Raw genomic sequence first — 72,089 nt, 5'->3', positions numbered from 1 at the left:
AAGAGTTTATCTCCAAATCTGATTAGGAGTTTCCTAATCCAAATCTTTATTTGGATTTGGACTCTTTAAGTGGATATTGATCTTCACAAAAGCCATATGGGTTCAGCCTAACCTCTGTTACAAGGCCTAGTCAAATTCACTATTGAACATAGTAAACCTTTGAGCCCATTAGTATGAGCTCTTAACATGCCCAACATTTACACTAAATGGTCATTGAGTCCAGTCACCTTATGAAGGCCCAAGGACTATGGTCTTAAGTGAGAGTAGTCCATCAGGTATAAAAGCCTTAAATGGTCTTACACTTAACCTCTCACCCCATAATGATCAAACACTGCTCGATAAGAGAGGACCTCTCAATCGGTTGCAAGGTACAGTGTTGCACTCTCTACTCGGATGGATCCCAGGAATTAAAACATTTACAAACCTTTTTCAAAAAACATAATATATGTATGTATAAATATATTTTGCAAAACAAATCTCAAACAAGTTTGAAATCAACTACCGGTGTTTCCATCAAAGAGAGTGCTATCCCCCAATCATTCACTTTGTTCGATAAATGGGCTAATTCCATCACTATGATCACCCACTCAGGTGAATTCTCAGACTACCCCAACATACCCAGGTTTTGACCCCACTAGGGATCTCACTTTTTAGCATATCAAATACAACCCAATCCAACACCTAGTGTAGTACTATAACTGAGTCTATGGGTTAGGTGTAACTTTTCAATTTTGTCCATTAGTCTTCAAGGTTCAAAGCACAATTAGAAATTGGTTTGATTCATTGTATCTAGTTTAAGGGTAATTACACAGAAACATACCAGATATAATATGAATCAATTAAGTACTTTTATTCATTTACAATAAATGTCAAATATACATCAATATGATTGGAGATAAGGGAATACACTATCTAACAATTGCTACATAATAACAAAAAACTTCCAACAATGGCTTATTTATTTCTATGGGCTACATATCTTGAACCTTGGGAGTGTCAAAATGTCTAGGAGCAAAGGAAATTATTTAAAGGGTTTCAGTTGTTAGGTTGCATGAGTTTCAACGAGAGCTAGTTAAAATTTCAAAAGCAGTATAGTATATCATGTAAGTCACCTTTGCTTATTTATGCTACTTAGGAGGTATGGTATCTTTTTAAGTTTTTCCTTTTTTTTTTTATGTTTCTAATTTATTTCACTTTATTTTAGTTTAAGCAATTTCGCTTTCTGTTTTAGAAGTAGTCTAGTAGGATGGGATCATTAGCCATCCGGTGATGAACATATCTCCATTAGACTAATGTTGCAAATGCTTATCTTGCATTCAACTTTACATGCCTGATAAGTGGGTCGACTGGTTTCTTTTTTTTTTTATGTATTTGTTTTGTTTTTATCTCCATGTTTTAGTTTCATTCATCATCACGTATTTAGCTTCTTATCTCATGCATGGTCAAATTGGATAAATGTGTGGCATTTTTTTAGTGCTATTAAGTGGTTGAATAGGTTCTCTCGGTGCTCTTTAAATGGTGGTCAGTTCACAACATTTTGGCTTATTTGTTAGCTTGAATCATCCTTATTATTATTGTTGTTGTTTGTTCTTGTTTAAGCTATGCTATAGTATTTGTCTTTTAGTTCACCTATCTTATCATAATGTGCTTTCTCTTTTCATTGGACACCATCTCTTACTTTAATTTTTTTTTTTTAACTTCCCAATTCAATTAAGTTCTTGGCTTTACTAAAATCAGCATCCATTAGGTTAGGAAATTGTCATGTTTTTTAGCACTTATTTATTTATTTTTTTTTTCTTTTCTTAGTAGACTTCAAACTCCACTATTTTCTATTTTTAGCAAATGACCTATTTCATTTTTGTATACCTCAATTCCCTTTTCAAATTAAAAGAAAATGTATTTCTTCTTCCTCTTCTCAAGTAGGCCTTTTCTTAGGTCCTTGGATGCACTAATCATATCAGTAGTTAAAAGTCTTCCTCATTTTGTACATTAACACCGGGTTAAGTTTGGATTTTGGGTGCATTCGTAGTCAGAATATTCAGCCTACCTCTTCACATATTATTCATATTTTTTAGTATTAATATCTCTAGGTTTCTACTTGTAGCTTTACATCATAGAATTAGTATCATTAGAGTCCCATTCACTTTTTCCTTTGTCTTCCTACCTCTTTCTCATCTATTGTGATAGTTGTAGTTTGTTTTTTTCTTTCTAGTTTAAATCGTTAATTCAATCTTTTTCTCATTGTTTAGCATTCCATTAGCACTTATTCTAATTTTAATTGTTAGATTGTTGTATTTTTGTTTATCTTGTCAATTTGGTTTGGTGCTTACTACTCTCTTGAACCCAAAAATTATAAAAATTTTCCTTAGAACTTTGGTAAAGTAATGGCCGGTTTAACTAGGCGACTGTGGGGTGCCTAACACCTACCAACATCGTACCTCGGTCCCCAGAAATCACTTATCAACCTTGGGTTAATGAGTCACCAAGAAAGCCATAATTTTTCTTGTAAAAATCCTGGGTTTTCCTGAATTCACATTTCTAAAAATTCAGGTGGCGACTCCTACTCCATCCATTCCATCCATATTCCGTCCTCCCTCCGGGTTAGGGTATATTTTAAGCTCAATTAGAATAAATACCATCCAATTAGGGCTAGGTGGATAAATACCACCCTTGCCCCATCCCCAGTTGAACCTAGTCAATAGACAAAAAGCTGGCCTTGGCTAGGGCAGGGCCCTAACTGGGGTGGGTCAGGTTGCCATCCCTAATATTTATAGGGGCTTGGCCAACCCCAACCCATGTCCTCTCTCTAAGCACATTACTTGAAAATTTTCACTAAATCATTTATATTTCTCATGTGCCAACAAAACCTTTACAACTAGTTGGACTTCTTAGGTGTCAAAAAGACCTTTACAATAGTAGGGATGCAAATGGATCGAATCATGATTCATTGTCAGATTTGGATATCCCTATTTTGGATTTTTAGATTTTTAGATGGACTTGGATCACACCCTATCTGATCCGATATATATATTCTATATATGTGTGTGTTATTTATTTATTTATAAATATGTTATTTATATTGCACTTTTGTAAATTTTTTATAGGGAAAATTTCTTAAACTAACCCTACTATTTAGTTAATTAAAAAATTGTGCCCTTATTGTTTAATTATTATTTTGCACCACTCCTACTGTTTCTAACAATTGACTAACTCTACCCCTGTCGTTAGCGTCCTTTAATATTTTGTCAAAATCCATACACATGTGACACCATGTGACGTTTAATTTTTTAAAACACAATATTACCCTCGTCCCCTTCCTCTTGATGCAACAACAGAACATTAGCACCCCCTTCCTCCTCCAACCTCTCTCTCTCTTCCCTCTATCTTTCTTTTTCTTCCTTTTCTCTTTCTTCTCTTTCTAAAACAAGACACTAATATGAAATGTTATTAATCTAGACATAGTTTGAATGTGGAAAGTTGAGATTTGTTGATCAATGTTGAGGGAATAAATACCTAGACTGTCATTCGTCACCACTATGGACTTTGTAGGATTAGATTTGAGGATTGATTGAAGGAAAGGGAGAAGGCAATACAGGTTTGCCACTACAACTTGCGGTGACAAAGCAATGGTAGAGAAAGAGAAAATGAGAGAGAGAGAGAGAGAGAAGGAGAGAGTGAAGAAGGGGATGAAAAGAACGACAGAGGGAATGCGGGAGACAGAAAGAGCCATTTCAAGAGAGAGGAAGACAAAATGTGGGAGCTGCTAAAACTCCTTTGTCATCACCTTCTTTTGAGTTTCAAATTTCAAGGTTCAAATCGCTATTGTCCCATCTGATTCTCTGTTGTGACCTTCTTTAGGGTTTTAAATTGAGATTCATCATTCATGGTGCAGTGATGTTTAGACGTCATAGCTTCTAAAACATGCAATTGATTATGAGAAAAAGGTCTTCCTCAAATCCAATCACAATGAGTCAATCACCTATTCAATAAAACTATTCTATCGATTCTTCTTTATCTCTGCTTTTCCTATATAGAGAAGTCTATTCTTATAGAGAGTTCACGGATGATGAGATTAGAGTGGCAACTGATGGGATCAGTGGTAATAACTGAAAGGATGAGAGATCCATCCCATGGATGCCCAAAGATTGCGGAATAAGGGGTGAATTTCAAAAAACAATTTCTCTCCCTTCAACTGGGAATCACATTCCCTATTTAGAAAATCATATTTTCAATGATAAATCTTGAACCTTAAACTGAACCAGATCTGAACCAAAAGGAATGGGAGAGAATAATACCTGATACGGAGAAGTAATATCTCCCAACGAAGGTGTTCACGCCCAAGGAAGGATCCAAAGATTGCTCCCACTGAAGATGGCGCAGTGCAGGATGGAGCAGAATCAGCAGTGTTCTTCCCCAAGAACTCTGTCCTTCGCAAGAAACAGTAGGATAGAACATGAGCACAGCTTCCTTTTCAATCCTTTCTCAAAGAACTGATGTCAAGATCCAATCTTGACTTCTCCCACAGCTGGAGATCGAACTGGCAAACAGGGCGGCAAGAACAGGGAGGCGACAAGAGAGTATTCGCAGGGTGCAGAATTCTCTCTTCTTGATTTCAGCACTAAAGAGGATATGATGTGTTTATTGGTCTCTCTCAAGGCTACCGCCCCCTCATTCCTTTTGTTAACTTGAAAAAATCAGCTCCTAATCCCATTAGGAGGTGCTTATCCAAATCATATTTGGATCAGCCTTCTCTTCTAGTGATAAGGTTAAACCCTTATCTTATCTACAGATTAGATTAGCTTTATCCTAATCCCATTAGGAGGTTTCTAGATCTGAATCACATTCAGATCTGGACTCTCTGAGTGGATAGGATTAAGACCCTATTCTATCTGCTAATCCATCTCAGAATTCGCCCATTTAATTAACTAAATAAATAGCCCAGTTCGAAATGGGCTTCAGGCCCATCAAGCTTATGTGCTCACTTAACCTTCCTAACTGCTGCCCAGTTGGGCTTCCTTGTATGGCGTGGGACCCAAACATTGATTTACACATCAGCCACATCGGTTCGGCCTAGCCTTTGTTACAAGGCCTGGTCGAATACACTGTTAAAGACAGTGCACCCCCTGAAACCCATCGAATGGGCTCTATGGGCCCAACACTTACCCTAAGTGGTCCCTGGGCCAAGCCACCTTGTAACACCCAGGGACTGTGGGCAGATGCAAGATTAGCCCATCAGGTATTATCCTCAATGGTCTTACACTTAACCTCTCAGCCCTTAATGATTATACACTACCCGACAAGAGAGGACCTCTCCCTCGGCTGCAAGGAACAGTGTTGCACTCTCCACTTATATGGATCCCGGGAATTAAAACCTTTTTGCAAACATTTTAGAAACCATAATGTATATACTTTTATATCTCATATAAAATATACTTTGCAAAACAAATTTCAACGGTTGAAATCGGCTGCCGGCAGTCTTGGTTTCCAACAGTGAGAGTGCATCCCCGATCATTACCTTTGTCCAACAAAGGGGCTGATCCTATCACTATGATCACCCACTCAGATGAATTCTCGGATTGTCCCAACATACCCAGGTTTTGACTCCCGCTAAGGATCTCACTGATTGGTACATCAAAGACAGCCCGATCCGACACCTAGTGCAGTATCATAATTGAGTCTAGGGGTCGGGTGTAACTTTCCAGTTTTGCCCATCAATCTCTAAGGTCCAAGGCAATACTGGAAATCTGTTCCAGTTCAAAGATTCAATTAATCCCACACTGTATGTGCCTAGGGTCTCACCCCGGTAGCTGAGACAAGCCACCCCAACCGACTTGGTGGCACCACTGTGTCAGCCCTGTCAGGATAGGTCTCCCCAGACCGACCCACTTCTAAACTAACACGAGTCTCAATAAGTGTCTAGTTTAAGGGTATTACACAGAAACATACCAAGGGAACATGAATCAAATATGCACTTTTATTCATTTACAATAAACTCATAAAGTACATCAATTTTGATTGAAGCTAAGGGCATATAAAACTGTCTAACAATAACATCATCGAATAGCTTAAACTACACTTACCACCACTGAGATGGTAATCGCTTTTTTACTATAGGAGATTAATGTGATAGCAATGACAGAGTAAAAAAAATAAGAGGGTAAGAGAGAGAGAGAGAGAGGAGGGGTGGGCTGGATGGGTAGTTGGATTCCAAAATCCATCTTCATATCCAATTCTGACTCCATCTTCTACGACACCACATTCGCAGAAGTCTAGCGAGTTGTCCATTTGGTTGCTCCAATGGACAATGATCCTCTTACAATGATCACCCACTTAATTAGTATTCTAAATTGCTCCAGCATACCTAGGTATCTATCTAACCTTAAGGGGATCTCATTGGTTGGCATCCCAAAATCAACTTTGTCTTAAACATAATGCAATGTCATTATCAAGTCCAAGGTCAGTACAACATTCTAGTTTTGCCCGTATGTCTCCAAGGTTGAGGGAACAATTGGAAATTGGTCCATGTTCAATGTTTCTTACAAGCACCCACTAACTGTACTTAGGGTTTAACTCAATCCAATTGAGATAAGTCGCTCCACCATTTCAGTAGTACATCAAGGTTGTTAGCCTTGTCAACATAAACTCCCCAAGTTTATCCAATGGTTATGAAATTTCTAAACTAATATAAGTTTCATACATGTCCAGTTTAAGAGGTAATTCACATAAGCATACCAATGACAAACATAAAACAATAATTAACTAATTTTAGACATCAGTTTGATGTAGTTAAGGGCATATACTATCTAGCAACTCCCACTTGTACTTATGTCCAATCAAATACAAGTCATAGTGCTATACTATTCCCATCCCATCAAATATCTTTTATTTAAGTGGCTTAGTCAATGGGTTTACCGCATTATTTGTTGATGCCACTTTCTAAATATGGATATCTCCTCTCTCAACTATTTCCCACAGAATATGGTATTTTCTCTCTATGTGCTTAGACTTTGAGTGAGCTCCTGGGCCCTTGTCTTAAGCAATGGCTCCAATGTTAGCACACAACATTGGAATGGGTCACATGTTGTAAGATATAACTCCTAATTGTTGGATGAAGTTCTTCATGAAAACCGCTTCCTTAACAGCCTGACTTTAACACCAACTTGATCTAACTGGCGGAATGGATTGTCGATTACTAAATAGTATATTCATCCATTTTCATTCTACATTTTCAGACACTAAGGAGTAGCTTTTGTAGTTTGGTTGGATGTGGGAAGAGTAGTGAGCTTGTTCCACTAACGCATTGGTTTTGAAATTAGGATTAGTTCTCATTATTTATTTATATTATTTTTCTTTCTTTCATGTTTTAGAGGAACCATTCTTTAAAGTTAATTATTGGTTGAATAGGGATTTTGATCCCGCATATTAACGTGAAGTGTTTTGGGCATATTTGATGTAAGGACTATTCAATATATTTCAATAACTTTATTTTGAGATAATTAAAATTATTTTACAATTATCCAATTGTGACTTTAAGTAAGACAAACTTACATGTTCTTTGAACATGCGGTGTTGTCATATCTTGACTTAGGTTTAGGGCATGATAATTGCTGTGGCATTGATGTACTTCTCGATGTGAAGGAGGAGGTTGGCCATGTCCTATAATGGCTTGTCACTAAGGAGAAGCTGAACTCCTAGTTCCTTATGCCATTTGTGAGAGCAACCACTACAAGGGAGGGGGTGGAGGTCCCTTACTTTTAGGTCCTCAGTGTTAAACCTTTTGATGTACTCCCTTAGTGGTTCATACCTCTTCTACCAGAGCACAATTTGTGATGTCAAGGTCCTCTTGTACTTCCTATTGCTAATGAAGTGGTTCATGAACTTAGTGCATTGGCCATGATAGATTGGCTAGTCATTAACCTATAAAACCATTGTTTTGCTATGTTTGTAAATGTGGATTAGAAGGTCTTATAGGTGATTGGCTAATGGTATCCATTGAGGAGCATGAGGGCTCTAAATTTCTCTAGATGGTCTACAAGTCCTCATGTGTCGCCTATGGATAACATCTTGAGGTTGGCCAAGAGCAACTTGTCTTGAATGTACGTGGTGAGGGAAGGGTCATTTGATAATTATTGTTTGAGGTTAAGTAGCATCTCTCTTTCTTCCTTGATGGTTAAAATCTAAGCTTGCATGTCTTTGAGCTCCTCATTGACATTTGGTTTCCAAGTCAATTTTGGGGAGAGATTGTGCACATATGTAATCAAGTTGAACATGGTCCTAAAGACTACCAAAGGGAGATTGTTTTGAATGGTCCCCCTTTGGTGGGTCTAAGCATTATCCTATCTAAAGGAAGGGGTAATCCATCATCTGGATGGCCGAACTATGATAAATGGTTGGGCGAAATTTAAAAAAAAATTATTTTTACCCTTCTAGGAATCATATTCCAAGTTTTAAAAAAATTGCACTTTTCAAGGATTGTTCTTGCACCGAACCGGACCAGATGTAAAACAAAAAATAAGGAAGAAGTATACTTAATGCAGAATCCACAAGTGCAACTCCCAAAGTGGTAGTTCACGCCCAAAGAGTGTACCAAAACCAGCTTCCACTAAAAATGAAACAGTTTGAATTGAAGTCGGTTTAGCAATGTAGTTTTTAGCAAAAGTGTGATCCAACACCTTGGATCGAACAAGGGAGGTGAGCATGAATTTTCTCTGTATTTTTCTTACAAAAATCAGAGAGGGAACTGATCAATATCAATCCAAGAAGTGGAGGTCGAATTAGGGTTTTTGGGGCGGTAAGAACAGAGAGAAAGAGCTGATAGTAGAGTGATTTAGAGCAGATCAAATTTTCCATTCTTAAACCTTAAGGATCACTACTCCTAAAGAAATTAGGAGGTTCCTAATCCAAATTTTTATTTGGATTTGGACTCTTTAAGTGGATAAGACTTATCCTATTATCCGAATGGCTGATTTAGACCCAAATTCAAACCCATATTTGCCCAAGTCACATGACTGCTTAAGTTGTCATGTGACCATTTGATTAATCCAATTAATCCTAAGCTTTAGGCCCATTAAGCAAGTGGCTCACGTCCCTAGGTAGTTGCTGGCCCATTTAGTTCTCTTTGTATGGCGTGGGACCCCAACAATTACCTTACAGAAGCCCATATGGGTTCAACCTATCCTCTGTTAAAAGGCTTGTTCGAATTCACTATCAAGTATAGTGAACCCCTGAGTCCATCAGAATGGGCTCTTAATGGGCCCAACATTGAAATTAATTGATCATTGAGTCCAGCCATCCTATGAAAGCCCAAGGACAATGGACTTAAGTAGGATATAGCTCATCAGGTAATTAGCCCTAAATGGTCTTTTACACTTAGCATCTTAGTCCTTAATGATCAACCACTGCCCGACAAAGAAGGACCTCTCCCCTAGCTGCAAGGTGTAGTGTTGCACTCTCTGCTCGGATGGGTCCCGGGATTTAAAACCTTTTGCAAACCATTTTATTAAAATCATATAAATATATTTTGCAAAACAAATTTCAAACACGGTTGAAATCGACTGCCAGTAGTTTTGGTTTCCATAAGAGAAAGTGCAGTCCCGATCATTCACTTTGTCCGACAAAGGGGCTAATCCTGTCACTACGATCACCCACTCGAGTGAATTCTCAAACTGCCCCAACGTACCTATGTTTTGACCCCCCAAAGTATCTCACTGATTGGCATATCAAAGATATCCCAATCCGATACCCAGTGCAGTACCATATTCGATTATAGGTGTTATATATAACTTTATAGTTTTGCCTACTAGTCTCCAAGGTCTAGTCCATAACTGGAAATTGGTTTGGGTTTAGTGTTTCAAACAAACACACACGGTATATGCTTTGGGTCCAACCCTAGCAGCTAAGACAAGCCGCCCCAACCTTCTTGACAGGACATCAGTGTCAATATTGGCAGGAAAAACTTTTCTAAGTTTATCCAACGGCTGAGAACATTCTAAACTAACACGAGTCTCATAAATATCCAGTTTAAGGGTAATTACACAGAAACACACCAAAAATAGCATGAAACAATGATGTACTTTTGTTTATATACAATAAAAGGATATGCACATCAATCTGATTGGAGCTAATGGCATACACTGCCTAACACTACCGTTGTTGCAACCAGGGGATTGCTACTTGTTTTGACCACCTAGGCAATGGAGTTGGTTACCTTTGGACCAGGGGGAATCATTTTGGGGTTGCCATTGGGGTTGGCGATCAAAGTGATTAAGATGGTTGGTCCAGGGTTCTAGATCTCAACCTTGCTATCAGGATGCTCTATAGTCATGATCCAATAAGGCATGGAGATCTTTCACTCAATGCTAGAGGCTTTGGAACTACTCTTGCATGATAGGCTGATTCTCCTGCGTTGGTTATGCGGGTTTGGCTATGGTTAGATTTTTTGGTCATTTCTTTATGGCTGTGGAGACCTAGTGAGAGAGGGAGTGCTTGTGGATCACTGTTGGCATTGGCGTGAGTCTTTGGCAAATGCTCATCAAGCTTTTCTGATTGTTTCGTATAAATGACACTAACTTGTTGTAGTTCAAAACTAGGTAATAGATGGAGGAATGAGATCAAGAATCAAGCAAGCCAAGGAGAGAGTGAATCATCTAAGCTACTTCTAAAGGCACTTGCAAGAAAGATAGAGTCTTAAGCTGTGTTGTTATGGGAAAACTCTATGATACTTAAGTTAATAAATGGACAAAGAAACATCAGACTGAGCTAAGGAGGTTGAATGAATGAGGAAAGTAGAAAGATGAAGTGAGAGCTAAAAGAGTGTGATGGTGTGCTTCTCTTTTTATGGTGGTGCTTGCCTATTTATAGAGGAGTCGTGCTCACTAAGAAGTTCTAATCTTGTTAGGAGATGGCTACCGAGCCCGACCTAAGTTTCTTGGTGACTTCCCTTATCAGAATCTAAGCACGTCGAGGGATTTTGAGTGAGACCGATCGATTGGGTCGATAATTGGCTAGTTTGGGTCATCAATGAGTTCCTTGAGTATTTCATCCATGGGCATGTGGCGACTTAGGATTGGATTGCACAAATGGACCTTATCAATAACAAATATATAATAATTGAGATGTTAGGTGTGCTCAAAGTTTTCTATAAATTTATATATTTTGTAGAACTTTATATATTTTCATTATTTAATTATCACATAATGAGTTAACCCATTTGACCTAGATAGTTGAATTGCTAACTCGCAACTTAGGATGGAAAAATTGTTTTCCTCATGACTTTAAAATTTTACTCACACTTATTTTTTGCTAAATATAATGAATATGTAGCATTATATATGTGTCCAAATGTTTTTTACATTTTTTTTTATATTTTTATGTTACCATCTCTTTTAAATTTTAATACTTAATTATGACATCATGGATTGACCCATTTGACATGGAAACATAGACTATTAACCTACTACCTAGATATATGAAAATGGTTTCATTTTTGGATAGTGTTGAAGTTTTTGTTCAAGTTACATTATTAACTCAAAATTTTTTTGCTTACTACACTTATTTTTATTTAATATGATTAATATATATTATTAGAAATGTACCCAAATTGTTTTATAACTTTTTGGTGTTTTCCCATAATCTTTGTATTTTATCTATTTTTAATTATTTTAAGCATTGCATCATGGGTTAACCAATTTGACCCAAATTGTTAAACCATTAACTCACCGCCTAGATAAAAAATGGTTTTATTTTTGATCAATTTTAAATTTTATATTCTATTTTTATTAATAAAAATAATTATTATTTATCATACTTTTTTAGTTTAATATGATGAATTTATAATATTAGGGGTGTACTCAATTTTTTTTCACAAATTTCTTTATTTTTTGTACTTTTATTTGTTTTTAAATATTATTATTTAACTATTTCATCATGGATTGACCCATCTACTCAAATGATTAAATTGCTTACCCATAACCTATAATGAAATAAAAAATCAATTTAATTTCTATGTTGATTTAAAAAACATATGTTCTTATACAGTTATACTATTAGAATTTTTCTGTATGGATGTAATCAATGGAATTTAATGATGAGAAACAAAAAATAGCTTAAACATTGGATTCAATTAGAGAACTAAGTAATAATATTCAAATTACATTTTCTACTGAGAGGAACTAAATTCAAAAAGGAAGGGTATTTTAGTGTATAATATGTAATAGATTTCTCAGTCGTTAACTTCATATAAATTTATATAATATCTATGTACACATAACTGTACTATATATTTAATTTTTGTTGGACTTGAATTTTAATTAGATCAATTGAGGTTAAATCTACATCCATTCTGACTATTATTTAGATGCAAGTTCTAACATCTAAATCCCATATAACCAGCCAACTTTTGCATATATTGCGTGAAAACAGTTATGGGCAGTCAAACATATCCCCCCTCGAGTCCCTATATTACTTTGGCATCATCTCCTCTCAAAATGATGATTTTTAAGTGGTTTCCAATTTGATACTTCTAGATTGTTGGAATATTGGTTCTTGGAATGGGCTAGGCAGGAGGGTTTATATGAGGAGTCCAATATGTCATAGAGGTTTTTGGTATTATGGTCATTTATTTAATAATGTCTTGCATTGGATTTATCTTTAAAAACAAGAAAATTGTTCATAAATATTTATTTGGTGTTGTTTGACAGCTAGGCACTATTAGATGTCATTAGGCACTACATAAACTAAATAGTAAATAAATTGTTGGGTAGTGAGGGAAACATTAAAAATGATGTTTTCCCCAATGGTTGGCTCTCATACAAACTGAGAAAGCATTTAATTAATAAACAGTCTTATCAAATAGCATTTTGGAATAAACATCTATGTAGCAATGAACTAGTGTCATTTCTCAAATAAACGACCACAGAATCAAACACACCCATCATGTTTTCTAGGTGTTTGTTCCATTGTGATGTAGGAAATGAGTCTACGATCACCAGATGCATGAACCTGCCAACTAGATAAAGACACATCAATGGGGCTGAGAGATCCAAACATTAACGAGACTTTGGTTGTTACCTAGACGTGTCCGGTTTCACCCTGTTTCAAGTTTGTTCCTCTCTGGAATTCATTTGGCCTTTTATGGCGTCCTCCATTCCTCTCCGACTCCACTCTCCTCAGCCACCTTTGATCCTATCTCACGGGCTTCAAAACCCTCCAAAGCTCAAATTCACCCCATTTCAAGTCTGCAAGTTCTCCTCACTCAGTCTCAATATGCTTCTAGCTTTCGCTTCTTTGTCCTCTTCAAATCCGTCAGATTGGGATAGAGAAGAATTAAGATGGTTCGGAGAAGAGCAACTGTGGCCCCTCGAAGAGCAATGATGGATTTGTGAAGAATCGTGTTGGAATTCAGAGCGGGAAGTGCTCCTCCAAGAAATCTTTGAGTTGAATTTGCGAATTCAAGCCCTAGAATGTCAGAATTCTCTACAAGGAGCTGCAATGTCGGAGACAGTGTCCAACATCGTGTAACTCCTACAGGCACTGAAGGATGCTGAACTGAACTCGCTGAAGCAAAATCGAATTACTGAGAGTGATTCAGGGTTGAGACCTCTAGACACCCCATTTTTGCGTTCTTCAGTCTTTCTACATCACTTTGAACTTCAAGCATGCTTCAGCTAACCCCGCGGTCGATTTGGGGGTATTTTTGGAATTTTACTAAAGTTGGGGCCTCAAGGATCCAAAACCATAGGTACGTAGAGCACAAAAAACCAAACCCAATGACACCAATATCGTCTGATCGAAATCATTTTGACCCAAAACCATATTTCACACCAAATCAGAAATCCAAAACCATAGGCACGTAGAGCCCAAAAAATCAAACCCAATGACACCAATATCACCCAAATCCGACACTGTTTACTCCTTCATCTTTAGACCCAAAGTCGGAACTGATTCCGATCATCCGATTGGAGTCATTTTGACCCAAAACCACATTTCACACCAAATCAGAAATCCAAACTATAGGTACATAGAGCCTTAAAATCCAAATCCAATGACACCAAGATCACCCAAATCCAAAACCGTTTACCCCTTCATCTTTAGGCCCAAAGCTGGAATTGATTCCGATCATCCGATCGGAGTCATTTTGACCCTAAACCACATTTCACACCAAATCATAAATCCAAAACTATAGGTACGTAGAGCCTGAAAATCCAAATCCAATGATACCAAGATCACCCAAATCCAACACCGTTTACCCCTTCATCCTGATCCTCATTTTACATCAAATCCAAAATCCAAGACCATAGGTTCGTAGAGCCCAAAAATCCGAATCCAACGACACCAAGATCACCCGAATCCGACACCGCTTACCTTTTTATCTCAAGACCTGAAACTGGAACCGATTCTGATCGTCCGATCGGGATCATCTTTGATCCTAAATCCTGAATCCCATAAAATTTGAAATCCAACCTTATAAATGGATAAAACTCGAAATACCAATTCCAACGTACCAAGGTCGTCCAATTCCAACATTGCTAGCCCCTCCATTTTGATACCCGAAGCTAGACTCGATTCGGGCCCTCCGTTTAGAATCATCTTCACATTAACTTCGAACCTAGGGCATTCCACGACCCAAAACTCCCCTTAGCCTCTATAAACATCTTAAAAATCTAAGATTTGACTAGCTATAGCCTCCAATCAATCAAGCCAATCACCTAAACTTGGAATGTCCAAGTTAGGTAAATTGGTGAAATCTTTATCTCTTTGTCTTGATTGATTGAGAGAATCTCTCACAAAGCTGCCTTGACAACCCATTCTATCATTCAATCTCCCTCCAAAAACCATTTAAACATCATCCATTGATCTCCCTTATCACCCATCTCAGCCCTCCATTCCCCTCTCAAAAAATCTATAAATACCACCCCTTTCTCACATCCTAGACACACAATCTAACCTAAACACAAGCTAGCTTAAGGATAGAGTTCAACTCCCACGGCCATTGCCCATGTCCCAAAGCCTCCCCACTCGCTCTTCAGTGTCCCTAGATTCCCCCATATCAATTTGAAGCCAAACAACACCCTTGGATCATGCCTCAATTCAAAAGAAGTATGTGAAGGGATAGGATATCCATCACATGGACGCCCAAAAATTGCGGAATAAGGGGGCGAATTTGAAAAATTTTTCTCTCCCTTCAACCGGGAATCGAATTCCCTCTTTAGAAAATCATATTTTCAATGATCATTCTTGAACCATAAACTGAACCAGATCTGAACCAAAAGGGAGTAGGGAGAGATAATACCTGATACGGAGAATCAATATCTCCCAATGGATGTGTTCACACCCAAGGAAGGATCCAAAATATGCTCCCACTGAAGATGGTGTAGTGCAGGGTGGAGCAGAATCAACAGTGTTCTTCCAGAAGAACTTGACCCTTCGCAAGAATCAACTGGACGGCTTGTGAATACAACTCCCACCAATCTTTTCTCCAAAAGATTGGTATCAAGATCAAATCTTGATTTCTCCCAAGAACTGGAGATCGAACTGCTGGAGGTGGCGGTTGCAAGAAGGAAGCGGCAAGAGAGTATTTGTAGGGTGCAGAATTCTCTCTTTTTTTGATTTCAGCTCTGAAGACAGGAGTGTTGCTTGTATGTCTAAAGGTTGCCGCCCCCTTTTCCTTTTATAGACTCAAAAAGGATCAGCTCCTAATCCCATTAGGAGTTGCTAACCTAAATCATATTTGGATTAGAAATCCCTTTAAGTGATAAGTGATAGCCCTTATCTTATCTGCAGATGGGATCAACCATCTCCTAATCTGATTAGGAGGCTTCCAGATCTAAATCTTATTTAGATCTGGGACTCTCTAAGTGGATAGGGTCTGGGCTCAATCCTATCAGTTGATCTATCTCAGAATTCGCCCCTTTAAGTGGCTAATCAAATCAGTCCATTTCGAATGGGCTTAAGGCCCATTTAAGGTTATGTATTCACTTAGACTTCCAAACTGCTGCCCAGTTGGGCTTCCTTGTATGGCGTGGGACCCAAACACTGATCTACACATCAGCCACATGGGCTCGGCCCAGCTTTTGCTACAAGGCCTGGCCGAATACACTGTTAAGAACAGTGCACCCCCTGAAACCCATCTCATGGGCTCTTTGGGCCCAACACTTACCCTAAGTGGTCCCTGGGCCAAGCCACCTTGTAACACTTAGGGACTGTGGGCAAATGCAAGATTAGCTCATCAGGTATTATCCTCAATGGTCTTACACTTAACCTCTCAGCCCATAATGATCATACACTGCCCGACAAGAGAGGACCTCTCCCTCGGCTGCAAGGAACAATGTTGCACTCTCTCTTATATGGATCCCGGGAATCAAAACCTTTTGCAAACATTTCAAAACCATAATATATATACTTTTATATCTCATATAAAATATATTTTGCAAAACAAATCTCAACGATTGAAATCGGTTGTTGACAGTCTTGGTTTCCATTAGTGAGAGTGCATCCCTGTTCATTACCTTTGTCCGACTAAGGGGCTGATCCTGTCACTGTGATCACCCATTCAAATGAATTCTCAGACTGTCCCAACATACCCAGGTTTTGACCCCCGCTAAGGATCTGGCTGATTGGTATATCAAAGACAGTTTAATCCGACACCCAGTGCAGTATCATAATCGAGTCTAGGGGTCGAGTGTAACTTTTCAGTTTTGCCTATCAATCTCCAAGGTCCATGGCAATGCTGGAAATCTAGTCCAGTTCAAAGATTCAATTAATCCTACACTGTATGTGCCTAGGGTCTCACCCTGGCAGCTGAGACAGGCCACCCCAACCGACCATAGTGTCAGCTTTGTCAGGATAGGTCTCCCCAGACCGACCCACTGGCTGTGAACATTCTAATCTAACACGAGTCTCATTAAGTGTCCAGTTTAAGGGTATTACACAGAAACACACCAAGGGAACATGAATCAAATATGCACTTTTATTCATTTACAATAAAATCATAAAATACATCGTTTTAATTGAAGCTAAGGGCATACAAAACTGTCTAACAGTATGAAGCTTTCTTGAAGCAATATCATCACTATAGGAGAAATATAGCAGAAATGTACAAGCATTCAGGAGTCGTTCCACACCATTTGGCTACATAACCAACGTCCTTGATCACCAAAATGGAACAAAGTTCATTCTAAAACTTGGGGATCACTCAATCCAAAGAAATGCAGCAAGAGTTGCAGTGGAGTTCAATGGTTTTGTGTTTGAGAAATGTTGAATGTTACGTTTCGAGTAGTAAGGTAACCTTCGCAAGTTTTTCGAAGGTCCTTTTTCTTAATTTGAATGGATATCCTTTGCAGATCTCAGGGTATATTGGTTATAGAATTGTTTTTTTAACTAATAGTTATGAACGTTCTTTCAAGTCTTTTTTTTTATTATTATTTAAATCGCAACATGGTTATTCTTCCATTTTCTTGATGATTTCTGGTTTATTTTCTTTTTTTTTTTTCTTTCTCTAAATAGTATAATAGAGATTAAACTTGGTTATAGAATTGTCCACCACATGGTAGATAAAGATCTATTAGATGCCCTTACCATTTATACCGTGCATGAAACATTTAGTAATAGGACATGCAATCTCACAAGTTAGTGAGTCTATTCCAAATCCCTCCATCCACGATCATCATTCACCTATTCATTGCATATTTAGGCATACAATCCAATACATGTCTTAGACTATATGTATATCTACTTTTTTACATTGCTTCTCACAATTCCTAACATATGTAGCTAACTAGTTTTAATAGTTTTCAAATCTTTGTCTTAGTTCAATAATTAGTCTTTTGTTGATTTAGTTCTTTTTCTGGATCATTAGTTTAGTTAAATAATTTATTTTATCCATCATTTTCTTAATTTTTTTTCTCATTTCTAGCATTATCTTGTTATTTATGGATAAACCTTTTTTTTTTGCTATTAGTTAGCTAATTTATTTTTTTAAGCTCAAATATATTAAGTCTTCCTTGGAATATTAGTGAAGTAGAGGCCGGTTTAACCGAGCGAGTGTGGGGTGCCTAACAGTCACATCGTACTTTGGTCCCCGGACCCTAAGAATCTCATCCCTATTGGGAAATGAGTCACCAAGAAAGCTAAAAGAAAAATCCCAGGTTTTCCTAAATTCCCAATTCCAAAAATTTAGGTGGCAACTCCAAACTCCATATCCAAATCTGTGCCCCCCCCCCCACCCCCCCTTCGGGTCAGGTAGCCACAACAACAATGCTATTGGGACTGATAGCGAGAAGGTGAAGGAAATGGTTGTTGAGGAAGTTAGTGTGTTCGAGAGCAGCAAAGAAACAAAGAGGAGGAAAAGTAGGAAAAAAAGGAGGTTCGATCATTGAGAATGGGATCTGAAGGCGAAGACGTTCAAGCAATGCAGGTTTGCATGCAAATGCATTTCTTTTGTGAAATTTAAGAAAGAAAAGACGAGTTTTAGTTTGTTTAGTTTTCAATTGAAAAGTTACTTAAAATTTTAGTTTGTTCAGGTGTGCGAGCTGCACAACTTTTTTTTCTAGTGTTCAACCCCCTAGAACATTGAATCCGGTCCTTGTTTCACACAGAAGAATGAGAATGTTTGTGAATGAAGACAATCTAGCGAGGGTGCCAAAAGGATTGGGGTACCGTGTGATTAGAGCTTCACCTGATTAGATGGCAAATTTATGAGAGCTTTCTGGGGTGTTGAACAAATGTAGTGTTTTGGTGGGGGGCTCACGAGGCCGGATTGATGAACATGGTGTTCTTGCTGTAAGGAGCTGTGGTGGTGGGATGGGGTCTGGAATGTGCTTCTAAAGGTGGCCTATGGGATGTTTGGGTTAGGGCTCAGAGGAGATGAGGAGATGAGGACAAGAGATGGTGAGGGGAGAGTTCGATTGATCTTAAACTTTCAAAAGAACCCTATTTTTTGAGTTTTGTATTTTTGCGGGTGGTTGAACCAAGTTTGTTGAGCTAACGACTGAGCACCCGTTAAAAGTTGGTGGTCGCCTGTGATTGGTGGGTTCATGCATCCAGTGCACCCACAGGTGCACAGATTGTGGACTCGAATACTCGTAGGAAATATGGAAGGGGAGATGTAAGGTTAAGGGTGCAAGTTGGGTGGGTTGGGTTAGGTTTATGGCCAATTTGGGCCCAAACCTAAAATTTGGGCTTAAGGCCTGAGCCTAATGTCAAGCCCGATTTTCTTAACCAGAGCCCGACCCGCATTATAATATGGTGCACTTGGATTGGGTTAAGGCTCGGGCTAGACTTGGATTGGTCAATGAACCTATTCTTAAATTATATATATATATATATATATATATATATATATATATATATATATATATATATGTATGTACGTATCTATAATTGGGTCAGGTTCGGACCAAACTCGGACTAGTTAAGGACTAGGACTAGGCCCAGGCCCAATGCAAAAATTAAAAAGCTGACCTTTTGGGCCTGAACCCAGCTCGAAAATAAAAAATCTATGATCAGCCTGTGTAAAATTTCGGGCTGGGCCCGACCAAGTTGCACCCTATGTAAGGTCGCCTTAAATCGATCACAGTGCAGTCGCAAATTCAACTTCACCGCGGAGTAGATTGAAATTGTACACAAATCCCGGTGTTTGGAAAGTCAGTTTTGAGAGAGCAACTTCCTCCTCCAAATCAACCATAGGAGTGGTGGTTGGGGAATATACAGGAGCGCTCTTTTATGCTCGTACTGTTGTTGCTTCTGAGCTGATGACACCAGTTGAAATTGAATGTAACACGGGTTGGTCTGCTCGCCTGAGTTAACAGTTTAACCTGTTTCAGACTTGGGCTTCGAATTGGGCCCATTGAAATTTTGACAAAATCTGAACGCTAATCCATTAAAGTTGCACCTCTACAAGCTTGTAGTTTTGTGCTAGAGCTTCAGTTACATTCTCATTTATTTTGAAGAGTATGCACAGGATGTTATTCCTACTCCTTCAAGGCGGATTTACCTTATCTTGTCCGAATCTCTCCAAAGCTTCATTTTGTTTCCAATTTGGGCTATCTGTGTTGAGGCCTCAGACTTGGGCTTCTTGCCCGTCATTTCTGGCTTCCCATTCTCATTAATGAAATTGTTTAATAAGGCTTCGAAAAAATATTCAAGATAATCGGGTTTGAATTTGACATCAATATTGAATTTGGAATCCATTTGCAGCCCTAGAGGGAAGAGGTGAGTGGTTCCGTTAGTTCTTGGGTGAATGACAATTTATCCCAGCGTACACTTGAGGTAGGTGTCAATTCGGAATTTTGAATTATTGTTAATTTGCCGTGGGCCTGTCTGGCTGCCCATACTTTTCCGTTACTTCTTTTCAATATAAAACAAAAATTAAAGTAATTCAATTGAAAGCTTGAAATCAAACTATTGATTTGTAATCCATCATTACGTGAATATGTAGACAAGTTTGAATGGATTTACTTTGGTTTTCTATTTAGAGGCCTTCCCCAAGGTGGTACCCACATGACTGATGCTTGTGACGAAGAATGCACTAATAAACATAAAAATTTAATCTTTCCCTTTTCAACTTTTGTTCCAACCCTTGAACCAAAGAATCGCCCCAATTTCTCACCATAGTTTTAACTCAGGTTTGGACATGAATTTAGTTTAATGGGTTTGAGTTTGAACCTAAAACATCCAACCCGACTTTTTTATTGATTGGACTCAGACTTTTTTGTCTGAATCCGAGTTAGAGCCCAACTTATTATATAACAAAAAAATTATATTTTATATAATAAAAAATATATACAATATGTTTTTTATTTCTCTGTTCCTTTTTTTTTTTTTAAAGTCAAAGTCAAATCTTTCATTATGTTTGAGTTTTGAAGTCTTTTATTATAAACAAAACATTTTTTATATGACAGCCAGGCTTGGATTCGTTTATAAATGTATTCTGTTAATAGAGAGGCAAAGCCTAGCCTAGCCCGGCCTGTGAACACTTATATATCAATTACCAGGATGAAAAATTAAAAAGAATTAAATGTATACCACAGGCTTTTTTTTTTTTTTTTTTTTAATCGTGCATGTTGATATTTTAAACCGATTCTTCCAGGGCAGCCTATTGAAATAAAAATAGGCTGAAAATAAAAGGAATAAGCTCTGGATGATGTGCTCCATCATTCTATCTTTTCATTATCGAACTGTTTAACAAAAAATATATCATAGACTTGACTTCTCATTCTTTTACTTTTTTACTGTGTGATAGAGGATCTCTCAAGTCTTTGTAGATCTTGACTTTTCGTTCTCGCTGGATGGTGACACAGGAAATAAAGAATAACCTTCACATGAGTCCTTCAAAGACTTGGCTAATTTTGTTTTTGATAAGCCCACAACATTCCAATGGGAAGAAAAACAGAAGAGATACCCCTGTTTGTATTTACGGTGGCAGAGTTCAACAAAGAATCTTATCTTTCGTTGAGAATTGGTGTTGTGTAGTGTCCTTATTAAAATTAGAATGTGCCCAAATCATCTCTTCATCACTTTCGTGTTTCACGGGTTCACAAGGATTAGATATGAATTCCTTTCAAATAATTAGCTTCCAATTCTGACTGGTTGTTTGATTCTTTTTGGTTCTGGCCTTCTTACCCTATGCAGGCAGCTTACAAGCAGAGCTCAGATTCTTGGTGCGGAGAAGCTCCTCTTTAAGCTTTGGGGACAGAGCAGGCTACCTAAATTATGGGATCTTCTGAGACAGACCAGTAGCTCAAAAGGGAAAATTTTCTTTCTCCATCTCCTGTACTGGCGAAGAAGGCTCTGTGGACTGGAGAATCCAGCCAAGGTAATATGGAAATCCAAGTCTCTGCTTTGTGTTTTGCTTGCAATCTGTGAAACTATGTTTAGTCCCTGAAACAAGTGATGGAAACCTAGTTTAATCAGTAGTGTTTCCTCTGGTAACCATCTGTTTTGATGAACAGAGTCTGATTGCTACTCTGTGAGAACGCTTTTCCACAAAGAAACATGTCTCTGCTTGTTAATACAGTCTTCCTTATCCTTGTGGGGCAACTTAATATGCTACAAGCTTTGCTCCCTATTACATCAAATGACATGGCCACTGAAGAAACCCCTTCTTTTCTCTGCAAACTGAAGTTTCTTCAAATCCTTGATTTGTCTGATAACCAGCTGAGTGGCCCTATACCCAGATGTTTGGGAAACTTCAGTAATTCCCTTTTAGTGCTGAAATTACGAGGGAACAACTTCCATGGAACCATCCCTTTTGAGTTTCCAAAAGGAAATAGTTTGAGAACATTTGACCTCAATGGCAATAAAATTACAGGGCAATTGCCAAAGTCTCTGGTTAATTGCTTAAAGCTAGAGGTTCTGGATTTTGGAAACAACCAGATAGAGGATACATTCCCCCATTGGTTGGGGTCTCTTCCTGAATTGCTGGTTCTCGTTCTGCGGGCAAATAAATTCCATGGCTCCATCAGCCGTCCTGAGACTGATGCTTCCTTCGCCAAGTTGAGTATCATCGACCTCTCTTTCAACAATTTCACATCAAAGTTGCCTGCAGAATACTTTTCATCTTGGAAAGCCATGGCCATCGGAAATAAGAACAAATCTGAGGCTAAGTACGTGGGAGATGGCTACTATCAAGACTCAGTGACAGTGATGAACAAAGGACTAGAAATGAAATTGGTTAGAATCTTCACTGTTTTCAAAGCCATTGATTTCTCACACAACAAATTCGAAGGAGAAATACCAGAGATTCTTGGGAATCTTGGGTCACTCATTGTTCTCAACTTGTCTTCCAATAGTCTCACTGGTTCAATTCCACCATCATTTGGAAAGCTCACATCTCTCGAGTCACTGGACCTCTCTGGCAACAAGCTTACTGGCAGAATTCCTCCAGAGCTCAGGAGTCTGACATTTCTTGCAGTCTTGAACCTCTCAAACAACCTTCTTGAGGGGCTTATACCACAAGGCCTTCAGTTTGATACATTTACAAACAACTCTTATGAGGGGAACTTGGGATTATGTGGATTTCCATTGTCAAAGCGATGCGAGGATGATGTAGTGGTAGATCATTCACCACCAATGGAGACAGAGGACTCTGGTTCTGAATTTGACTGGACAGCCATGTCCATTGGATTTGGATGTGGATTGGCAATTGGGGTTGTTACAGGAATTATAATTTTGTGGAATGAACTTGAATACTTAGTTAGGACCATAAGAATTAAATATCTGATTTCAAGAAAGCAAAGCATCAACTAGGATTAGCTTCGTTTACTTTGTCATTTTATTGTGCTTGACAGAAGCTGTAGCTGGTTGGAAAGTTGAGAATGTAAGGAAAAAAATAAAATCAGTTGGATGGGTAGTCTTTCAAAACTCTGTACAACCGAACTTTGTTTGTATCAGAAATCTGTAATTGACAAAACTAGAACCATACAGTTGCGGACATGTAATAGCCATATTCAACATCCTGGTTCATCTTTTGGCCTCTTAACAGTGATCAAGAAAAATCCAGCTTTATCACTTAATTGATGAGAATGCAAAGTTCAGGGCTGCTCACGGTTCGGTTAATTGATGATAACCTTGGGCCTAAATTTCAATCCGAAATGGTAGTACCAGTTTTTTGGAAAAACGGTAACCGGAGCAAACCGAAGCCAATCAGTACTCTCCTCCTCGTGAGGCTCGATAACCAAGGCAGGTGAACCCTAAGGCTCAACTTAGAAGGAGTGCAAATGCAAATATGTACAGTACAAATACATACAAAATTATAGAAAATGTAAGGTTTTGCACTCTGCAATTTTTTATTTGTACTTCTTCAAAACTGAGCCTAAAGAGTTCACTGCAAAGAAAACTTTGTTGGGAATGAAGAGTTAATTGTAACAAAGGGATAATCTTTTAGGAAGGATTATATTGGAATATAGGAAAAGTTGTTGTCTATACGGATAACTGGGTAAAAATCATTACCCTAAAAGGAATACATGCTGAGTAGGGACATTGTAATGCAATACATTGGGTGAAGAGGACTGTTAAATCATTTGCAAATGGGTTAGCCAAGCAAGAGGTGATTGGTGGGGAGTTAAGACTAATTTTTAACTTTCTTTCAATATATTCTAGTGGTGGGGAGTTAAGACTTTTTACCTCCCCACTTTGTAATTAAAGTTTCACATCATTAATAAAGCTTTTTTATTACTGGTAAAAAGAAAATACATGCCAAATGACAATCTAAGGCTATGTTTGGTTTGAAGGAAAAAGTAGGGAAATGTAAAGAAATTTATACAAGGTTTGTAAAAGTTTCTCTTCCTTTCCCTACTTTTTCCTTCAAACTAAACACAGCCTTAGAGATGCAATTTCCCCCATCCCTGCCAGGTACCCAACCTCCCTGACGCCATTGAGTTGGGGATGGAAATTACTTTGGTAGGGTGTGGACGGGGATGGGGATTTATAGGGATCTTAGACTTGGAACAGGGTTGGGGATGGGGAATGAAATCCCTGCCCTGATCCATGGGGAAGTCGTCTTCATCGATAATTGGAGATGGAAGATAACTTTTATCCCTAGGGGGAATCAGGGTTGGGATGGAAATTTATTTCAAAGTACCAGTTAGGGACAGAGAATATGATTCTCGCCCCCAAAGGTGTCCCATTGCCATTCCTAAATCTAACAAATCATGAAAATACAAAAGTGGAAACAATGACTGGAAATTAAAAAGAAAAGTCTTAATTATTTTTAAAAAATGTTGTCAAAAACATACAAGCAATCGTAATTCATAGAAGACACAGGATACTATAGTGTGGGGAGTCGGTACGAGTGGGTGTTTCACTGCGAAATTTAATGACCCTCAATAAGGAGGAGGAATTTAATGACCAAATCAAAAGTCTAAGCAAGAAAATGAACAAAATATGTGTCCTTGAAAAAGAAGATTTTTTTTTCTATGGAACACCCTCATAGATAAATTATCAACTAAACAAAGATTATAAGGAGAATGATCAATACCTCCGGTGTCAGAATTTGTAGGTTTAATATACAGTTGGGGTAGGTGCTAGTTCGGAATTGATGTCAATTCACGGGTGGGAGTGGATGTATAGAGTGTGGGTATTGGTCCCTTTAAATGTTTATAACCCTGCAGTGTAAATCAGAAATATGCACTGGACAAATCCATACTTTTCCGAAGATTATATCAAAGAGGTTGACCCCGATTGTCCATTTTGCAGTCAACCGGCCGGAAGATGTAAGCCACATTCTTGTAAATTGCCAACTGACAATCCAAATATGGTACATAGTAGCATATGGGCTTCAAGTTGCCTTGTTAGGAGACTCAATCCTGAACTGGTGGAATAGGATAAGATGGTTACAATTGAATAAAAGTTTTAATTTTGTGTGGGAAATATTGGTATTTATGAAAAAAATAGAAATGATAAAATTTTCAATAATAAAAATTGGAATCCCTCTCAACTAGGAACCACCAAATCCCAATTAAAAAGGCTGGTGGAGATTGTGTGTTTGGTTTCATAATTGTGGACTATGAGTTTAAATCAGCCCCCCATAATGTCTCACAGCACATCTTTGCCTTGTATTGAGAACATTTTCCAATGATAGCATCATCATTTTTTATATTATCATTAGGAAATGTTACCAATACACGGCGGGATGTGCTGTGGGACGTTGTAGGGGGCAATTTTGTGGGGGCTGATTTGATATCGGGGACTATAAAGAAAGGATAATCAAAGTGTTTAGCAGGATAGATAGGTGCATCCTCAATCACAACTGCTGAAATGAGAGATGGATAGGAAGCCCACAAATTAGCAAAAGCAGTGGGAGCATGTAAGGTCTTAATGGAAGGATCGAGATTCAAGATCAACCAGGAGCACATCAAGGATGATGTACAACCTTGTGGAGATGCCAAACCAATGCAGGAAGATTGTCAAGGAGAGGAACGATTAGGGATGGTCTAGAGGCATTCTCACAGTCAGGTAGGGGGTTGGCTGGCAAACCAAGGGCACAATAGAAGAAATTAATGAGGCTACTTTTGCTTTAGATGTTTTTTAAATTATTTAGTTCTTATAGATGTTGTAGGTTTTTCTTTTTCTCGTGTGTAGGGGCGTCAATGGACCAGTTTTGGGTTGGATTTCGTCCAAATCAAAATCCATTTGGATGGATTGGATGGACCAATAAGATATTAAATTTGGACGGATTGGACGGGCCAATATGACATATTGGATTGGACCTGATCCGTTTATAATGAATTTATATTGGGTTGAGCCGATATTTTGTCCATTGATAGAAGATAAGAACATAGGTGTCAATGGACTAGCTGGTTTTAGTTGACACTAATCTAGATCAACAGGAATTTTAACAGATTGGACAGTCTCTTGACCGATCTAAAATGGTTCAAAATATTTATTGGACTGGATTGGATCAGGTTCATTTGTAATGGATTCACATTGGACTGGATCGAATTGAACCAAATCTAGTCCAATTGACACCTCTACTCGTCTGGTTTAGTGTACTTCCCTTGTATCAAAAAGAAAAAAAAAAAATGGGATGATGGTCCAAACGTGAGGGCAAGGCAAGTTAGGGTAGTAGAGAATAGTCTCAATTTCCACCGCACCATCAAAAGTCCTTTGTAGACTTGACTTTTCGATCTGACTTGGATAGTGGTAAAAGGAAGAACTTCATATAATCCTCTGCTCCAAAGATTTGGGCACAGGGCAGTTTAGGGCTGCAAACGGACCGGATCGGATCCGTAAAGGTATATCCGATAAGATCTGTTAAGAAAATCCAGCTGATTCGAATTCGATAAAAATCCGTCAGATTTTCAAGACCATGAGTTGAATTTGAATTCAAATGTACATATATAATATATATAATATTTTCATAACTAACGAGTCGGATGGGTCTATATTTGAATTCGATGCGTTATGTTAACTGATCAGCTTTTTCGATGCAATCCATTTGTTAAGATCAAGAGGATATCTGAATCTGCCACTTATTGGATCGGGTTTAAATTTGAGTCGGATCATCACTTGTTTGCAGCCTTATGGCAGATCCACACCATGGTTTTCAAAATCAGATCGGACCGGAAAAACCAGGAACTGATTATCTGATCGGTTCTGTTTTTTTTTTAAACCGTTTTTTCCTAGAACCATTGATTTTGGTCAGCAAACTGTTGAATTGACCAATTAATCATTCCAACTGTTTGAATAGTTTTGATGGTTTTTCAATTTTTTTATTTTTTGTCAAAACGGGCCAATCATTCAAGTCGAATGGTCCGACCATTCGAACTAGTAACCAGACTCCTGACCGGTTCGGTTTTAAGAACCATGCAGCCGCAACATGCACAAGACAATAACACACATAATACATAGGAAAAGACACATAAAGCTACTTTGTCTTCACGCAAAAAGACACACCTTTAACCAAACAGTCTTCAGGATATCAAGATCTTAATGCAAAAACTTACTATGTCTTTGACTATCAGAACTTCAAGAAAATCTTTCAAAAAAGATTTATCAAATAACCCTGAAGACGAGAACGAATCTATTCCTCACACAGGGTGCCTCACACCAACCTCACACGCACATCCTACCATGCACTAGGAACATCTCCAAGTTATTATTCACGGAAGATGTTCCCAATGCACGGTGGATGTGCCTGTGAGGCACTTCCGTTATCCTCAAGACTTAAAAACGGTCTTTCATAGACTTGACTCGCAGCTGCAGCAATTGCCCTGATAAAGTAGATTTACACCAAAAATTAGTTTAAAACGTCCTATTCCAGTCTCCATTGGCTTCACCGTATAGAACGGGCGGTATTGGCTATTTTGCCTTTCATTCTTCACATAGTTCACAATAGTTCACAGTAGTCTCATCTTTACTACCACTCTTCCACAGACCTTAAGCGTAATTAAATCAATGAATTCCCATAGTTAACAATAATCTCTCAGAGCAGTCAACGAGCACAATTCAGATTCATGGTGTCCAGAAAGCTCTCTTCAAGCTTTTAGAGACAAAAGGAAAACACTCAAAGTTCAAATATACATGGCCGAAAGTATAAACAGTAGGACAGCTGTTATTATCATATATTCCTCTATGATTCTTGTTAATTATCAGAGTTCTTCGATTGCTTTCAATTTCTAGCTATACAAAGAAGCAAGCCTCCCCTTGTTACTTTAATCGCTCTTATCCCCGGATCACCCAACATGCTACAAGCATCAATTCCAATTCTGCTGAACACGTAAGCTTCTTCAATCATTTGCAAATTGAATTCTCTACAAATTTTGATTTGTCCAATAACCAGCTGAGTGGCCCAATACCCGGATGTTTGACCAATTTCAGCAATTCCCTTATAGTCTTAATATTACCAGGGAACAACTTGAATAGCATCATGGTGCAGTATGAGATTTGGACCAATTGAGTAAACATTTATAAAGTTGGTTTTGGAAGACCCATTTTAGTACATACAGGGAGAGGATGATGCAGTACAGAATGAAACTAATAAGTTCTATACAAATTGGGACTATTCCATAATACATAAGAAGAAGAGATGACGCCACCGACCCAATTAAGTAAATATTTACTAATATAGCATCATCATAGAATCTCTATCTTAGTTTGTTTTTGCCAAATTGGCATTATGAGAGAGTTTCTATTTTATTTCGTAATTACTAAGTTAGCGTTATAACGAGATTTCGAATTTGTATTCAATTAAGACTTTCTTTTTAGATAGTTTTAGTAGAATTATTTTATGGAGTGTTTTCTTATATTAAGATTAATTAAAACTTTCTTTTTGAGGATTTTTAATAGGATTCTATTATGAAGTGTTTTCAAAGATTAGGAAACTTTATTCTAGGAGCTATAAGGGTGTATGCTTATATAAAGAATAATTGAGGGAAGGCCAAGACAGTTTTTGTAATTGAATTTTCTCTTAATTATTCAATGAAAAATTCTTTTTCCTACTAATTCGATTTTTGTTTTTTTCTTTAAAATTTTTCTCAACGTGTTTCGTTTCCGTACTACGCCACACCATCCTCTAGAGTTTATTGAAAACAATAGCTTGAGGACGTTTTTAACTAATTATTCAGTGAAGAATGCTATAAGACTCTTGCATCTTGCATTAACTTTGCTTAACAAAGTGAAGCAGCCCACTGAATCTATTAATATGAATGGTCTTTTGAGACTTTCCAATTGTAAGTAGAACTGGATTAATTGAATTGAGTTGAAACTTCATTTAATAGAGTATTTGGATAACTGAACCAATCAATAAAATGACTCGGCCCAATAAAGCAATTCATTTTGACAATATATTTGGATACAATATATGTACAATTGGGTTAATTGAATCAGGTTGATACAATATATTTGGATAACTAAATTGGTCACTAATTAAGTTGATTTTCCCCGGTCAATCGATTGTTGGATCTAGATGACCCTCATGGTCTCTCGCATTTACCCATTAATCTAATTTAATTAAAATAATCAAAATTAAATAAATAAATTTTAATAATTATTTCATATAATAATCTAATCATATAATGAATTATTAAATGTTTGATCTATTTCGTAACTAATTATTAAGGGTATTATTGTAATTTAATAAAAACAAAACAGTCTTTTATGTTAACTAATTCACTATTTATCCATTCTATTTAATAATCTATTGATATAAGCATTGCACTAATTACTTAACAATTTGTCATTTTTCAAAAAAAAAAAAACTTCACAATTTATTAAATGTTTAATTAAATTGGAAATTAATTGATCAATTATAGTTAAGTGAAATAATTAAATTAATAACTACAATAATTATTTAATGTACTTAATTGGATTAATTTGCATGTTAAGACCTTTGATTTATTTTTAACTAATTCAATTAATTAATTATTGTGGGTTTGCTTTATGTAAATCATATTCAAATTAGGGATGAAAATTTTCCCTATACCAACCCAAGGGGGACGGGATGGAGACCACCTTGGTGGGGACAAGAACGTGGGTGGGGATTAATAGAGATACTTGATCAGGGGTGGGGATTGAAGTCCTCACCCTACCTTAACTCCAATTATATATATTAAATAGGGTAAAATGCAAAAATCTCCCCTGAAGTTTCTGACAATCATAAAAACCTCCCTTATAGTTACATTTTAGCAACAACCTCCCTTCTATTTTTGACAAAATTAACAAATACTTCCCTTCCGTTAATGATTAAGATGGAAAATGTTAAAGAGATTATCATTTTTTTAAAATACCTAATTTACCCTTTCTCAAACACTGTTCATTTTTAACGTTGTCCATCTTAGTCATTGGTGGAAGGAAAGTATTTATTAATTTTGTCAAAAATAGAGGGGAGGTTTTTATTAAAATGAAACTACAAAAGAGGTTTTTATGTTTGTCAGAAACTTTAGGGGAGGTTTTTGTATTTTACCCTATTAAATATATGTACAAGGGAATCATTACGTTCCAATCTTGTTGGGGATTCAAATACATAGAATTGTCGATTTCAAATCATTGACCACTAGATTGAGCAAGGTTTGGTTCTGTAGTGAAGGTGATGATGAACAATAACTTTCCTATATGTCAATGTTCTCTCCGTTGAATGATTGAGTGGTATATTTGCAATTTCATCAAACCCATTAGATTTAACCATTGAATGGGTCAATGAGGTATATATAAGTAGTTTCTCATATATACAGGGCATATATTAGTAATAATAGTCTCTATAAATATAATATGTATAGAATACTAGTGAATGACCCCATAATTCAATTTGAACCGTTTATTACTTTAATTTAACCATTCTTATTCTTATTATTAAATTATTTCAGTATTTAATAATTAACATTATTAAAATACTTATTAATTATCATTAATTAATAATTCAAAAAAGTAGTAGACTACTAAACCGATTGAAAATAATTATATTATCATTATCACTAATTATAATTAATTATTACTAATAATAATGATTTGTGATAAAAATTATTCATTGATTATAACTACTTCAGAAATTAACGTAATTAATTATTTACCAATTAATAAAACCAGAATAGGTTGATTTAAGATAATGTTTTGAAATCTTGAATTATTGAAAATAAAAAAATATTAATTTCAAAATACAAAAAATTTAAATAATTATTGTGAGAATTAGTTAGATTAGTTCTGATAATTGGTGAAATTAGTAGTTTTAAGATCTGATAATTCTGATAATAATTGGTTTTAAATATTGTTTTGAAATATGAAATTATTGAAAATAAAAATAATAATATCAAAATATAAAAAATCAAAATAATTACTGAACATTTATTACCATTTCAAGTATATTTTGGAATTTCATTATATTTTAAAATAACTAATAATTACTGAATATATTTATTATAACTAATATCAAAATCTAAAAATTCGATATAATTATTAAAATTTGAATTGCTGAAAATATTATTACTTTTCAATAATATTATTGAATTGCTGAAAATATTATTACTGTTAATTAATAACTACATTATTTTTCATGTATTTGTAGTAATGTGTTAAAATACTGTAATTATAAAATAAATTATTGTAGTTATCAAAATACTGTTAATTACACTTTAAAATATGGTAGTTAAGGCGGGAAGGGGCTTCATTACGTTGACACGGCCTTCTCTTCCTGCAAGATAAGGTATCCGCACGTATGCAATTCAAATAATAATTATTCAATTGAATTATATTATTATTATTATCAATAATAATTCAACCCGGTTAGTATATATAATAATAATTATATTGTTATTATTATCAATAATTACAATTAATTATTACTAAAACTAATGATGATAGTTATTACTTCGGAATGTTAATTAATTAATGATAATTAATAAGTATTTTAATAATGTTAATTATTAATTGGGATGATACATTAACTGATTACTATAATTGTATATATTAGATATTTAATTATTCAGTATAATAATTAATATTATTATTAATGAAAATAAGTATAAAATGTAAATATGCAATAATCATTACTTATTTTAAATTACTGTTGATTAAATCAAATAAACAGTAATTAATTAAGTACATTAATTTCTGAAAATGTTATTATTTGAAAATAATAATTATTCATGGCAATAAATAAAATAAGTAATTTCAATAACCATTAAGATATTTCAGTAATTTTCTATAATTATTTTGAAATTTCAGGTTTCAAAATTATTAGTTATCATTTTTCAGTTATTAAAATTTTCCCTGAAAAATAAAAAATAATTACTCACATAATAATTAAGTTTTACAATAATTACATTAATTTGAAAAAAATGTGAAATTTTGAAAAGTCAGACTTGTTGTAGGTATTTATTTTTCCTAAATACTGAAAATAATTACTAACATAATATTTTAAATTAAGTAATAATATTTTATTATTGAAAATAATAATATTATCAGTAATATTATAAATTCAGACTTATTGTAACAAATATTCAGTATTATAATATTATATTATTTAATTATTCAGTATAACAATTAATATTTTTATTACTGAAAATAAGTATAAAATGTAAATATGCAATAATCATTACTTATTTTAAATGTTTATATATATTGGAATTTTGGTTAATGAAATTATTGTTGATTAATTCAAATAAACAGTAATTACAGTAATTAATTAAGTACATTCATTTCTGAAAATGTTATTATTTGAAAATAATAATTATTCATGGCAATAAATAAAATAAGTAATTTCAATAACCATTAACATATTTCAGTAATTTTCAATCATTATTTTGAAATTTCAGGTTTCAAAATAATTAGTTATCATTTTTCAGTTATTAAATTTTTCCCTGAAAAATATACAATAATTACTCAGCAAACCATAATGTGCGCCAAGCATAAAACGGGGCGAACATAGACCTGACCCAGCAAACCATATCATTCATCTTCTTTACCCGAGCTTCATTTCGTTCGGTCGTTTGAGCCAGGAAAAAAGTAAGCTGCGGCAGCCAAAAAAATGGGTGCTTTACAACTCTTTTCAACAACAAAACAGGTTTAAAAGATTAACATAAGTACAAATTATTTAAATGGAAAAAATGAATCAAAACTAATCTAAATATATATGAAAAAGTTTCAGTCGCTGATAGAGCGACCAAAACAAAAAGCTTTGGCAGATAAAAATGGGTGCTCTACCATCCATTTCAACAACATATCAAATTTAAATAACAAATGTTTAACGAAAACAGAGATTCATACAGGAAACAAATGTTTAATGAAATGTAAATAGACTAACCGGATTGAAAGCGGTTCTCTGAAAATGAAGTTTGAAGAAATCAGGCTAAGCGCTTAGGTTCGAATGAGGATTTAAAGCGTTTAGGTTCGAATGAGGATTGCAGTTTCACAAAGGAGATTCCTTGAACCAAGATGACCGTTAACTGTGCAAGAACCAAGATGGCTGTTAGGATCTGTGCATTCAAGAACCAAGATGGCCGTTTTCCATTCATTACATGTCAAGAAACGTGAAAAAAAAATGATCAAAGAATTCAGAGGAAAAGAAAAAAGCAGTAATGGAGAAAATTTGAAGGAAAGAACGGAATCGGTAAGAGATATAGCTACCATTCATTCACTTTCTTGGAGGTTGGAAGTGATATGAGGTTCTATACGGCTGCTTTGTTGAAGTAATCTGAAGAGGGTGGAGGTGACCGTGAGTGCGGCGGGAGTCTTCAACTTCAGTTACAACGCCAACCAAGATGAATGAGCAGAAAGGTTTCTCAGAGTTGGAGACGTGTTTGAGATGCAAACATTGAAATGTATCTCATTCTCCTTTTTTTAGGAACCGAAACCGATGGAGACGTTTGGAAACTTGTAAGAACATGTAAGACAAGTCTAAGAATTAAATGAGGCTCATTCCTTATTTTTGGATGGAGCGATAGGTAAAGTTTGACCAAGTCCAAGTGGTGCAATATTTTTTTCATGAATTATATATTATTTAATTCAAAATTTTCTAAATAATTAGAAATTTTAGGAGCGAGTCCAGGTTTATAATTTAGGCCTGTGGTGCGGGCCGGTCAAGGCCCGGGCTAGGCTGAAGCCTTTACATTGGTTCTAAACTCGGCCCGGCCCCGGATCACCCCTGCCAAGACCCCAGCTCCAAGTCTCCGCTGCACGGCTATCTGGAGAACACCACTCGAATTTTGTATTTCGAGTCTGTTTGATTTCATCTTTATTTGAGTTTGAGTTCTTAGAAGGGAGGGAAATTTTCAATTTCTGATCTTTGATATGGATCCGGAGGCCGCTCGGACCGCCAGGGAATCTCTGGACCTGGCATTTCACATGTCGAATATTCTTGAGACAGGGCTTGATCGTCACACTCTCTCCATCCTTATTACCCTCTGCGATCTGGGTTTGAATCCTGAATCACTTGCAGCAGTTGTCAAGGAGCTCCGGAAGGATCCTTCCTCAGCCCCGACACCAAAAGATCCTCCGTCAGTTTCCTGAACAGGTCTGTGAGACCTCCTATTATTCTCTTATTCTCTTCTGCATTTGTCTAAGAACAACTTTGTTCTGTTTGTCATAAAAAAAGGCTTGATGGGCTTCTCGCAGACCCTTTTCCCTCCCATGATGGGTTAACCCTAGTTCTTCAGAACAGGAGACACCCCACAACAGAGTCAGGTTCCCCTACACATCTGCGCGCTGGGTCATAACTTTTACTAATAATAGGAAAAACTAGTGCACGAGAAGATGCTGCCTGACCCCGAAAACAGAGTAGTTCTATGCCACAAGGGCCCAGAAACATATGAAAAGAAAAAAAGAACCTAATTTCATATAAAGGATGACTGCAGTATCTTCCCTGTGAATCTCATTGATGCCATTTGGAAGATCAAATTGATTCAAAATTTCTGTGCTGTATCTGTTACCGTATGTTCAATTTGCCACAAAATCAACAAATCCATTTCCTCCCTTTATATGTGATCTAACTCCAGTATAAATCCATCGAGAACCTGTTAAAAAGGAGTCCAATATCCTATATTCTAAGGATATCTACCATTGACAATGTTGACCAAACTTTCAGAGTTTCTGTTTCCCTATCTGTCCCGGAAGCAAATCTCTTTGCAGTTTGCAATATCTGAGACCATCAGGAAGCACTGTAGATTTCACTGTGTCTGATACAAACTGTATAATAGTGAGCAAATTCAAAGAGAAACTCCTCCAACCTTTTCTCCTTGGTTGTTGTGTGAAGCCCGATCAATATTAATTTCACTCATTTCCAGATGGGGACTTTCCATCTAATGGTTCTTACTTTGGTCAGTTTGATCACATTATGTTCTTATTCCAGTTTTTCTTTAAGAGATATTTAATTTCTGAACAAGTCTTGGGAAAATATTTGGGTTAAAACACAAGCTTCAACCAAGACTCAATCTCCTCTATAACAGCACGCAAACAGGTGAAATTACATTCCATATTATAAAATGTGGGAGAATGCCAACAATGCAGCTCCACTGTTTCTTGAAATTATTTGCTTTGTTTTACTGATAAAATAAACTATTTGATTTGTTTTGCCACCTGAAGAAAAAGGTTCACTAGCAGAGTTTGTAAGAATGCAGGGAACCTCACAAATATTACAAAAGAATTTTCAAATCTTTTGTACCATAATACCAGAAACAGAAATGGTTTGTAGACTCTGCCTTGTAATTTAAAAATCAATTTCAACATGAAATCAACTTAATACCTAATTCTATAAATCTATGTTAACTTGAATTTTTCACTGGGGGACTGCATTGAAGGAAATCAATTTTTCTTGGACGATCACATTATATAACTTGTTTTCACCCAATGACCTTATTGTATCTTTGCCAGATATAACTCCATTTGGACTTTGTAGTGAAGGAGCCATTTAGATTTAGGAGTCTCTAGTCAGAGACCAGATAAATTTATAAAAGCATGAGGGGTTTGTAGTGAAGGAGTCATATTCTTCCCATTCGCCTTCTTTGGTTGGATCTTCCCATAATACTTTGAAATGAAAAATGCTTTTGTCAATACCCATCTGATTTCCTGAGTGATGTTCACCTTGCTCCAAGGAGATGCAAACTTGATCAAAGCCTATCCAGTGATCTTTCCTCCCCTGCTGTGTCAAACTAAAGTAATTTATGGAGGAATTGTTTTGTTCCTTTTAGAACCTTAAACATAACCAATTAAGATAATCCTGCCACCCCTAGAGAGTAATCTACCTTCCAGGCTGCTGCCCTTTTGTTTTGTTTTGTTTTTTTTTTCAACCATATCATTGAACAAAGCTTGCTTTAAGCTGTGCTTTCATCCTTTCTTTATCGGCATAAAGAAACATTTTAGAGAGAGCATTCTTCTTGAAAATCAAGTGATTCTGCTGATGATTGCTACTTTGGCAGTTGTGGCTTTATCTAAGACAAGAGCCTGTTTGATAATGGCTGAAGTTGCTAAACTAGATGACTTATTGCTTTTTCTTTTAGTGGATAAGATAATTAAACAATAAATTATTTTTTGGTAATTAGTAAACAATAACAACAATAAAATATTTGAGGCTATCATAGTTTTCAAGGCGTCTAGATGATTCTGGGCGACACTGGGGCGCCTAGTCACTGAGTCGCCTAGGTGGGCGCCTATGCCTAGGCGATAAAAATTTTATAATATAAAAAACTGACTTTTGGCTAGTTTCCTAGTTTTATATACCATTCAGCATGTATGTTAATTGAAAAAATAGCAATTCTCTTTATTAAGAACATTAAATTTCCTCTAAAAATGTGGCAAATCATCACATCTAAAAGATAAAAATCTTTTACATATATTAATTTCATTATTTTCAAAAATAATACTACTATAATAAGTATTTAATAGAGCAAATTCATATTAATTAGCAGATAAAGAAGGTTATTAACTTTATATGATAAATATTCAAGATGGAAAGTAAAATAGAAAAAAAAAAAACAAGGATGGAATTTCTGTTTTATTTAATTAGAGAGAGAGAATAGAAAAAAAAAACTTTATTATTCTATTCTTTCTTTCTTTCTTTTTCTCTTCTCAAAACCTTGTGATCTTTTAAATTTCAATAGTAAAACATTAAAACAAAGTATAATTGATATATATATATATATGTGTGTGTGTGTGTGTATGTATGAATATAGCATATAATAAAATGTATTAACACATACATTAATAAGATACAACAATATAAATGATATTATAAAAGGCGCCCACCTTGTCATTTTTGTCACCTAGGCGGGTGCCTAGTTGCTAAAAGTCAAGGCGTTTGGGCGAGGCACCCAGCCAAGAGCGCCTAGCTGCCTAGGCGACGCCTTGACAACTATGTAGGCTATAGTAATTGACTGCATTTCAGCTTCAGCCATTAAGGAGCTCACAACCACCATAAAACTTAATCACTAAAGACAAAGCAACAAGTTATTCAGTTAAGCCATTTTAGCTGCTATCAGAATGGTCTCTGATAACTTTTGGACTTATAATAAGCTGACCTGAGGAATCCTCATATTGCAAGAGGAATGTGTTTGTTGGAAGTACTGAATGGTCATTGGTGGTGATAAAAATGCATGATTCTTGATGAGGATGACCATTGACGAGCAAGACCATTGACGAGCAATGGTTGATCTAATATGGTGTAGAGTAAGGCATAGCTCAATGATACGAGGTAACTGTAAATGCTTTCAACTGTGGGTGATGATGGATGCGAAAGGGGAAGGCAAGATGGTGAGATGGGGCAAACCACTGGAAAGGATACCTATTGCTAGAGACAAGGGCTACAGGAAAAAAGTTAAAAAAAAAGAGCTACAGGGAAGAAGCAGGTTTTGAAGAGTGGACAAAGGGGAAGGGCATTGTAGAGATGCTTTGTGGGAAAAAAGTTTACAGACAGAGTGTATGTTTAGATTTAGAGGGGGATGTTGAGGGAAGATGCTTTTGTAGATATACTTGGTTGGCAAGTTCAGAACTTTAGATATATCTGGAGAGGTTTCTTGAGGCTTGCAACTTGCAAGTGGAGAAAGAATACTCTTGAGAGTATTAGAACTATTAGAGATATCTCCAAATACAAGTTATTGACTCTTTGTGTCAAATGTGATTCAGAAGGAATACTCTATGTCCTAACAGTATGGTTGGAATTTCTACCTAGCATTTTTCCTACCATTGGAAAAAGTGTAGGATTTCTCTCCAAGTTGAAGTGTCACATATGATATGTAGGAGGGGAAATGGGGATGAGGGTCTTCTATTGAAGTCTTTGTTGCACAACATTTTTGGCATTTTGAAGAAGCTTGTAGGGGGTATTTGGTTGACAATTGGGGAGACTAACATGTGTCGTTGCGTTGTGGTGGCAATGGAGGTAGATGGAAGAATGGGGCCTCGAAATAGCAAACCGATTAATAGGAGCAGAAGTGGGGAGGAAAATCTTTAGGTTGGCGAATGAGACGATGCACATATCAGGTGCAAGATTATAGTTAATCCACTTTGATCTTTGCTCCATGATGTATCAACATTGGAGAACTAAGGCCATTCTATAAGGAGATGGTATAATTAAGTACAATCCTAACTGTTTGTTTTGTGGAGCAAGATGGTAGACAACTGACCATTCATCAAAAGGGGCTTTTAAATTTCAAATGCAAGGTCAAAATCTTATGGAATGTCTGAGATGGAAATTAAAGCAGATCATTAGAGAAGTAATGGAAGAGTCTATTCTAGCCTTGCTTTGGTGGAACTCAAAAAGAAATGCTTGATGTCAAATGAGGTATTTCACTCGGGGGAGGGACAAGAGGTCGGGGTGATCATTACTAGCCTAGCCTGACCCACAATATATTTATATATTACATATACATGTTTTGTTTTATAGTATACAATATAAATATTATAAAATGACCCACAATATGTTTTGCTTGCCAAATTGCTAGCCTTAAGGTTGAGGAAAGTGCTGGATTCTCTGATTTCTAGGTACCAGGGAGCTTTTATACATAATAAGCGTGTTCAGGACAATGTGGTAGTTGCAAATGAGCTTATTGACTCAAGGCGAAGAAGTGGGAAGCAAGCAGTTGTTATAAAGGTAGATTTGGAAAAAGGCATATGATCATGTCAATTGAGCATTTTTGGATCATATGCTGAGTAGAATGAATTTTGGGCAGAAATGGAGAAATTGGGTCAAAGTTTGCATGACAACTCCAAAGTTTTCTATTTTAATCTATGGCTCCACAAGAGGAAATTTCAAAAGTTCAAGAGGATTAAGACAAGGGGACCCTATCTTCCCTATTGTTCCTTATAGTTCTGGAGGGTCTAAGCCAAATGACTCAGAGAGCCATTGAAGGAGGTCTTTAAGAAGGGTTTGAAAGTGAAGAGTAATGGTTCCAAAGCCTGGCCTAGGCTTGTGTGTACCTGGGCCCAGGCTTATATTTCAAGCCTGGGATTTGGGCTGTGCCGGGCCCAGACAGGCTATAACCCTTATCATAGGCAAGGATTAAAATTTCGCAATGTATTAGAGCATATCGGCTGAGGCATATCGTATTGGTGACTCTTTGATACACCCCTACAGTAACTATTTTGGGGTTTGACCTATTTCAGGGGGTAGATAGGCCTTATACCAATCCCCCTGAACAGGTTTGAGAAAAAAAAAGTGGCCAAAGATACAGGCTGATATGCCCCATCCGGCATATTGGCCTGTATCTACATTTAGACCCATGATCATAGGTGCTAAGCCTGATTTGTGCCATGATCACCCCTAACAAAATGAATCATATAGGTGTTTCTTTGAGACATAGGAAGGTCAATACAATGGCATGTAGACATCATCATCATTTAAACCTTGTCCCAACAATATGGGATTGGCTAATGAATCTTGTTTTGCTATTCCATTTTTGTTTTAGTGCCATATCCATTGCTAAATTACGAGTCCATAGATTATTTCTTATTATTTCAAGCCATGGCTTTTGGTCTTTCCCTAGCTCTTCTAGCCCCTTCAACTTGTACTAGATCACTTATTCTTATGGGTGTTGTAGATGGTCTTATCTGCACATTACCAAACCAATTTAATCTATTTCCCTTCATTTTATCACCTATTGCGTTTACTCCTAGTTCCTTCAAGTAGGTTAATTTCTGACCTTGCCCTTTCTGGTTTTCCCACTCATCCATCTTGACATTTTTTTTAATCAGCAACACAGAAAAGATTTCATTGATTAGAAGAAAAAAATGGTTTCGACAAGATGTGAAAGAAGCCCAGCTTTAGAAAGCTGACCCAAACCAAATTACAATTGAGCCCAAAACAGATATGTTCTTTGTACCCCTTGCTTAGCTAAGCTATCTGCCAAGCTGTTGGCAGTTCTCCTCACCCATGTCACTTGGATTGACATGTCCTTTGAAAGCCATTTAAATCTTCTGAATTTATTTCTCAACTGCCATGTCACCCCTCCCCCTTATGCAGCCATTTTATCACAGTTTTCAAGCCCAAAACTGCCATTTCTACCACATTCATTTTATGGACATGTTGTTTCTTAATTGCGTAACACTATATTTCATGCAGCATTGTTGGCCTTAGAACCATTTTATAAACTTTTGCTTTTAGCCTAAGTGGTATTTGATCCTGTAGACCAAACTTGCTAAATGTTTATTCTTAGGGAGGTGGGGATCAGAAATCTCTAAAAGAAGGCAAAATCTAAACTCTTGCATGTTCTATCTTCAACAACATAGGCAACTGGGCAAGCAACTATTCTGCAGCAATGTTGAACTAATGCAATCATGGCTTTGGTATTGGCGGTGAATGGAGCAACATGAGATCTAGGTGTTACTTCTAAGATTATGATGACATTGGTGATAGAGGAGATTGTGCCTTGGAGGTAATTTCCTTGGAAGTGTACCTCAAATTCAAAGAAGCATAAAAAATGGTCCGCTTGGAGATAGTGATCTGATTGCTTGGGGGTGATGAAGTCGCTAGTTTAAGGGGCAGTAGTTGTAGTTGAGGTAAGTCAGGGGGTGGAAGATGAAGAGATCCAATTGATACCACTGCTAGTAGTGGTGGAGGATTTGGAGGTGCTTCGATGACCCTGATGGAGGCAATGGTAGAGATGGATGATTATGGTTCTGTAAGAGTATAGCCATGCATAACACCATCATTAGGCATCAGTAGATGTGTGAAATAGGCATTCCAGTCATTGCAGCCAAGTGAAATTGCGGTTTTTGTATCTCCAATTCACAGTTTAAGTGCGAAATAGGGTTGCTAATAATTGTAGGTGACCAAGTGCATTTGGAAATGTGTGGAGCTGGGAATGGCATGTGACTTTGTTACACATTCCCACTGTGAAGAAACTTGATGTATTGTATTGCTATAGTCCCTATTGTTACATAGCCTTGTTCTTTTTATATCTTTGTTTTTGGTTTTCAGCCCCTCTAAGGGCTCTTTTGTATTTTCCTTTTTTATCTTTTAGTCCTCCAAGGACTCCTCTGTAATTATTAATATTATTTAATATGTATGGCAAGTGTTTAGACACCCCTAAAACTCTTTCTCTTCTCTTCCAACTGGTTTGTGACATGGTTTCAGAGCAGGTCCATCTGACCTGGGTTTGATCCTTGGCATTCAAAGGGAGATTTAAGGATTTCAGATCAACTACTGTGTACTTCTCTGTGAGGATTTTTGAAGCTGTATTGATCAGTGCGAAGCTTCACCTTTTTTCTCTGAAAATCACAGGTCTGAACTGTATTTTCTCTCTTTCTCTCATTTGGACCGTTGGATCTGGCTAGAAATCTGGATTTTATGTCGCCCTATCCTTCTCTTTTAGACTATCAGATCTGATTTAGAATTCAGTCGAGTTTTGTAGGGTTTTGATCCCTCTCTTCCTGTTGACAGTGCTGAAAGTTGCCTTTTTTGGACTGTTACGTATTGTTTCTTGATTGCTCTGAGATTTCTGCAGTGTAAGACCTTTTCTTTGGTGAAAGGGTTACTTCAGTAATCGATTTAGACTTTATCTGATTCTAGTTGGGTGTTTTTAATCAGTTTTCTTCCCTTTAGCCTTGATTTCAGTACTGTGATTTTTTTGGGGCTGTGGTTGTAATCTGGAATGGCTGAGAAGGCTAATATTATTCCTGTAAAGTTTGACGGAACTAACTACAACATGTGGAAGTTCCATTTCGATTTCTTCATTGAGGGAAAAGGCCTGAAGGGATATTTGAATGGAAAGGTCACTATACCGGATGAGACAGATGCGAAGGCCTATTTACATTGGAAGCTTGATAGTGGGAAAATTGTCTCTTGGATACTCAGTTTGATAGTGTCTCACATTGCAGTACCCATGAGGAGAATGCGTACTACCTATGAGATGTATTCATATTTGGAGAATGTATATTATCAATCCAATAAGTCAAGGCAATATCAGATTGAGGCTGAAATTTTTGCATATTGTCAGGGAGATAGGAAGATTCAACAATATTATGCTGGTTTTCTTAATTTGTAGGCTGAATATGAACTCATCCACATAGAACCCACAGTCTCAATAGAAAATGTTAATTATCTCCAAAAACATTTTGGGAAGAGGAAGGTGAACCATTTTCTTATGAGATTGAGACTGGAATATAAAATAATCAAGGCTAACATATTGAGTAGAGGAACTCTTCCAGATTTAGATTCAGTGATGGGTGAACTGTTGAGGGAAGAGATTAGGGTTCTAACTTCTGCAAGTATTGATGGGAAATCAGTGAACTGTAGAGTTGACAATGCTTTTGTTGTTCATGGGGGCAAGAAATTGAGCCTTTTGCAATTGCGGCACTATTGTCTTGGTCATATGTCCTTTAAGTCTGTAAAACTTTTGTTTCCAAATTTGTTCAGTTCATTATCCAATTTGAATCCTCAATGTGAAGTGTCAATTATCCAAATAATGCAGAACCACATATTTTGCGAGTAATAAAAGAAATAATGTTTCTTTTCATTTGATTCATACTGATGTTTGGGGCCCATATACCATTCCTTACATGGGTGGATATAGATACTTCATTTTTTTTCATTGATGGCTACACTCAATATACATGGCTCTACTTGATAAAACATTGTGATGAAGTTCCTATGATTGTTCTTAGGGGAAAAAAAGGGTAAAGGGGAAAGTAATGGGTGATTAACCAAGAAAAAAGAAGTTCCTATGATCAAAATTTCATGAATATGGTGGAAACCCAGTTTGAGAAAAGAATTAAGATAATAAGATCTGACAATGCAAAGATGTACTTTGAAAACCACCTTTGTATGTTCTTGAAGGACGAAGGACGTGAAACTATGTTGTCCAAAACTATCGAGGTGCTGGTGGTTTTAGTTGGGTATTATGTCTTGGATTGGGTTTTGGTGCTCCCTGAGTTTGAACAAATTAGCAGATCAGATTGGGGGGGAGATCTTTTTGGACTGTGCTTGAATTTCAGTTTGTAACGATTAGTTGTTCTTTGTTGGTCTTTAGTTGCTTTGTATTGTTGTGGTGCCATCTTGTCACCTATTTTGTTGGTCTTTAGTTGTTTTGTATTGTTGTCACCGTAGAAGATTGACATTGCACTCTGCCACTTTTATTAACCTTCACAGTGTAAGAAAGAATGGATTTCATATGCTTGTCCCTTTATACCAATCACGCATTTTTGCCTTTCTTCTACTTGAGTAAAAAAATGATGCACATGTAAAACTTTGTCTTCTGCATCTTTGACTCAACACCATTTTGCAAAAGCGTTTTTGTTCCTGCTTCAATTTGTTCCAACTCAACAAAGGCTTATCCCAATTATATGAAGTTGGCTAAATGAACCTTGTTCTGCCATTCCACTCTATTGAATGCTATGTCCTATTGTTAACTTGTGCATTGTTGAATCATTTCATGATTCTTGCTACTTCAATTCATGGCCTTTTTGGCCCGCCCCTAACTCTCTTGAGTCCTTCAACTTGCAAAAGATCATTTCTTCCAACTGGCATCATAGTTGGTCATTCATGCACATAACCAAACCATGGCCTACTTTCCCTGATTGATGTTTCAATATTTATAAACAACATACAAAAATTCTCATGAAATGTCTATATGTGTTGAGATTTGAAAGGTGTTGGACATTATTATTTAACTTGCCAAGAAACCCATGATACGCCAATGTTCTGAATTTGTGGTCATTAACTGGAACGAGTTGGCTCATTGAGCATGCACTAACATCCAATCTAACCAATCCCAAATACAATATTTTCTCACTTGGTTATTACTCCATGTGTATCTTGATATCTTCTGCCCTTGTAGTTAGAATCCAGTAAACCAGCCCATCTTAATTGCTTCTTGGAAGGCTACCATAAAAAACCAGGATATCTACCATAAAAAACCAGGATATCTAATTTTTGGTTAACCATGATCCTTGATTCTGAGGTTTAGACTTGTTCCAATGAGAGATTATGGCATTTCCTGTGGAAGATGTTGGTGATCATAGTGCAAAACAATTCTCAGTACCAGATTCAAAGATTGCTCATTTGTGTGTTAATAAATCTCTATTTTACTGTCACTAAACTGACTAATTGAGGGGTTGGATAATTTACAATAAGAGTTGGCCATATTCATAATATAAATATCCCTCCTATGTGGGGTTCACTACAGAATCCTGTCTCCATTCTTCCCTCTCTAGAGCCATTTCTTCTTTGGAGAAATAAGCACAGCCAGTAAAAAGCCAACTGAAAAAATAAAACAAAATGAATGGATCATAAATTTTTCGAAGACATTTTGAGCTTCATTGAGCTAGAGTATATAACACAGGATGTCATCTTTCTGTTTCCACTGTCTCTACTTATGGATGACAACTATAGTTTGCACTTTGTGCAGATACACAGGCATTGGTTTTTAGCTTGCAATCGACCTTGACTTATGGTGCCATGCTATAGTTTCTAATTGTCAGAGTCATATTGGTTGCTGTATTGGTGTATGAAATGGTTCTAAAGTCAAGGTTTCTTAGGTCATTTTTATAATCCAAGCAAATGATGTTTAGTCGGTTTCTTTTACTGACCTTCATGTCCTTCCTTGCCATGTATCCTAATGATATTGATGACATTGTTATGATAATGATGTTATGATTAGGTTTAAGCTGGATTTTTATGACCATCCAATTAGGCTTGGTTATCTCATGACATTTGCAGTTGATAATGCCTAGTTGAGATACTTGCCTTGTATTTTTGTCTGCTTTTGTCTACACCTAGTGATGTCCAAACACAAGATATTTACGTTGTATCATTGGGAATAATGAGCTATTTAGGTACTCAAAAGTGCATTTTATGAAATTTTTTGTATGTTGAGATTATACCTTTTTACTTGGTTTTGTCTGAAACTCTGAATACTTTCTTATTTATCAACTAAAAATATCCAGGTGAGGACTATATCCAGAATATTGAGGCATGCTCAGAAAGGATATTATTCATTGCTTGTTTCATGTACACAGAAATGGTATCTTGCAAGAAGTTTTGTACAAAGTAGGATGCCATACTAAAGTGTATGCCAATTTAATTGTGAACTTTTATTTTCCCACCCTATTCTACGTCACTTGCAGGTGATGCTCTAGCCTTCTTTTATTCTAACAGGCCCTTGCATTATGAATAGTATAATGCTTCCCTCTTTAGTGCGGTATTAACTGGTAATTAGGTGATTATGATCTTGACCAAGTATGTTGTGCTATTCTGAACTATAAAAGTACGTAAGCATGCTATGATCTTTCTGACTATCAATGGTGAAGTTTTTATTTAACTAAATCATATTTTGATGCATATTGACAGTGTTGGTGTGAAAATTTTAATAAATTCTTATGCAACTTAATTCTCTTAATCAAGTGATTCAGTTTTTATTATTTTGGGTAAGGCCCATTTAGGGAATCATACGGATTTTTCCCCTTGATTACATCTCCATGGGAAAGTAGAGAACAACTTTTGATTCTGACTTAGAGAAATGAATAAATAGAACAAAAAAAAAAGAACAATAGCGTACTTAAAAAAAAGAACTTTTCATTTGCATTTCTTTTACATACAAGTGTACAAGAATGAGAAGAAAAAAGAAAATACAATTGAGAAATTCTATAACAATACATTTCTCTCTTTCTTTTCTTTTTGATACAAAGAAGATTTCCTTCTCATACATTCCTTCACAATAACCTGTAGTCAATTAGATGAAATTCTGACTGTAGACAGCCTTAATCCTTTGGATTTTGTATACAAGAAGGGAACTGTAGTCAATCAAGCTGAATGTTTGATTGTAGACGGTTTTTATCCCTCTGTTCTTCATTTTCATTTGAAGAGAACTAGAACCAGTCCTCAGGAATTAGACTATAGATGATTTAATCCCTAACCTGTCTTGATAGAGGGAACATAATCATCCATGTAAAGGCACCTGGTCGTAGATGGTTTATTTCCCTCTATTTCCTTTCTTAAAAGTAAAAATAATAAAGAGAGGAAGAAGGATACATAGCAGAAGACATATATAGGAAGTATTTACGGAGAGGACTTTTCTTTTCTTACCTATATTAGTGAGATTTCTTTTCCTTCCCTCTCTTCCCTTGATAACTTCTCCTTTCTTTTATCTTTCTTGGCTTTTCTTAATAATCTCTTGAGACACAATTTTCTCTGAAGAGGCCCCTCTAGCTTCCCCTTAAGGAGCTTAAATAGGGAGTGGGGTAGTTATGCAACTACCCTCTCCCCTTAGGTGAAGGACACCTGTCCCTCCCACGTAAAGAGAGGGAACTCCCATATGGGACACATGTTTTCTTAGTTTTGATGATTAGCTAGAAGACTAGCCAACCCACTTATTTGGGTTATAAATTATTTAAATACTATTTGGATTAAAAAAATTCCTTGAACAGATAGAAAAAAAGAAAGAAGAAAGAAAATGGTGATAAGATGAAGGAAAAGATCCTTATACCTTTCCCAAGATTGCTAACAATTTATAAAACTTCCCCTCACCTTTCTAATTAAAATGATACCAATCTTATTGATTGACATGGCATGGCAATAACCGCCTCATTTCTTTTTTGGCTTCATGGGGTTACACAATGGGGGTAGTGGATTTGATCCCAGGTTTCTCCTATGAGTCAGAGGTCCTGCCAACTGAGCCACCATCAGTTGGTAGAGAAAGAAAACCATTTACTCTATTGTTACTTTGTTGATAACCAAGTTTTAAAATCATTGTTATAAGATTTGGACTGTTCATCGAACTGGAAAGGTCATTGAGTCACAGGTCATATGGTCCAACCACTGGGCTAATCCAGTGACCCGTGATGTCACATATATAAATACATTATATATTATATGTACTCTAACAGATGTTTTGTCTACGGTTTAATTGCTATTTTTCTGATCTTCATGTAAGTGATTTAGGTTAAAGTCTTATAAATCATGTTTTTGTTAAAAAATACATATATAGTCAACATAGACATCAAAGAAACAAAAAATAAATACAAATGATGCTGTAGCTTAATCATCATCATCATCATCATCTAAGTTTTTCCCAACTAAATGGGGTTGGTCATTCCATTCAGCTTAGTGCCATATCCATCGTTGTAGCTTAATGGTAACACAAAATACACACACGCACACACACACACACACACACAATTCCTCATCGTTGCCATTTTATAATATGATAAAGCTATGTCCTGGGTGGGTTGTTAGAAAATTGGCTGAATGGTTTTCCTGGGTTAATAGTGGATCAGATGATTTTTGGAAGAAACTGAAAACTGGAGTTTTAAAAAACCAGATTGCCCTCTAGTTCTTGAGTTTGATGGTTTGACCATCCAATTTGTTTCAAGTCTTACAACATTGTTTAATATATTAACAAGATACACCCGATATAGGTGCGTATCTAGTTCGATAGAGACTGGTACTAACACAGGTGTAATGGGGTTGGTGACCATTCATTCTTGATGTGCTAATTGTATCATTCTTATTGTTTAATATGTTAACAAGATACACCCGATATAGGGTGCATATCTAGTTCGATAGAAACTGGTACTAACACAGGTGTAATGGGGTTGGTGACCATTCATTCTTGACGTGCTAGTTGTATCATTCTTATTGTGTCATATCCAACATTTGGTTAACATAGATTAATAGAGGTCGATACAGACCAATATGGGCCACATTTTGGAGGAATGATTTATGTTCATTGGTTTTACTTTTCTAATATATTATCTCATTTCCAATCTTTTCAACTTCATCCTGGATGCTTGCGGGAGAGTTCCTGTCTACATTTGATATCTTGCATTAATAAAGAAAGAAAAATTGATTGGTATCAAGAAGAAAAAGAAGAGTGCATTTTTTCTTTTAATTCTTCAATATTTAGTAGATTCATATATTTTGGTGTTTGAAATGCAATGATACATTGATTTGCTGTTGGATCAATATTTTTGCTTGTATTAGTAGATCCATAGATTTTTCCTTGAAAATTTGGAAAGTCCAGAAGTCATAAAAAGTAATATGTTTTAAATGTTTTGATTGTGGGAAAGAACTATAAGATGAATATATGAATGGTCTATAAAATCCATTGATCTTTCAACAATTTATGTCAAAGATTTTCTAGTTTGTTGGTAACTTATAGAAACAAAATAATAAAGACAATTTATTAAGTTTAATATTTCTGTAAATTATTAATTAATAATTTATTTACAATAAGTAACGGCATATTTATTATTTATAAAACAAAAAATACATTGTTTGCAAATTTAACTTAATGCATATTAATAATTTTTAAGAAGTTATATATCCATTAGCTAGCATATTAAGAATTTAGGATTAATATGACATTTTTTTGGCATTACACAGAAGTAAAAATGATAAAATATAGAACAATTGATTTAGTAATTAAAATATGATTGACAACTAATGAGTGCTGTCAAAAGCTACACAGATTGTTTTTGACTCTGCTTGATGCATAGTCATAGTTGTCAAGGTGACACATGCAATACACCACATGATGTTTTTATATCTTTATTTTAAGTTATTAATAGTAGTACAATGGATATTATTAGACTAAATTATTCATATTGTGGCTTATAGTTCTAATACTATTATTCTTATACTAGATGATTTTTATTATTTTATTTTATTTTATGTTTATTTCTTTTGAAGGGCTACACAACAGGGGTAGCCCATCCCCAACCCAGGTGCAGGCGGGATTTGATCCCAAGTCAATGCTACGACCAGCAGGAGACCTTACCAACCAGCTGGTTAGCACCTTGCTATTATTTGGGTTCAATTGATGCACAAGTCTGTGACGTAGGGGCTGTTTGATAACGACTGAAGTGGCTTAATTGAAAGACTTGTTGCTTTGTTTTAATTGATAAAACAAATAAATATAAAAATTTCAATTGTATAGTGATCAATCCAATTTTGGTTTCAGCCAAGTGACCCACGACCTCCTTAAAAGCTTGTTCACTAAAAGACAAAGCAATAAGCTATTCGGTTCAGGATCTTAAGCTGTTATCAACCAGTCCCATAGTCTTGAACACTTAAGGCTTTAAAACCTGAATTGATAAGTAAGAAGTAACTTGATGGTTTTTTCATTCAGTTGATACACAAGAACGATCAATTGACTTATTCTTCATCATCTTCTTCCTAGGACCAAAACAAGGGTTCAGCCCATATGTTTTGTATTTTTTCTTTTCTTATTTTTTTCTTCTCATAAAGATGTTTATTTTCTATATTTTGATATGGGCTTTATACATATTTCATGAGGATTATGATAAGTATTAATTTAAATATTATTGCTTATTACCATGAAACCTAGGGAACCACCATAGGATTTATTTATTTTATTTTTTTATAATACTCATCACCTAAGCGACTGTTAGGTTGATGCCTAGGCGACAGGGCACTCCCCTATTGCCTAGCTTCACCTTGGCACCTTGAAAGCTATGCACATAATTTCTATAATATCTTCCTTCGTATAAAGAATTTAAGTATGTGGTCCTAGTATGTTTATACGTTTTAGTTATTTTAACCTTAAGATTTAGTATTATTAATTTATCTATGGGATTTATGAGGGTTTTGTTTTTTTTAATGTTTTAATGTTTTAACCTTACGAACACCCTTTTTACTGATTAAATTGACACTCATTTGCTAGAAAGCTGTAAAAACACATGTTACAAAATGAAATGCTTACTCAAATCAGGGCTGCAAATCAATTGGACCTTGATCCAATTATCCTGAATTTGGATATTTGTCAGGGATGATCATTTCTAAGCCATAGGGTCTGGCTTGGGCCCAATACCATGATCTGGCCTAGATGAGATTTGAACCCTAGACAATTGGGGCTAAAATCAACAAATTAACCATTCCACCAGTGCATTAAGACGTGTTATATCTCAAAAAATATTACATATATAAATGAGACTTATGGTCAAACCATTTGACCTGGCGATCCATTTGACTCACGACTTGGCATGCATTCTGGTTGTGTCCAGTTTGAGTCTTAAAACACTTCTTTTTATCCTATTAGTGTCTGTTTGGCATCAATGCTGTTGCTCTAGAAAACGGGAATACATTAGCACTACATCGGAAAAAACAGTGTTCCAGGAAATGTCTGTTTGTTTGGAATCATTTTTCCATAAAAGATGGTTCTCCAACCCACACCTTAGAAGTCGGGAAGGTGTGGCTTGGTGCAATGCTGAATTTGGCGTTTCTTGGAGCTGTAGTTTGTTGCTGCCAACAGGGACATGAGGTGGCAGTGACAGGAACATGACATGGCATTGGATAATAGGTACCAGTGCTTAAAATGTTTCCTGGAACATTGGTATCAAATAGAAAACGTTGCTGTTGCTACAGGAAACGTTCTACCTGGCAGCAAAGTTTCCAAACAAAATAAAAAAATACCATTTTCTCAGAAAATGGTGCTTCCAATCCACACATCAACATCGATGCTAAACATATACTTCAATGTATTTAAAATCATGGTCTGTAACCAAGCCTGGCCTGGACTAGTCTCATAAGCCTGGACATGTATATTTCAAGTATGGGGTTCAGCCTGAGCCTGGACCAGAGCCCTTAGCACGGGTGCTAAGCACGGCCCATGATCACCCCTAGAACTATCCTCAAAGGCGATAATGAATTAATGATAAGCAAATCAAATTCGAATCAGTCTTGTACGATTATTAAAATGAAAATGGTTTTGTATGATTCATTTTCTTAAATGGATCTAATTAGTATATAGGCCGATTTAATTTGTAATTTGTAGTAAGTAGTATAGATGATTGTACCTTTTTCTAAATGCTCAATATTCTTGGCAAGAGGATAAATTGGGATTTTCAAAAATGCAAAAGCCCAAAACAGTAATATTGAATCTGTTGGATTTGAGAAGAACCATCAATTGTTTCCTTAAGGCTCTGTTTGGTTGGAGTTTTTATATATATTTGTACTGTACGTATTTGGATTTGAGCCTTAAAGTTTCTTTAATATTGAGCTGCAGCAATAAGCGATGTAAATGCATGGTTTTGAAAACCAGACTGAAAATGGAACCCTTTTGGCCACTGGTTCTTGGGTCAAATGGTTTGAATGTCTTGTCCAACCTTGGGTCAGATGGTTTTGGGGTCTAAAACCAGACCTGAATCTATGATCAGTTCCTGGGTCAATCGTCCCGACCATCTGGTCTGGTTTGGTTTTTAAAACCATGTGCAAATGTGCAATACTTGTATCTTTCTCCTAGCCTCAGCTATCTTCTTGCAAGTAAACAAGGGACTAGAAATGATTAGAGAAGTCTCTCTTTGAATATTATAGCAAGAGAAATAAACTATTGGAGAAACAACAATCTTTATCCTCCGCCATCATATCCTTGGGGCTGAATGAGATAACCCCTGTCCTGTCTTCTGTCTCGTCTCTCCAAGTTCCACTGAGGTCCTAACCATCTTTTGATGTCCCTCTGTGGGGATACTTTCTTCTTCAAAGGACCTCTAGAGATGTTCATTGCTGAGGAACCTCCCAACCAACGCTACGAGCGTTGCCATGTTGAATACAATATGCTAATCATGTTTATGCTCCCCACAGGAGCATGGGATGGCAAGGCCTGCCCTCATTAGCTCCCCGAACAAGCATTTGAGAGGAGTCCTTCAACTGCATGAACTCCTCAAAGTACTTTTGGAGTCTATAGCAGTCCATGATGTTGTGAGAGACTACTTGCAAGAATTCACAAAAATATGTACTCCACTTCTCATTCATTGGTGGCTGTTGAATCTTGCTATCCACAAGCAATGTCTCCATGATGGCCATCACCTCTTGTTTACTGTAGGTGAATAGGGCTGGTTGTGGCATGTTAGACCTTCCTCTTCCTCTTCTTCCTCCATATGTTGGGGACCTTTTGCAGGAATTCACTCCTTCCGCAACATAAGCTTCTCCATACCACGACCCCTAACCATAGTCCTCCTTGTGTCTCTTCAATGTACATGATATCCTTGTTATGCATTGCCACAAGTTGGTAAAGTCTTGCTGGTTTAGGATCTCTAAATTGGCACAATAGTGAGGATTAATGTTCCTGATGCACTCCTCCACAAGACCAGGCTTCCTCACCTGATCAACATGAAGCTTGTGGGTGGCTGCACAAAATCTCTCCAAATAAACCAGCAACTCCTCACTAGCATATTGCTTTACCCCTTTAAGATCAGCCATAGTGAGCTAGGTCTCCATAGCAAACCACTTTGATAAAAACTTCTCTACCAGATCCTCCCAAGACTTAATGCTTCTTGGTGTCAAGTTGACAAACCAAGTATAAGCTACGCCAATGAGTGTTTTAGAAAACTTCCCGACCTTAAGGTTGCCATCTATTGAATGTTGATCCAGGGCATTTACAAACTTGTTAACCTTGAGGGTAGGGTTTTTGTGCAATGTGTTGACCATAAGGTCTCTAATAAAGGGACTGGTAAGCTTTATTGCTAGAATTGCATCCAACTATTGATTGAAGACATTCTAGCAGATCTTCTTTGAACATAGCAATCTCTCCAATTGCCTATTGATGGAGATCCTAGGTCCTATGCTACATGGACTCAGGGGTGATGGTGGCCATGGAGGCGTTCTTGGTGATACACCAAGTGATAGTGAATTTTGTTCATAGTGCTCTACTAATTGAGATGGCTCGACTGTGGGATCTTTATTCCGATGATGATGAATCAACACCTAGACTATAGATCTGGGCCCTGACACTGCTTCTATTGATGGGTGTGCCGATGAAATTGGTGTTGCAAGTCTCTCTTTGAGCTAACTAAAGAGCTAGTCCTGCTTCTCTTCCATCTTGGAGGATTGCTAATGCTGCAGATCCTCCATTTTATTTAGGTGCTCCTCTAGAATATAAGCCTTACCAACTTGGATGTCTAGGTGATCATGGATAGTGATGAGGGCAGATTTGGCCCGGATCGCACTACATCAGATAGGATCATCGTCAGAAAAGTTATCTTGTTGAGCTTGTGCTGGTGAATCCGAAGCTGGATCTTCTAGCATGGGCTATTGAGCGAGTGGTTCATCATGAATGATGGTGATGTTCTTTCTTGGCGACATCTTGTAGTGCACTTGCAAAACTGAAACTAGGGATTCTAGCATAAGATCAATACTATAATTACGGTTTTAGTTCTAATAACATAAGTAGGATGCAGAAAGGGAAGAATAACAAGAAAGCTTAGAAAGGTACTTTGGAGATGAAACTAAGATCAAGATTAGAAGAATATTTTGATCTTTGATATGTCTCTCTAGATATGGATGTGTGTGTGTTATCTTTCTTTTGTCAAGGACCCCCTATTTATAAACAAGAAGGGGAGTCAATTTTGTGTGTGCATATATCAAGAATTCCAGAATTTTCGCTCATTTATAACAAATGCAGATCTTAAGGTCGTTAAGATAATGACACATGTCGGGTTGTGATTCACAGAGTAGACACATTCTATTCCATGCTCATAGATTTATACCATATGTCACATCTAAGGGGACACACTTTGTCATCTATAACTATCATCATAGTTTATTGTTTCCCAAGTTGTCTTTTACGAATATAGTCTGTGGGTACACTTTTTAGTGAATCCGTATTTTGTCTGTTTCTTAAGTTTAGGTCATCAATCCGCGATGATACTTAAGAAAATCCGCTTACATTCATAACCCACTATCAATTAGACATAAATTTCAACCACTTCTACCATTGAACAATCCCTTTTGGTAATTTAAATTTGACTAGTTGCCATTCTTTCCAAATTTCCCAGGTTTAGTATGTCTAGAATGCCAACTTTTAATGGCGATAACTTTTGCCTAGAAGTTCAAATTAGGATTTTTACCTACTATTTTGAAGATCTCACCAAGATTTATAGTTTGGAATCAAATTCTAGCCAAAGATGTTGCCGAAAGACTAGTTTCTAGTGGCCATAACTTTCCACCGCTTCTATCATCAAACAATCGCTTTTTGGCAATCTAAATTCGACTAATTGTCATTATTTCCAAATTTCTGTCATTATTTCCAAATTTCCCAGGTTCAGTATATCTAGAATGCCAACTTTTAATGGCCATAACTTTCCACCTAGAAGTTCAAATGAGGATTTTTACCTACTATTTTGAAGAGCTTACCAAGAACTATAGTTTGGAATCAAATTCTAGCCAAAGATGTTTCCAAAAGGCTAGTTTCTAGTGGCCTAAAATTGGTTGATGCCCACTCTATTACAACCTAAAATTTAACATAATTCCCAATCAATGGCATGGGGTTCCAATCTGAATTATTTTCTTTATTGAAAAGTAACTAAAAAATGGACATATAGCTTAAAAACCCTATTTCTTGGTTTAATACTAATCCTAAAATGTGAGAAAGCAAAACTCGATGATTTAAAGAAGAAAAATACTTACCTAGATTGATTGTAGTAGAGAAGTCAATTTGAACCAGCCCCTCTTTAAGCTTTCAAAACCTGACTTCCTCCTTTATTTGAAAAGAAAAGAGAAAGACTACTCATGTTTAGAAATGAAAAAAGAAGGGAAGACTCCTTTTATGATCAAGACTAGAACTTTAGGTTTGTCTTTTGTGTTTTCTTTCTTTTTTTATTTTTTTGAATATTACATCCTTTCACCCTTAAAAGAAGTTTAGTTCTCTAAACTTTACATACCTGAGTTCTGAAAAGTTGGGAATACTTCTCTTCATATCATCCTCAATTTCTCAAGTGTTCTCTCTCTCAATGTAATTATTCTATTGCACCTTAACATAATGAATAGTGCAACGCCTCAACACTTTATAATTTTTGTCTACAATTTGCACCGCTTGCTCCTCATGAGTTAGATCCTCTCTAATCTATAAAGAGGAGCGATCTATTACATGGTAAGGTTCTAACCATGATTTTCAAAACCGGACCGGACCAAACGGTCGGACCGGAAAAACTAGGAATTGGTTAGGTGACTAGTTCCGTTTTTCCCCAAAATCGAATTTTCTCCAAAAATCATTGATTTTGGTCAGCAAACCGCTAACCCGGGCGGTTAACCGTTCGAACGGTTTTGACAATTTTTGATTTTTTGATTTTTTTTTAATTTTTAATTTTTTGTTAAAATGGGCCAACCGTTCGATCCAGGAACCGGACCCCTTACTGGTTCATTCTCCGAATCAGTTTTAAAAACCTTGGTTTTAGCATATATTTTCTCAACATTGAAACGTGAAACATGTTATGTACTCTCTTCAATGATAGAGGAAAGCAAGTTATATGGCATTTCGCCAATGCTCTCTAAAATCTCAAATGGACCCACAATGTCTAGTGCTCAACTTACCTTGAATCAAAAAAATCAACACACCTTTAGTAGGAGATACTTTCAAAAACACATGATCACCCACTTGAAATTCTAAATCTTGTCTTTTATTATCTACATAACTCTTTTGTTTGCTTTGTGTTGCACGAAGCTGCTCTTTAATTAGATGAATCTTATCCACTGTTTGTTGCAAAACTTCAAAACCCAACGATTTTTTTTTTCACCCACATCATCCCAATAAATAGATGATCTACATTTTCTCCTGCATAAAGTCTTATATGGACCCATCTGGATACTAGCATGACAACTATTATTAAAGGTAGATTTCACCAATGCTAGATTGTTCTCCCAAGAGCCTCTCATATTTATTACACAAGATCTCGGCATGTTCTCAATGGTCTTTTCTAAAAGTCCATCAATTTGAAGATGAAAAGTTGTGTTGAAATTCAATGTGGTTCCAAGGGCCTTGTGCAAGCTTCCCTAGAATTGTGACTCAAATCGATTCTCAGTTTGATACTATAGTTACTAGGATACCATGCAACCTTACAATCTCATTAATATATAGTTTTTCCAACCATTCCAATGAAACCAACTTTAATTGCTAGAAATGAGCTGATTTAGTCAATCAATCCACAATCACCCAAACAACATATTTACTAGTCTATCATCTAGGTAATCCTTTTACAAAGTCCATGTCATGTGCCCCCCCTTCCATTTTGGGATTGTGAGAGGTTGCAACCATCTTGCTAGACTTTGGTGCTCATCATTTACATGTTAACATATAAAGCACTATGCTACATATTAGGCAATCTCCCTTTTCATGGTTTTCTACAAAAAATTCTCTCATAGACCCCTATATATTTTAGTACTTCCTGGATGCACTGTGTATTCTATATTGTGGGCTTTTTATAGAACCTATCTTATAATCTCTAGATCATTTGGAATACACAACTGGTTGCCAAACCTTAATGTTCCATCCTAATTGATGCAAAACTTTGTCTCTTTATCTACTACTGCTTGACCCTTGGTCTTATTCAATTGGGGATCATTACCTTAAGCATCCCTAATTCTTTTCCTCATTGCAGGCCGAACCCTTAAATTTGGAAATTGTACTATTGATTTATGCATCCATACTACCTAAATTCTAAGCCTTCCCATATCTTCCAAGATATGCCTCTGAATGATGATTAAAGCAGCCAAGTTTCTTGTAGATTTCCTACTCAAAATATTGTCTACCACCTTGGCCTTCCTTGAATGGTAATTGATAATAAAATCATAATCTCTTAGCAACTCCAACCACCTCTGTTTCATATTTAATTCCTTTAGAGTGAAAAGGTATTTAAGACTTTTAAAAGGGTATCCCAATGCACAAGGCTCTGACCAATGTGGGGCCTAGGGAGGGATAGATGTACATAACTTTAACCCTGCACATACAAAGAGGTTGTTTGCAAGATTTGATCCCTAGTCACCCAAGTTTTAATGGAACAAGAACCTTGTATTTAAGACTTTTATGATTAGTAAATATTTCACATCGCTCCCATACAAGTAATGTCTCCATATCTTTAGGGAAAATGCTATAGTTGCTAACTCTAGGTCATGTATGGGGGTAATTTCGTTCATAGGGTTTTAATTTCCTTGAAGCATAAGCCACCATTTTACCATGTTGCGTGATAACACACCCTAAACCTCGCTTAGAGGCATCACTATAGATGGTAAAACCTCCACTACCATAAGGAATAGGGAGGATTGAAGCCGATGCTAATCGATTCTTTAAAACCCTACTCAAATTCATTTGACCATTCAAACCTAACACCTTTTTCAGTTAATCGAATCGAAGGCATGGCTATATAAGAAAATCCCTCAACAAAATAGCTATAGTACCTTGCCAAACTCAAGAAACTATGAATTTTGGTAAAATTAGTTGGCCTATTTCAATCCACCACCTCTTCTACTTTATTTGGATCCATTGATAGTCCATCCTTGGATATTACATGACCTAAGAATGCTACACTATCAAGCTAAAATTCATACTTTTTTAGCTTTGCATAGAGTTTTTCCCTCTCAAACCCTAGTCTAGGAAGGGCTTGAAGACTCTATTCATTAGATCTATTAAAGCTATTGGTGCATTATTTAAACCAAAAGGCATCACAAGAATCCCGTACTGTCTACATGTCATTCTAAAGGTGGCTTTGGCATCATCTTTCACCTTAATCTTTATCTAGTGGTAATTGGAACAGAGGTTAATCTTGGAGGAAATTTGGCCACCTTGTAATTGATTGAAAAGGTCATTGATCCTAGGTAGAGCATATTTATTCTATATTTTTGCCTTATTTATTTTCCAATAGTCAATCCAAAGGCGTGTACTTCCATCATTTTCTTTACAAATAATACTAGAGCACCCCAAAGAGACACATTAGGTCTAACAACTACTATAGCTGTTCCTTTAGCTCCTTTAACTTTGTTGGAGCCATGCCATATGGGGCATTGGAGATTGGTCTTAAGCTTGTCATTAACTCAATAGATAATTCAATCTCCCTATATAGAGGTAACCCATGCAAGTCCTCTAGAAAAATATTTGGAAATTCTTTCAAAATTGGAATATTCTCAATGTTTTGTTCTCTCGCTAGTGTCCCTCATTATGGCCTAATAAGCCTTACAACCTCTTCTCAATAACTATTTAGTTTGTAGGGTAGAGATGGCTCGAGAAGGAACGTTTTCCCTATAACCTATGAAGGAAAATTTTGGTTTACCAGGAACTCAAGATAATTTTCTTTTTGAAACTAACTAGAGAGATGAAAAGTCACTTACCTGGAACGCTAAATCCTAAGTACCCAATATATACCAAGTCAAAGTGTGTCTTGAAAGCCTATAAAGAATTAATACATAAAAATAAATGATTATTACAACAAATTCAGAATTATTGATCTTATGTGCACAATGCATATGCTTCTAGATCATTGCACAAATCCCACTAAATATAAGATGGTTTATCACTTTAGGCTTCTGAGTTTCTCTAATTTCTAGTTTTAGCTATCATGCCCCCAAGGTCAACTTCCAACATTTATAATTCTCCAATAAGAAGTTTATGAATTTATCCTTCAAATTCAGATCCTCCATGAGTAACTAAATCAAATTTGACCTAATAATATTGCAAACTACTTTTTTTTGGTCACCCAAACATTGACTATCAACCAACTTATTTCCAGAATACCCAGATTTTCCATGATCAAGTACTTGACTTCTCAATGCCATAACTTTTAGTTTGGTTATTTGTTTTGAGAGTGTAACATACTGCCATGAAGATCTTGTAACAAACTATCAATTATACACAAATTTCAACCACTTCTATCACTAGAGGGACTCTTTCCCGTGATCTAAAGTTGGCTAATTGCCACCCTTTCCAAATTTCCTAGGTTTAATGTCTAGAATACCAAATTCCAATGACCATAAATTTCCACCTAGAAGTCCAAATGAGAAGTTATACTTACCATTTCAAAAAGCTTACCAAGAACTATAGTTTGGAATCAAATCCAACTAAATATGTTATCAAGTGGCCAATTTCTAGTGACCTAAATTTGGCTAACTGCTACTCTGTTACAACTAAAATTTAACATAATTCTCAATCTACAATTCTAAATGTTACAAGATTGAATTCACTAGGCTCCTAAAGGCATGGGGTTCTAGTCAAAATAATTTTCCTTGCTGAAAAGTGGATGTTCAGCAAAAAACCCTAATTCTTCGTCTAAAACTAACCCTAAAATGCAAAAGAAAGAAATATCCAATGATTTAAAGAAGAAATAACTTACCAATATTCTTTATAGCAGAGATCTTAATTTGAATCAACCTTCTTTAAGCCTCCAAGACCTAACTTCCTCTTTGTTTGAAAATAAAAAAGAAAGACTTCTCACAGTTGGAAAAGTAAAAAAGAAAGAGAGAAGACTCTTCTTACGACCAAGACTACAATTTAAGGTTTGTCCTTTTTGTTTTCTTGTTCCTTTTTGCTAAATAGTTCCTCCAAGATAGAAAATTATAAGGTAGCCCCCAAACCTTAACACAAGTAATTAAACCCATTAAGGGGGAGGGGAGTCTCTCTCTCTCTCTCTCTCTCTCTCTCTCTCTCTACCCTTTTGAACCACTAACCTTGCAACCACTGCCGTCATGCTCCGGATTTTTAGAGTTAGGCCATCCTCATCATATTTGCAGGCTTAGAAGGCTAAAAGGAGGTTCTTTTCTCTTTTCTTTTAGGAATTTCCACCAAAAACCATACACTCTCTAGTGATTAATAGATGAAAATAATTAGAGATTTGATTAGTCCATTGTATGCAATTCATCAAGGTTCGATTATCACATAGAAGACCTACACTGAGTTCTTGAATTCAGTTGTGCCATCTTCAGCTTAGAAATCGAGTTTGGGTGATTTCTTGAGTCTGTTACACATCTTGGAAGCTGTGTTTGTGGTATCCATGTTAGGTAACGTTCTTCCCATTTTAAGATCAAATTAGTTTATTATCCTTGATCAATCTAAGAGAAAATTGTTTTCTTCTAGTGAGTTCGACTCTATTTTGATTAGGCTGAAAGAAATTTTTGAAATTCTATGCTTTCCATCATCAAGGTTTGACCTTTTTGGGTCCGTTACATTCCAATCAATGGTGGTATTAGAGCAATTGGTTCTGATCTAGGATTAATCTAATTTGATTGTTGGACCAAATCACCTAGAATTGTTTTAACCAATTTATCTAGTCTTGTTGTTTCTATGAGAATTTGATTCTCATTTAATTATGGGCATATGATATGAAATAAATTTATTTCTTTTTCTGTGATTCAGAATTATTTATGTGTTTGAATGAATGGTTGATTGGCTGGATTGTGGTGGTGTTTTAGATTTAATGTATTATTCAATGTTGAAAGCACATGGGTGATCATACATGATGTTCAAATTTCCCATGTTGCAATTTTATTTCCTTTCCTTTTGAAAGAATTTGTTTTAGTTTTTTTAGATGTAAGCATTACAAATTAAGTTTTTTCTTTTGTTTTTCATTCTCAACTGATGGAGAATTTGACATGGATATGGAAATCAAGATTGATGCATGGTGGATACTAAGTTCGACGCAATAAGAAGGTTTTTTCTACTAGTTTTGATCACCACACTCCCAGCCGTAGTTTAACATAAGTTGATTATGTTGTTTTCTTATTTTCTTGCTGATTAATTGTGTAAGGGATCAACCTGAGTAGCAACGCAGATCGGTGACATGTGACAAAAGAAATAAACATAGAGCATTAAGTAAACATAGAGTATTCTTGAATATAAGTGTTGAATATTTCAACACAATTAATGAATATTGTGTTGACTAGACCAACCAAGACTGATAGAGTTTTTCTACTAGTTTTGACTAGACCAACCAAGACTGGGTCAATTCAATTCATTAAGTATAAGTGTTGAATATTTCAACACAATTAATGAATATTCTAGAAATTAGAAGAGTATTCTTGAATAAGAAATAAACATAGAGCATTCTAGAAATAATTCAAGAAAATAAAACATGTGACAAAAGGGCAAAACATGAAATAACAATTAAAAGATAATTCTAGAAGGGTAATTAGCCACATGTTTTAAATGTGTAAATAGAACATTCTAGATACAAGGGTAAATAAGAAAAACATAGACTTTAGAACCTTTAGAAATAGACACCTAAAATCTACAAATAGAGGTCTTGAGACCATTCTTGCTCATTATAGCTCATTCTCTTTCTCTCATTCAGCTTCTCCCCCATTTCAGCCATTCTCCACTTTCCTTTATCCTCTATTCTCTCTCTCTCATTGGAATTCTAGCACCGGTGAACCACAATGGCTTGAGAGGGAGAGAGTGTGTGAGAGAGAGAAAGGGAGGAAAGCTTCGGCGAATAGGGGTTCGTTCTCGCTCTCCTGCTTTCTAATGCTTTGTTGAAGAAGATGAATAGTAAAAGTGTTTGAATTAGGTTTAGTGAGAAAGGTTGGTTAAATTTATATGGGGGCTAATGGCATTTTTGTAATTTTGGGGTTTTTGAGGTGTATTTTTGTAATTTAAAAAAAATGGGGTATTTTTGTTCAATCAGGTCTAAGGGGGGGCCGAATCGGGGTTCCTGATGGATGGATGGGTGGGATTTTAGGTCGAAAAATGGAGGGCTGGAATGAATTTTGGGCATTTACGATAATTTGGTGTTTGTAGGTTAACAAGATTGACTAATATGGAATCTTTTCAAATAAAGTAGGGAAACAAGATGATTTTTAGTTGAAATTTTGTGGGGAAGGATGTTTAGTCATTCTAGATTAATTGGTAGCGTTGGATTAGCCCAACTGGGTCTGGATCGGATAGATCTAGAAAGGGATTGATTTGGGAAATGAGGATGGTTTTTGTTGAAACTTTGCAGGGTGAGGTTTTTGGGCATTTTGGGTCAATTGGTAGGGCTAGATTGGCCCAATTGGGCCCGGATTAGGTAGGTTTGTGAGGGGAGTGATTCAGTCAATTCAAGGCTTTAAAATGAAATCTTGGTGTGATGGAGGGATAAACAAGGGTATTTTGGGCTGAAATTTTATAGGGTGGGGTTTTTGACCATTTTGGGTCTATTTGTAAGGTTAGATTAGCCTAACTAGGCCCAGATCAAGAAGATTGGAAGTGGTTTGTTCAATCAATCCATAGTCTTGAAACAAAACCTTTGTGTAATAGAGGGGTAAACAAAGGTAGTTTAGGGTGAAATTTCATACATTGGGGTTTTAGGATGTCCAAGATATGATGGTGATGTCTGTTTGGTTCTAGAGGGTTATGATCATAGAAATTTAGGTCAACAAGGAGGTTCAAAATGGAATCTTAGTTTGGTGGGAGGGTAAATGAAGAAATTTTAGTAGTGTTTAAAGGTGTTGGGATCAATGAGATTTGGGTTGTGGGTGTTTCAAGCTAATGAGAGGACTCGAAAGGGAATCTTGGTTTGGTGGAGTGGGAATGGAGGAATCTTACATTGAAATTTCATGTGTTGGTATTTTAGGATGCCTTGGATCTAATGGTGGTGTTTGATCTAGTGGCCAAGGTGTAAATGAGGGTTAACCTATGTCATCGGATTAAGATCGGGTATATTTAATGGTGAAAGTGAGGGCTTTTGGACTAAAATTTGGGTTCTTTGGGTTTTTGGTGTTTTGGAGAGATGAAAATGTTCTGATTGGGTGTTTAAGTTAAATTAGGGGTTCAAGCGGTGGACCAAGCAAAAATCGGGTGATGATACCAATTGTCCATATTTTGCATGTTCTGCATTACTTAACAATAACATGTAAAAGCACTTTTATTTGTTGAACAATTTAGAACTTTATCTTTAACAAATAATTTTTTTCTCTTTAATATCATATTTTCTTTCATTATATTTTGAAACACATTGGTATCACTCATTGGTAATTAGAATTATTCTAAGTTTTTTCCCCTTGCACAAATTACTCCAGCACAATACCATGTTTTAAAACTTAAATTTTAGCCCATTACAAATTCATTTTCAAAAATATGCAAGTTCAACTTCACATCCATATAGTTTTAAATTTTAACACCATAACAAAGGGTTTAATATTCAAGCTTATTATTCCAAGCATAAATTAACTGTTTTTTTTTTAAGAAATAATTCTGCATCACAATTCATTCATTTTATGAAACTTTCAAAAATTTTTAATAAATGTTGCAGCTTTTACTTATTGATTATTCAAAAATATCTTGAAATATCAAATATATGTATATGTTACTAACACTTACAATTTATACATTATTACTGAAGTTCAGCTCGAGGGCGTTACCCCTGTTAAGGATGACAGTTATCATTTCAACCCATGATGAGAATATTTCTGTTAAACATATTTTATCTTCGGAAAGTACTCATTACTGGCCTCCACAACTAGCAACTGGTTAAAGTTAAGAAGTGAGAAAGAAGAAGAAGAAGAAGAAGAAGAAGAAGAAGAAGATCCTAGATCGTTTGCTTCGTTGGTGTATTTTATATTTCTAATATAAGATCGGTGTTTAATCTCTCATCTCTTGCATTGATCTTTCGATTTCTTCCTTAGATTTGCAATTTTTATGTTGTTACAACTTAAAAAGAATCACAGAAATGAGAAAATTCAAAATCAAAATGGAAAACTAAAAACCCTAACTAATTTTGGCCATTGGGAATAGCCAAACAAGATTATGAGATATGAAAGTTTTTATTTTTTATTTTTTTATTTTTATTTTTCTATTTTAAAATAAATAAAAAATTTAGAATTAATTTGAAAGCAACTCGAGAACTATTAACTAGGCCAAAAATTTTAATAGTTAAACCATCTTGGTCAGTGGTTCTCTGACCGTTTCAACATTTCTTTTTGTAAAATAGCGGTTTAGGGCTAAATGGAACCGTTGACCTGATTAGTTCTTGAGTCAAACGATTTAACCGTTTGGTCTAGTCCGTTTTTTAAAGTAATGAATAAAATACTTATTTTTTGAATTTAGTCCTATTTAATTGTAAGGCTTGAATTATAACTTGAATTACTACTTTTCACCTCCTTCAATTCCTATATTTAAATATTACATTTTTTTGATAAATAAATAAAAGAAAAAAAGATACAGAAAAAAGATAAAACATTACAAAAGGAAGAGTCTAGCCAAGTAGGTAGGCCCATCAATGATACTTGGAATTTCAATATTTGATATGATTATCACATATTTGGATGAGTTGTTTATATAATCAGATTTGAATTTTGCAATCTGCATTTGATTAATAATAAAAAATATAAAAAAATAAAAAATAAAAAATACATAAAGTTTATAAAAAATTTTTGATATATTAATACTATAATTGTTGTCATTTAGAATTTCCGCGTGCAAAGCATGTGCACACTTACTAGTAGTTTTAGATGTGAGAAAAAGTTAAGAAGCCTTTGGGCTCATACATTCTCACCCACTTATTGAGAGTTTCTTCTCACAGCTAAGCATCATAAGATTATACACTCTTGCAACTGAAATGTTTGAGCTTGTATTGTTTTATCTACCTATTTTAGAGGCTTTTGTATCATATTACTTTGTTTTATACTTACATTTTTGAGTGCAGGAGGTGTTTTGGGTTAAACAACATTCAAGGTTTGGTAGACACTCATAAGATCTACCAAATTAGGTTGGATAGACATCCATAAATTCTACTAGGTTAGGTTGGGTAGGCACTAACAATTTCTACCAAGGTATTACATGCACTCGAAAGTCCTATTGGTTGTAAATCTGGTTAGTGGAAATCCTTAGAGGGTGTCTGAGGTTAATGATGTATGCAAGAGTTTCTACCGAATCATTATAAAAATCTTGTGTGCCTCCTCCTTGTTTTTTTCTTGTTTTATCTTTCTTTATTTTTCAATTTTCTACAAATATTGTGCTACTAATTTCTTTGCTCATCTTGCAATTATTGCACATTACTTGGATCATTTTCTTTTGAATTGCAAGATACAAATTTCTTGGTGTAGTTATTGAGCTACTTTCTCTACTAATCCTACTAACGGCACTAACATCTTTGATGTGTAGTTTGAGAGCCTTATTGATTATTAACTTGTACCAACTATGAATTACTAACATTTAATTGCTTTTCATTTACATTTATATAGTTGTTTACATTTATTTCTTTATCTTTTATTCAGTTGTATCATTTATTTTCAACAGTTAAATTTGTCCTTGAGGTTCTAATAGCAGTTATCTAATTTCATGAACTCAATTTAATTATTTTCTTGTAGTTAGTTCTTTTCTCAACTACTAACTTATGGCTAGTCCTTAATCTCCAACTACAATATTGACACACACATCTTGTATAGCTTGCACTATACATTTCAGTTATTTACATTCCACCTGCCTTTACTTTTCTACAATTACATTGAATTTATTGTTCATTCTTTTCCTTAATGTAAAATTTCTTAAAGTACCCCTAAGTTTTAGGAAATTGACTAACTCTATCCCCACTATAGTACCCCTAAGTTTTCAAACAAGTACTAAGTCCTCCCTTGCCATTAATGTCTATTAATGATTCATCACAATCCATTCACATGTGAGACCACATGATGTATATAACTTTTTAGAACCCAATATTACCCTTTTGTGGTTGATTTTGTCCTCCTTTATTCTTTAAAATTTCAAAACAATTTGTTGGCCAATGATTCCGTGCTTGAACATTTTACTTTAACTAAGATCATTGACCAATGTTTTAGCCACTTTTACTTTTAGAATTTGAAACTGATTTTAAGCAGATAAGAAAAGATGAACTATCTCAATTGTCAATATGTATCTAAAAGAACAAGAAACTGATAGTAAATACTATCCAAAGGGAGAAAAAAAATTGCCAAATGTGTCCTTTTTTCACATATTTTTATTTCTTTTTGCTAAAAGGCTAGAGGGTATAGATGCAAAGGCCAAAGCTAGTGGAACTTGTCAATTAGTTGTTAAGAATTTGAAGGAGGAATTTGTAAGAGATTACATATTTCCTTGTTTGCGAGTTGGAGCAATTTATGAAAGAAAATAGTTGCTTTGAACTTCCATGGCTCAACTGGTTATTGCTAATGGAAGCTCTTTATGTCTGCTTCCACTCTCTATTTACTTAAGCAGTATCCTTCTTTTATTTCATGTTCCTGAAACCTATCATTTTTTTTTTCCATAATCTCTAACTTGTTGGAATCTTGTTGGTTGATTTTTTAGAAATGAATATTTGAATCGGTTGCTTTATGAGCATAGCATTTTTTTTTATCAGCACTCTTATTAAAAATCAGGTGGAAAATTTTGATATAAGAGTGAAAAGAAATGGGCACTGTGTTTATGGAGAATGGGGGCTACGTGGTCTGGCTTAGTTTTAAAACGAGGGAAAGCTGAGAAGAAAACTCGCCAAATGTGTTTTATTATAGTTGCATGATCGATCTTTTCTTGAGTGTTTTAAATTTTTTTGATAGGTTGAAAATGTTTTAATTCAAGAATCAGGGAATACATTGTTTGGGGTTTTCATAAGTGATAGAAAATAATGTATAGAGCCCAGAATAGTGTTGGTGAACTGCAGTTATGAAATCTTCTACTAACAGACTCAAGGAATCGGGAAAAAAATTTTGTTTTTTTTTTTGTTTGGGATTTTAGAGTTGCTTTTACGGATCATATCTTTGGTTTTTATAGATTATTCTATCCTTTGAATATTTAAGTCTTGCATTCTATAGTTACAGAATACATTGTTTTTTTTTATTTGTTTGGGATTTCAGAATTGCTTTTATGGACCATATCTTTGGTTTTTATGGATCGTTCTAACCTTTGTATATTTAGATCTTGTATTCTATAATTACAAAAGGGTTATTTAGAGCTAGAGAAGACCAATAAGGTGCTATTCAAATGTTTCATTTTGAAAATTTATAGAAGAATGATGGGTAAAATAGTCTTTTCCATCTTTTCATTAATAGACGTTAATGATAAGAGAGGATTAGTCAATTGCCAAAAAGCTTAGATGTGCTTTAAGACAATATGTAAACAATAGGGGTACAGTTAGTCAATTTCCTAGAATTTAGGGTACTTTAAGATGTTTTCCCTTTACTTAGGCTAAGTTTGGAAGGAGTACAAATACAAAATTGTACATCACAAATACATTCAAAATAATACAAAATACAAGATTTTGCACTCTACATATTGTTAGATAGTGTATGCCCTTAGCTCCAATCAACATGATGTACATTATGACATTTATTGTAAATGAATAAAGTACATATTTGATTCATGTTATTATGGTGTGTTTCTGTGTAATACTCTTAAACTGTACACATATGAGACTCGTGTTAGTTTAGAATCTTTACAGCCGTTGGATAGATCTAGGAAGACTTATCCTGCCAAGGCTGACACTAATGTACCGCCAAGTTGGTTGGGGTGGCTTGTCTCAGCTGCCAGGGAGAGGCTTGGGGTACATGCAGTGTGGGCTTTCTTGAAACCCTGAACATGACCAAAATTCTAGTATTGCCCTGGACCGTCGAGATAGATGGGCAGAACTAGAGTGTTACACCTGACCCCTAGACTCGATTATGATACTGCACTAGGTGTTGGATTGAGCTGTCTTTGATATGCCAATCAGTGAGATCCTTAGAGGGGGTCAAAACCTAGGTATCTTGGGACAGTCCTAGAATTCATCTGAGTAGGTGATCATAGTGACAGGATCTGCCCCTTTGCCGGACAAAGTGAATGATCGGGGATGCACTCTCTTTGATGGAAACCTAAACTACTGACAGTTGATTTCAACTGTTGAAATTTGTTTTTGTAATATATATATATATATATATATATATATATATTCTCTTGTTGGGCAGTGATTGATCATTATGGGCTGAGAGGTTAAGTGTAAGACCATTGAGCTTTGGGCCTTGTGAGTTATACCTGATGGGCTAATCTTGCATCTACCCACAGTCCTTGGGCCTTAATAAGATGGCTGGACCAAATGACCCAATGGACTCAGGGGTTCACTATATTCAGCTATGAATTCGGCCAGACCTTGTAACAAAGGCTAAACTGAACCCATGTGGTTGATGTGTAGATCAATGATAGGGTCCCATGCTATACAAAGAGAGCCAAGCTAGCTAGCATTAAAGTGGAAGTGAGTCTGAAATCTTAATGGGCCTAAAAGCCCATTTTGAACTAGGTTAATTAGATTAATTAGATAAGGGCAGATCTGGGATTTAGATCAGTTGATAAGATAAGGGATTATCCTTATCCACTTAAAGAGCCCAGATCCAAATAAAGATTTGGATTAGGAAATTCCTAATGGAATTAGGAAATTTTCTCTTTAAGGCTATAAATAAGAGAGCAAGGCGAACCTCTAAACACACATTCACTGAATACAGAGAGAAAACAACACAGTTAGACTGCTCTTGCCTTCTGCTCTTTTTCTTCCTGTTCTTGCCGCCCCACCTTGTTCAATCTCTAGTTCTTGGATTCAATCAAGATATGATCTTGATATTGTTTCTTGTGAGAAGAAACAATTTTGAAGCTGTGCTCACTATCCTATTCGATTCTTGCTGAAGAATCACTAGTTCTTGGTGAAGAACTACTTGCTGATCCTGCCTCACACTAAGTTGTGTCATCTTCAGTGGAGGGAGGATTTGGTACTCTCTTTGAGCGTGAACACCTACGTTGGGAGGAGCATTCTTGTGTGGATTCTATATCAGGTATGTCTCTCTTTTAATTTGGTTTCAGGTTTAGTCTGGTTTGGTTACAAGAACGAACCTTGAAAATGCAGTTTTCTAAATTGGGAATAGGATTCCCAAATGGGAGTAAAGAAATTTTTGAAATTTCGCCCAACCTTCTTGCAGGGTTCAGCCATCCATATGATGGATCTCCCATCCCTTCAGTGTTATCAGAGCCAGGTTCAAGAGTTGAACCAAAATAGAACTGATCTGGACCCGCACAAATGGGCAGAAGGTGTTCTACCCGATTTGCGCAGTTAGCGCTTTTTCTAGGAGTTGGTTCTCAGATTATGGGCAGATGATCTAGAAATTAATCTTTATTGTTCTCTGAAAATTTATAGAATTGTTCTGTGAAATTTTCTTGAAATTTTGGGCTGCACATGTGATGGAGGTCGAATCTTTATGGTGCCAAGATTGGCACACCCTGCGATTTCTATTCTATTCAACTCTGGTTTGTAAATATTTATTTTTTTATTTCTAGAAAAAAATTAGATTTTTTATTTTATTTCCATTTGGAGATCGCTGGAGCGTGCTACAAAGGAGAAGAAATTTTCGCAAAAACAAGTTCTGCGATCTACGATTTTGCAATCTACGATTAACTGTTCTTTGCGGGTTTGTAGGATATCCAAGAAAATCATAGTGCAACCCTCTGATTTTAGTTTCTTGATAATTTGATTATCTTGAATTAATTTATTTTTAGATCATTATTCTTGAATTAAATCTTGAAATGGACACCAAAACTTGGGCCGATTTACACCAAATTTGGTCCAAACTGGTTGGACCGAATTGTTGGTTCGATAGGGTTGGTTTTTCTAATCCTAATTCGATTCAGGCCAGAGAGTTGATGGCCCACTTCAATCTTTAATTTGGCCCACCTCTGTAAAAACCTAATTTTAATATCATAAAACTGAATCAACCATAATTTAGCTATTTGGGCCAAACTGCTTTTTGCAGTACAACCCATGTACCTAGATAATGTTATATGATAACATTATGGGCTCTGTTGGGCTGATACTGATTTAATCTAATTAATTAAGGATTTTATAGATACTTTAAATTGATTGGATCAATTTGTTTCATGCATGTGATATATGGATGTGTGATGTGCTGCGTACATGGGCCATAAGTACTTGACCCATGATTATTTCAATAGTGGCTCTTTTGCATGCCATGGATGAATGCACATCATTGCCATGGTGTCCATAAGATCATTGGATGATCTCCCTGCTTGGTGGGCCCCACATCAGCTTCCTCCCTAAGAGGATCCATGCAAAACCCTAGCCGTTTGAGACCCAATTAAATCTGGCTTTGAGAAAGTCAATAGGAGCCACTTTGGTTTGACCTAAATAAAAGTAGGGCATAATATTTCGTTCCCTCCATTGAAATATGAGTGCATGTGATAGGGAGATTCATATGATGAACTCTCTAAAGGCCTTCCATCATTAACATGAAGTTGGGTCTTTTAGTAATGAGGAAATGTGTCATAAAATTGGGCTATTCATTTGCTGCTGGATCTATTGGATTGTTTCATAAGATGATAGAGGCATCATAGACTGATGTGGGAGGGTCCTATCCTAAAGTGGAAGACTCTCTCACGGTACATTGGCGTGCATGAATATGATGGGTAAGCACTCACTAGACAGAAATGTTTAACTTAAAATGGTAATGAAAATTGTCTGACAGAGGTCCAAGGGAAAGCTCATGAGATGAGTGGATGTGATACTTCATAGAAGGTGGTGGGGTTATGCAGCTGAAACAATTGGCTCCATGCACCCTATGTGGTTTCTTATATTTCCAGAGACATAGTTCACAATATCCGTCACTGAGATAGGAGGGAAACAATTCGCCAAACTGTTGGACAATAATAAGCTTAAGGGCCCAAATTATGCTGACTGGTATCGTAACCTTATGCTGGTCCTGGCGTTAGAGAAATTGGACAAGGTTGCTAAGAACTCTATTTCGGATCGTCCGAGTGATAGGGCTTCTGAGGGGAATATCAAAAATGGGAGGAGAAAAACTATCTTGCCCGGTGCTATATCATAGCCTCCTAGACAATCAGATACAACGACAATTTGATTAGATCGAGCTGTCCAAAGATATCTTGGATAGTCTAAGGACAACGTATGAGGAGCAGAATCGTTATACTCATCAGAAGGTCCTAAAATAGTTTATGACCACACAAATGTCCAAGAACTAGCTAGTTCATGACCATTATCTTAAGATGATGGGGTACATTAATGAACTGGAGGCTCTTGGATCTGGACTAGATCATGTCACCAAAGTTGATGCCATCCTGAACTCTTTGCCACATTCCTTCAATCAGTTCATAAAAAATTACAATATGAACAAGGTAAATGTTAGCATCTAGGAATTCAACAATATGTTATAGAGGGCCGAGGAACTGGTAAAGAAGGATGAGCCCATTGCCATGCTTGTTGAAGGTGGCAAATCGGGCAAGAAGAAGAGGAAGGCAAAGAAGAAACCTCAGAAGAAAACTAGCAAGCCTAAACGATAGATGAAGGACAAGGCATCAGATGCGTGTCACTTCTGCAAATAGGTCGGCCACTAGAAGAGGAACCATCCTTAGTACCTAGAGACAAAGAAATAAGGTAATTTCGAATCCTTTGTCATAGAAACCAATATGTTGGTGACTTCTGCTTCTTGGTGTATTGACTCTGAGACTTTTACTCATGCATGTAAAACATTGCAGGGGTTCAGGACAAGCAAAAGATTGAGTGATGATGAAGTAATTCTTTACTTGGGGACTTTTGGAAGCGTTGTAGCTACAACCATTGGAACTGTAGAATTGTATTTCAGAGAAGGAACAATTACATTAAAAAATTGTCTTTATATACCCAGTTTGAGAAGAAATTTGATTTTTGTTTCAAAACTGTGTGTGGATTGATATTCTGTTCTCTTTAATAATATGTTTACTTTCAAAAGAAATAACAAATTCCTCGCATACGGAGAACTTGAGAATTGTCTCTATGTTCTCCATTCTTCTCTGGAGACAAATATAACTGAAACTAGGTCGAATAATAACCCCAAGAAAATAAGTCGTGATACAATTAATCCCACGTGCCTGTGGCATTACCGACTTAGCCACATTAGCATAGATCATATCACAAAGTTGGTAAATGATGATCCTTTGAATTTTCTAACTATAAAAGATCTTTCAACTTGTGAACCTTTCCTTCAGGGTAAGATGATGAAACGGCCATTTAACGGT

General features: G+C 36.0%; 2 protein-coding genes and 1 long non-coding RNA gene across 3 annotated transcripts; 2 read left to right on the top strand and 1 right to left on the bottom strand.

Annotated features, from left to right (window-relative positions):
- Positions 1-21,336: 21,336 nt before the first annotated feature.
- Positions 21,337-23,358, top strand: LOC148846053 (receptor-like protein 32). The gene is made up of 2 exons (XM_088952962.1): positions 21,337-21,811; positions 21,948-23,358. Exon 2 carries the CDS (start codon positions 21,991-21,993, stop codon positions 23,242-23,244), a length of 1,254 nt encoding a protein of 417 aa, XP_088809088.1. The 5' UTR covers positions 21,337-21,811; positions 21,948-21,990; the 3' UTR covers positions 23,245-23,358.
- A 9,323-nt stretch (positions 23,359-32,681) lies between these two features.
- LOC148846052 (uncharacterized) lies at positions 32,682-33,717 on the bottom strand. The gene is made up of 3 exons (XR_016101781.1): positions 33,553-33,717; positions 33,230-33,371; positions 32,682-32,936 (listed from the first exon to the last, which is right to left on the bottom strand). It is a non-coding gene; the product is annotated as an uncharacterized LOC148846052 (long non-coding RNA).
- A 364-nt stretch (positions 33,718-34,081) lies between these two features.
- GIP2 (mitotic-spindle organizing 1B-like protein (DUF3743)) lies at positions 34,082-45,688 on the top strand. The gene is made up of 2 exons (XM_088956056.1): positions 34,082-34,438; positions 45,295-45,688. Exon 1 carries the CDS (start codon positions 34,216-34,218, stop codon positions 34,432-34,434), a length of 219 nt encoding a protein of 72 aa, XP_088812182.1. The 5' UTR covers positions 34,082-34,215; the 3' UTR covers positions 34,435-34,438; positions 45,295-45,688.
- Positions 45,689-72,089: the final 26,401 nt, after the last annotated feature.

The sequence above is a fragment of the Nelumbo lutea genome, chromosome 7 (genome assembly GCF_056320005.1).
Source record: "Nelumbo lutea isolate HS-2025 chromosome 7, American lotus-T2T, whole genome shotgun sequence".
In the NCBI taxonomy this organism is placed as follows: domain Eukaryota; kingdom Viridiplantae; phylum Streptophyta; class Magnoliopsida; order Proteales; family Nelumbonaceae; genus Nelumbo; species Nelumbo lutea.
The sequence above is the reverse complement of the archived record's forward strand: the minus strand, read 5'-3'. Positions and strand labels throughout refer to the sequence as shown.

What these genes read in the sequence shown, in the direction of transcription:
- LOC148846053 (XM_088952962.1), top strand. Translation starts at nt 21,991, where the DNA reads ATGTCTCTGCTTGTTAATACAGTCTTCCTTATCCTTGTGGGGCAACTT.
- GIP2 (XM_088956056.1), top strand. Translation starts at nt 34,216, where the DNA reads ATGGATCCGGAGGCCGCTCGGACCGCCAGGGAATCTCTGGACCTGGCA.